The following is a 64,846-nucleotide window of genomic DNA, read 5'->3' as shown; positions in this document are numbered from 1 at the left end:
ACATGCATGAGTAATTAGACTATGAGTCGCATTATCCAGATATGTTAGTCCGACTAAGACTAGATTGATTTTAGTCGGACTAAGCGCATACTGTACATGCAGGAGTAATCAGACTGTTAATAGCATTATATAGATATGATAGTCCGACTAAGACTAGCGCAATTTTAGTCGGACTAAGCGCATACTGTACATGCAGGAGTAATCGGAAAATGAATCGCAATATTCAGATATGTTAGTCCTACTAAGACTAGCTCGATTTTAGTCGGACTAAGCGCATACTGTACATGCGGGAGTAATCGGACTATGAATCGCAATATCCAGATATGTTAGTCCAACTAAAATAGTCAGACTAAGCGTATGCATGCAGGAGTAATCAGAATATGAATCGCATTATCCGGATATGTTAGTCAGACTAAGACTAGTCGGACTAAGCGTATGCATTCAAATCTCCATGAATTTAAAGTGACAGTGAACTCGGACAGATTGAATCCAGTACTGGTTTTCCTGCCAACATGGCGGCGCTCACTGGAGCTCTATAGGTTTATTATGTATAATACATAATATAAACCAGTTTTAATCAAAGAAAACGTCCACAATCATCATCATCATCATTATTTATCTCATTGAAATCAAAGTTTCTCCAAAGTTTTCCCCCCTTCATTGCTGTCAGTTTGCAGCAGACTCCTCAAAGCCAGACACGTTAGTGACCCAATCACAGCGTTACATAACTATTATGTCATCTACGGTGATGAATATCGGAGGCAGATGGAGAACATTTAGAACTTGGCAGATGTTTTCCTTTCTCTCCGTTTACATCAGTAATGACACGATGATGTGACGTTTCGAGCGTTGACTGATCACCGATGTGTTCGGGTTCGCTCGTGTCCTGCGGGTTCTTCTGGGGAATCTCAAAAATAAACTTTTTGAAAACTGTCGTCTCCGCCCAAATGTTCCTCCGCTCTTTGGTCAACGCCCGAAACCTCGAAGGTGAGATGTTTTGCACATTTCTCAGAATCAATTATCCGTGCAGACAGAACTGTTGTTGCATAAGAGCGGCAAAACCTCCACCTTTAAATAACACTGACGAGTCACGGCGGGATTCTGGATCTCCACGATGGAGAATTGGAAGGAGTTTGATCTTCTGAGGACGTTTGGGCATCAGTGTGGTCATCTGCCTAGACAGGTTGTGGTGAAAGGACAAGAGGGACAGAATCAGTCATTTATTTTTTTGATTATCCCAACTTTAACTACACCCACGATTCAAATCTTGCGTACGGAATCAGTTTCCTGTTGACCTTTACGTCACAGAAAGGCCGAAGTCTGACTCCAGTCTGACTAAGCATATACATGCAAGAGTAATCTGACTATGAATCGCATTATCCAGATATGTTAGTCCGACTAACAGCATACATGCAGGAGTAATTGGACTACGAATCGCATTATCCAGATATGTTAGTCCGACTAAGAGCATATATGCAGGAGTAATTGGACTATGAATCGCATTATCCAGATATGTTAGTCCTACTAAGACTAGCTCGATTTTAGTCGGACTAAGTGCATACATGCAGGAGTAATCTGACTTTGAATCACATTATCCAGATATGTTAGTCCGACTAAGAGCATACATGCAAGAGTAATCAGACTATGTATCGCATTATCCAGATAAATTAGTCCGACAAAGACTAGTCGGACTAAGCGTATGCATGCAGGAGTAATCGGACTATCAATCGCATTATTACAGATGTGTTAGTCCGACTAAGACTAGCTTGATTTTAGTCGGACTAAGCGCATACATGCAGGAGTAATCAGACTATGAATCGCATAATCCAGATATGTTAGTCTGACTAAGACTAGCGCGATTTTAGTCGGACTAAGCGCATACATGCAAGAGTAATCGGACTATGAATCGCATTATCCAGATATTTTAGTCCGACTAAGACTAGCATCCGACTAAGACTAGTCGAACCCTTTTGGAACCCTTATTTCTAAGAGTGTAGTGACTTCCTGGCTGTGAGGTAGCAATGCTAACCGCTACACCGCTACGTAGCTCTGGACATTTTTACGACACGTGAGTGTGCGGAAATACAGTATTTACGACCAAATGCGGAAACGTTTCCTCGGGTGTGAGATTTATTTTGAAGGCCACGTGCCGGAACAAATAAATAGGAACAAAGCTTTAGTGTTTTTGACTCGTGACTCACACTCACAGTGTGAGGACCATCACAGAGGGACACACTGAGGACAGACTGGTGAGGACACGCTGATGTGGCCTTGATGTCCAGTAGGTGTCCTCAGTTTGCTCATAGGTCGAGGGCGTAGGTCTCTCACCTCTGCTGCCACTTCCTGTCCACGTCCAGGACATTTTATCTAATAATTATGATTTAATATCTCTAAATTTGGACTTTTATCCTGTAACTGACTTTTAAATCCCACAACTAACTTACGTCTAATAATTGTGACTTTATATTTTATTATTTTGACTATTTTAATCCCTGAATTACCTTTTTTCGTCATAATTCTGAATTTGACATTTTTTAATCTGACTTTATTTCACACAATTGTCTTTTTGTGAATCTCATAATCCTGACTCTTTATCTTATAACTATGAATTTTCATCCTGTAATTATTTATTATTTTATTATAGTATATCATTTAATTTTTTGACTTTCTAGCCCTAAACTAAGACTTTGTATTTTCCAAAAATATGATTCTTTATCTTATAATTTACTACTTTTTTATAGCATAACCACGATTTATCTCATATCACATAATTCTGACGTTTTAGCTCATAAATTTGACTTTTATTAATCTCAGAATTGCCTTGTACTTCATAATTTTAACTATTTCTTTATCTCTGACAATTCATGCCATAATTCTGACTTTTTATTTCATTACGTGACTGTTTAATATGAGTTTATCTACATCACAAAGTTTCTATGTCTTTAAAAACCTGGGCTTCCCTCCTCGACAGAGACGATAAAAAAATAACTTCAAAGCGTTTTCTTTTCTTTTTTTTCAGCAGGAAACACGATGAGGTCATCGAGAGAGAGAGAGAGAGAGAGAACGCTGGATTTAATCCGTCTCTTTTGACTTTAGCAAAGGTCAGACTTTAAAGGGACACACACACACACACACACACACACACACACACACACACACACACACACACACACACACACTGGCACATGGACAGCAACATGCACTATGAAGGGTTTATTTAGCACAGAAATTATAATAATATATAATAATATAATACACAATTTCATCAAATCAATATTATTTTTCCCATAATCCCGCCTATTTCATGTATTTAAACTAATATTTTCACTTTTATAGCACTATTAGCGATCAATAAAAGAATTCTACATATTTACCATTCCAAAAAACAAACACCAGGTGGCGCTACTGAGCTGCGTCTCTCTTTGTTGGTCTGGTGCTATATGAATGATTGACACCTCTGTCGCCTCCTAACTTGACTAACCCGAACCCTTACCCTAACGTACGTTGTGCTTAATGCTAGCTTTGCCGAAAGTTAGCTTTGCTAAACCTAAGCTTTACCAAACGTACGTTTTGCTATACGCTAGCTTTGCCGAGCGTTTGCTTTGCTAAAGCAGTCGAACATGTTGCACAGCCTCACATTTACAGTGCTGCCGTTTACTAGCGTTAGCGCTGTTTACTTACAACGAGGTATTTTAGGGTTTTGGTGACAATTAACGCATGACAAATTTCCATGACGAGTGACCGGGAAAAAAGACGCGTGTGACGTCATGTTTACGTGCCGCGACACTGGAGTCCAGGCACCGTTTTACCAGTTAGCTCCGTTAGCTGCATTAGCGCCGCTAGCGCGCCTACAGTGGAACTGGAGCGGTCTGTTACCTGTGTACTGCGTATGTGTGCGTCTGCTTTTAAATGTTAGCGTTACTTTAGAGACTAATTTTAACAATCGGGGAGTCACGTTAACATGCCGTTGCGCGCGTCTTTTTCAGGTCAGTCGTCATGGAAACGTGTTGTGCGTTAGCGTTGAAGCCGTTGACACTGCTTTCAGACAATTTTCTGTTAGATTATAGATCGTACGGCACTGGAAGTTATGCTGCGGGATTATCCGGCCTAAAGAAATGTATAAATCCGGAACCTTTTTTTTGTTCCCCTCACCTTGACCCTTGACCTCTGCCTCAATGAAGTCAAATAATCTGTCAGGGAATCAGAATGTACAGACTCTGATAATCTAAGAGACGCCGCATTCAGACGATGCGCTGACTCAGAAATGTGCGTACGTGAGCAGACTTTCACTCGTACATACAGAGATGAACTCACGAAACACTCATCACGAGGACACAGGAGCACTCAGGATGTTCTGAGGTCCTGGTCTAACAGGTCCTGGTCTCAGTGCGCCCCCCCCCCCCCCCCTTCCTTCACATCAGTCCTCTCTCTCCGGTTATGTAAGTGAACTTTGTTGGAGGTCTCTCCCCGCGAAAAAAAAAATTCTCCAGCTCAGTAATTTGTGGTATTTGGATGAACAGATGTCAAACAAGACGCTGACATGTTTTTCCTTCCAGCGTCTGTGTGCCTGCACACGCTGACACTGAACTGCACCTTCAGACACAAGCGCTGTGTCAGTGTCCGTGAAAAATCTAAATTTCAACATTTTACACCTTTAATCGTGTTAAAGCTCATGTTTTCAAAACTTCTTTACTCTCCTGCACCAAACCCCATAGAGAAAACCAGCGATTTTAACATCACAGAAGACACAGGAGTTCACAGGAGTCGTCGATCCACCGCCGCCTCCGTCACTGACTTCAAATGTCTTATTTTAGTGAATTCGCCTTTTGAAATCCTTCATTTCAGATTGACCGCAGTGACACAAAGTGACCACACGAGGCAGCAGTAGGACCAGCAGCTCCTGTGTCCCCGCGAGAGCTAAAAATTGATGATTTTCTCTATGGGGTTTGGTGTGAGGAGAGTGAGTGAGTTTACAATGTCGGAATGACTTTATTTTAGACGAGATTCCAAGCCGAGCCGATATGAAAATGTGACGTCGAAAGACTGCCGGCCTCTGATTGGTCAGAGAGTGTCGTCACTGCGATCAGTTAAAAAGACTTAAAGGAGTCTTATTATACCCTATTTCTACAAGTTAAGCTAGCTCCCTGGTGTCCACGCTTTGGTCAACGCTCTGTTTAGTCGTATCTCTTTAGGTCCACCTTAAAGGTCCACCTTAAAAAAACAATTAAAACGGAACTTAAAGGCGCCATATGTAAGAATGTGGCCAAAAACGGTTACTACATTCAAATTCAAAACACTGAGGTCTTTTAGGTTTCGTTTTTCTGACGTAACTGGCAACCCGTGGTTGCTCGGCAGCTGAGACAGTAGCCTCTGTGGCAATGATCGGTAGACGGCGGTAGATGGCGCCACATGACGCCAAAACACCATTTCAAAACACAAACGTGATTTACAGTCTGCAAAAAAGAATTTTTTCAATGCAAATATTTTGTCTGTACTGTTGTTGTTGGTGAGTTCAGTTTGTTATATGAACATTATTCCTGAATCTCTGTGACATATTAGGAGGATTTTATGATTTATTACGTAATGCACCTTTAAGGGACAGGAAATGACATTAGCCACAGATGCTACTGGGAGCTAATAGCAGTTAGCATTAGGAAAAGTGATCATTTTCAGGCTCTAGCAGGCAAATTGCCGTCACATATAACATGCATCCACTGGACAGATAAATCCTCTGAGGCTGGGCGTTTGTGTAGAACTCTGTGCTGCACTGTGGAGCCAAGAAGAGAACTTTTCAAGGACTTTGCGGACTTCCGGTTTTTCGGATACCGTTGCCCGTCGCCAGCACTCTCGCGTGTTTTACAGAGCTCCGCGAGACAACAACTCCAGGAAGTTAGCGCATTGTGACGTAGCAATGAGCGCGGAAGTTAACATGGCGTGTTTTATCTCCTGTACTTTGACTGAGGAGAACCAAATATAAGGATTCAAAAGTGGATTTTGCATAATATGACCCCTTTAATTCCTTTCAGAAATAAGAAGCTTATGTTCTTGTTCTTGCGCTGAAGACGTTTCAGGTCGTGGAGAAAAACGTCTCACCTGCCGTGATCGTTCCGAGCCATAAATCCACATGTTCTTGTCGTGTAATTAAGAAGTCAGACTTCCAGAATTCTGTACATCGTATTTTCTTTTTTTGACAGGTATTCGCCTGTCAGGTATGCCCGAGCGCTTTCTCCTCCCTCCTTACATCACGGTCCAGGTTCACAGAGGACGCTCTCTGACACTTCTGGTTCACGTTGTTCCCTCCGACAGAAGATTCATGTCGTCGTCCGTCAGCACTTTGCCGGTTTAGTCGTGTCGTAACAGAGGCCGACGACTGCAGTCAGAGCAGGTGTCGAGTCTTTGCAGCTTCGTTTGAACACGAAATAAAGACGTGAATAACTGTTTTTTTCACCGTCGTCCTATAATTGATAGTGTTTTATGTCATCGTCTGAAGAATAAACTGCATATTCATGGTAATCTATCAACCAGTGCAGTTAAATAAGGATAAAATACAGTTATTAATGATTAATTTTGGTCTTTTCATGCGATTTGTTGACAGCTTCACCATCAATCATTCATTTCTATAAAACTCCACCTTTTTTAAAATAAATTCCTCAGAGTTCATTCGCGGTTAGCGAACGCGCGGTTACGCGTCATAATGAACGTAACGTACGACGTGTTGACTCTGGACAAACCTTTGTTTGCGTTAAACTCCAACGAGATGAAGAATGTGACGTGAGAACATAAAGATTAGTGTGTTTAAGGTTTTAAAAGACAACAAAAACCAGACAAAAGAAATCATGAACTGGTCTGAACGTGAAGCATCGTGTGGTGATCTGCTGCCCCCCTGTGGCCGTGGAGGAAAGTGCAGCAGTCACAGTCAGTCCCTCTGTTCTGCTGAAAGGTGTAATATTTTATACATAATTAAATATATTTTATATAGACAGATATAGGTTTTTCTCAGTATTGTTCACATTGTTGAATTTCACTTATGTTTATTATTGAAAATATTATACTGTAAAAAGCAAAAGTCTAAAAATCTAAAAATGCGTTTACGTGACTCCAGCACCAGAGTCCAGGCACCGTTTACCAGTTAGCGTCGTTAGCTGCATTAGCTCCTTTGGCGCCATTAGAATGCCTACAGTCGAACTGGAGTGGTCTATTAGCTGTGTTAGCTCCTTTAGTACGTTAGCGTGCCTACAGTCGAACTGGAGCGATCTATTAGCTGTGTTAGCTCCTTTAGCGTCGTTAGCGAGCCGACAGTCGAACTGGAGCGGTCTATTAGCTGTGTTAGCTCCTTTAGCATCGTTAGCGCGCCGCCAGTCGAACTGGAGCGGTCAGTTTATTAAACGAAAAGAGCAGCGCTACAAATACCCAGCGTACCTGCGTATGTGTGCGTTTGTTTTTTTTAAATGTTAGCATTACTAGCGTTAGAGACTCATTTTAACAATCGGGAGTCACGTAAACATGACGTTCGCGTGTTCTGTTCAAAAATGATGAACAAAGAGGTAAGAAAAACCCTCACAAACTACTTACTACTAACAATATTAGCCTTCCTCGTGAGAGAATTCACATAAAAACACCAAAATACAATATTGTAAAGGCTCAAGAAAACATCAAAGCTAAAGTAACGTACAGTAAAGTGTCAAAGAATAACATTTTTGAATATTAAATGATCTCTTTGTTCTTTTCCAGCCTTTATTGATCCATTGTTTTTCCTTCTGGGATCAATAAAGTTTTCTGAATGTGTGAAATCTGAATCAATAATAATATAATATTATCATTATTGTTGTTATTATTTGCTCTACAATCGAAGCAACACCGTCCTGCTCTCATGTTTCTTTGTCTCTGCTGTTGCCATGGAGACAGACAAACTCGTGTCATACAGTGAATTGGCCACAAGGTGTCAGTGTTGCTCAACAAACAAAAAAAATCCTTGAAATTAAAGGAGTAAATATTGGTTGAACTTTATTTTTAAAGCACTTTAAAGAAACAAAATGCTGTTTCTGGGTTTATAGAAACATAAAACAGCAAGACAATGAAAGTAAATATAAAAACAACAGTGAAAGTGAGATTAAAATGTGATGTTTTACAAGAAATGACGTAAATAGACTCGAGAATCAACGCTTATCTCAAATAGAAACTGTGTGACTGTGGCTTCTGTCCCACATTCAATGTAGGACAGTTTGTCCTGAGACTGATGAGCGGAAACACAGTGGGACGCTGAAGAAAGTGAAAGGACGTGACCTTTGTGACGAGGAGGAGGAGGAAGAAGAGGAGGAGGAGGAAAGAGAGGAGGAAGGAGACTCTGAGTATAAAACACTGTGTTGTAGAGAAACATTTAATTATCACATTCATGTCTTTAATATTCAATATAGGTCAGAGAGACAAAGTGATAAAATCAGCCTCTCAGGAGATTCATCATCATCATCATCATCATCATCATCATCATCTGCCCTCCATCTTCATCCTCTCTCTCTTCGTGCAGTCAAGATTATGCCACTTTAACTATAACTTTACCCGTTATCATTAAGATAACATTAAGATAAGTGAATTTAACATGACACGACACAAGATAATAATATAAGAATATAAGATTGATACAATGAAACTCTATAATATTGATATAATTATAATTTTATTAGAGCTGAAACGATTATTAATCCTTTACTAAATTAGCCGCCGACTATTTTGATAATCGATAATCGGTTTGAAGCTTTTTTCATGATTAAAACCAGATTTCTGATCGTTTTTCTTCTTCTTAAATGTGAATATTTGTGGTTTGTGGACAAAAACAAAGACATTCAATTTGACATTTTCTGATATTTTATGGACCGACCGATTCATCGAGAAAATCGATTTACAAAATAATCATTAGTTGCAGCTATAAATTATATAAATATAATATTTCTTATTTTATTTTATTTTTTAAATAAAGATTATACACAATAAAATATTGACCTCTGTGTCAAATATACAAGAACTGGATAAATTAGTAACAATACACAGTAAGTAAGTAAATGGGATGTGAATCTTTGGGTAGCTCAAGACTTACTGTACAAAAAAATAACTTGCGTAAATACAAGCTAGTTAGCCTAGCTGCCTTTTTCTCTCAGAAGTTACAAAAATAAAACACAAATAACACAAACATATAAATAGAAACTCAAAAAAATTAAAATTCATATGTAAATCTATTTTTTTTCCCCACCCCTAATATTTATACACTTATTTAATGAGATAAATTCATATATTTCGATGCATATTCATTATTATTTGGATTATTTGTTGAAAAGGTGACCTCCATGTTGGGGAGCGGTAAAGTTTGGGAGCCCCCCCCCCCCCCCGGCCCCGCCCCCCCTCAGTCACGGGATGAGGGAGGGGGTGAAGCTGCACCACCACGCCTCGCGCCACGGTAACTTCGTCAGCCATATTGAAGCCGTGTGAAGCTCGTTCTCCGGCCGCGGTGGAGGTAGTGGAGGTAGTGACGGTACTGGAGCTGCTGCTGCTGCTGCTGCTGCCGGTGTTTGTGTTTGTTTAACCCGGCGAAGAGACGCCTGTGGATTCACCGCGTACGCTAAAACACCCACGGAGCCCGTGAACGCGTCCCTTTTCTCGGTGGATATTTAAGACAAAGTGGTGGCGCCTCCAGCTGGACCGAGGTGACAGTTGGACTCATCCTCAGCGCCCGGCATTAGAGGTGAGTTTGACCGCCTTCTTTAAGCCGTCTTTACTCACTCACTCCCTCCGAGCCGAGATAACGGTGCTTATCTCGGGGGTTTTTTTTCTCTACGTACGCGCCCTTTCAAAACAACGGCACTTGTAAGTTAAAACTAACGCTGAGGCTTTTGTGAGTAACGAGGTGTCACCGTTAGCGTTAGCGTGTTTCTTTTCAACAACGTAACGAGATGTTACGCAACAGAAGAGGAGTAACAGTAATTGTGGGATGCTTGTGCTCGTGTTTGTGCGTAGAATGAAGCGGAGGCGCGTTTGTGTTTGTGTGTGTTTTTTTGCGGTGAAAGTGAGTCGTTCCGGTGTTGTATTTGCACGCCGCTCTTGTTGCTAGGCTCGCGGCGGTAACGATGCGTCCGCAACTTTTTTTTCGTGCGAACGCGCCTTTTTGTTGTTGTAATCTCTACGTTGATAACGGCAGAAAACGGCGTAACCAGTCCTACCTGAACGTAAGTGTGTGAAACTCAACTCTCTTATTAGTGTGACTTGGGAATTTCAAATTACGCCATTTGCGCCCGCGTCTGACGCATTTACACTCGTTTTTTTGTCACGTGAATGACAGCACTGTGTCACAGCATGAGAGGCTACTTAAGCCCCCCCCCTGCCCCCACGTGAGTGTCCCCCCCCCCAGAGGCGATTCTAGAGTCTGTAGGGGCCCTAAGCAAAAATTCCCGAAATGAATGAAATAACATGGAAAAACCTTGTTATTAAAAAGTATGTGAGAATATAAATGTAAAGAACAATAAAATACTGTAAATAGCTTTAAAAAAAAAAACCTGTACACTGTAAAGAACCCACATTATAAAAAAATATACATATATAAAACAATAAAATAGTGTAAATAACTGAAAAAGACATATAAACTGAGTAAAAAAGATATGCTTTACAGTGTAAATAATCCTCTTCATTTTCCAACTTGCAGAACCATAACTTCACACAGGTTAACGTGAGGTGGGGCCCCTTTAGGGAGGTTTCCTACTGAGATGTCATTGCAAATCGCCCGTTGTTTTTTAAGGGGGACTGGGATGCGTCTGGTCACTGCACATTTCAGTAAAAACAGCCCTCAGGCTCCGAGTGTCGGGGGGCCCCCTATCAGCTCGGGGCCCCAAGCAGTTGCCTGCCTTGCCTGTTCACAAGCTGCGCCTCTGCCCCCCCCCCCCCCCCCCCCCCCCATCTCCCGTGCGTAAACATCGTAGTGACATTTGCGCGCCCTCACTCTCCATGCCACCTCTCTCCATCTGGCACAAACAGATGCTTCCCTTCTGAAGTTAGGGAATGTGTGATCGGCCTCGTTTACTGCAGGAGGAGGACGACGTTTATTGGTCATTATCGCCTGTCACTCAAAATGCTCCTGTTGCTAGCTGCAGGCCCCGCCCCCTCCGGGGACCAAATTACAACTCATTTGAGAAAGAGGCTCAGCATCAGGACACGAGATACCTCTGACGGATGGTTTTAGATTTCTCTCAGCTGGTTTTTTTTTTTTTTTTTAATTCTAGCCTGACCTGTTGAATAATGTCATAGCTTGTGATCAGAGGACACTGATGTGCGTTGTCCTCAGCAGATGTCCACGTTTATGTCCCGAGTTTTACGGCCTCACTTTTAAAGCGAAAAAACTACATTTATGTCTCAAATTTTCCTCGCGATGATTTGATAGCGTAATGCTACCCTCACGAGTACGTGTCGCTTTAATGCTCGAGTTGCTAATGTTGCTAAAAGTGATGTTAATCGCTGACAACACTGGCTGCTATTATAGCATGTTAGCTAATTATTTAGCAAGAGCTGCTAAATAAGCTTAATCTAAGGTGATATAATGTGAACAATTACTACTAAAACTGGTGCAACAACCTTGTTAGCTTAATTTCGGGTGTGTAGTTGTTTACAGTAAGCGCTTGAATGTGATCTTTTTTGGGCTAGCTAGCGCCTGTGCAGGAATATTTGGAAGTCAGTGTTTGATTGACAAATTAACTGATATATTAAATGAATTCTACTCGTGAATCTGGAGCAAATCTTTCACAGAGCAGCTGCGGATTTGTCTCGGTGTCATTTTTTTCCGACTTTGACGCCTGATTCAGTCTCTCGCTCTTTCTCCGTCGCCGTCGTCTTTGTGCTCTTAATATTTAGTGTTCAGACATTTTTGTGTGTATCCCTTTTGTTCTCTCAGGTGTTTTATTGTGTATCGTCTACATTCCATGTCCAGTGAAACCTGAAACAAAAGAATGGATGAAATAAAACACACACGCTGCAGGAATATCCCTTACAGCAGTTTATTGTAAAAATGCATGCATGCATTATTAATTCTTACTGTAGGACAAAGTTGAACCAGGAAGTTGTTGCTGGAATGAAAACCAGTCTTTTTTATGTAACGGATTTGTTCAATAAATGGACGTTTAATCAACTATCAATAATATGGGGACAGTTTTTCGTATTCTTTTGTAATTTTATACATTAAAAAACAAGATTTATTGAGAAATTAATTGACCAATTACTTTAAAAAGGACCACATGCAGCAGACTGGTTTGTGTGTGTGTGTGTGTGTGTGTGGTCTCGTGTTAAACACTCAACATCAACCCACTAAATCCTTTTTAAGTGGTCCTGATTAAGTGTCCGCTCCCCGCAGAGACACCCACGAGGGACCGTGTCACTCATTTCTATTCATTTGAAACAGATGGTCATTCGCCGCCATCTGTTCATCGCTGTAAATATTGGTCATGTGACCATTAATCACGCTGAGTAAAGCGTCCTGGGGAAGATAAATACGAATAAAATGGGAAGAAACACAGACAGATTGTGACGCTAATGTCTATGACCTTGTGTGTCTGGGAAATTACAATTCCAAGATCTCTGTCTCGCCAAAGACAGACCCGAGATCTCAAGGACAATCACTTGTCCAGATGCAGACGTGGACACCATCGTGGACGAAGACAAGTTGTCCTCCCATCTTAAGCTGTGGCATTACATCCGGTCCTTGAATGTGAGGGAATTGGCCCTGGAAAGTCTTTGAAAGGTCCTTGAATTTGAGGGAATTGGTCCTAGAAAGTTTTAAACGTCCTTGAAATTGAGAGAATTGGTCCAAAAAAGTCACCAAAATTTTAGGTAACCGGTCCTACAAAGTTTGAGAAGTCCTTGAATTTGAGGGAATTGGTCCTGGAAAGTCCTCAAAGTCCTTGAATTTGAGGGAACTGGTCCTAGAAAATCAAATCCTTGAATTTGAGGGAATTGGTCCTGGAACGTCCTTGAATTTGAGGGAATTGGTCCTGGAAAGTCCTTGAATTTGAGGGAATTGGTCCTGGAAAGTCCTCAAAGTCCTTGAATTTTAGGAAACTGGTCCTAGAAAGTTTGAGAAGTCCTTGAATATGAGGGAACTGGTCCTAGATAATCAAATTCATGAATTTGAAGGAATTGGTCTTGGAAAGTCCTCAAAAAGTCCCTCAAATTTTAGAGAACTGGTCCTACAAAGTTTGAGAAATCCTTGAATTTGAGGGAATTGGTCCTGGAAAATCCTTGAATTTTGATGTGAACCCTGTTCCCATAAAATCACATTAAATTCCCAGTATTTTGCAACCCTAGACCAAAGGAGTCCGAATGACATCATGACCTTGTGAAGGATTCACACCTCGTTGACCCTTTTAATGAGTGTGGCTTTGTTTTGGTTCATTCGCGGTCGGGGTTTGTGACAAATGAACGTTCACAGCACGACGTGTCGCTCTGAATGTAGCGCTGACTGATTGATTGTGTAAAACCACAGCGGTGGGTCCTGTAAAGTAGCAGCGTCCGTTTATGTTTGTGGTTTCACGGGTCACACCATGGACTCCACAGTTGTGCTGCTCAACAAATCACTCGCCGCCGCCGCCGCTGCCACTGCTACCACTGCTGCTGTTGTTGTTGTTGTTGTACAACGGGAAGCCTTGTTGAAGCAGTTGGTACAGTTTCCGGCTGTTGAAACAGCTGTTGGAGCGTGTGTGTGTGTGTGTGTGTGTGTGGGTTCTTGTATTTGTGGCCTCTTAAGGAACATTTTCTGGCATAAACACTGACCTTGTCAGGACCAGACGTCCTCATGGAGATTAAAGCCTGGTTGTTTCTCTGGACTCTTTTGAGATAGTGACAATAAATTCTAGAATAAAATATAATCTACTGTTTATGATCTGTATTAGATGATACCTGGTTTATGTCTTCGGCTTTTTTATGGAAAAATTAAGGATATTTACTGTATGTGCGCTAGAAACAACGACATTGACAATAAATATGGTCAAATTCTGCGAAAAATAATAATAATTGGGCTTAAAAGTTAAAGTAGTGTTATTAGGTGACCTTTTAGGTATTCCATTCCATGTATTTTCTAATAAATATATGATATTTAATTAATACATTAAATGTAAAAAAATATATAGGATGATTATCGAGGAAACAGCCTTCAAAACCAGGAAATGTCATCATAGAGATCCGAAATCGAGGTCCATATATTGTCCAGTCCTACATGAGATGTTCCTCTCCTGAAGAACGCCATCTTTAAGATTAATTATTGTCCCTAAGGCAAATAATTAAGGCATTTTCCAGGTTTTTTAGGGAGGACGTACACATGAAAACAAGTCCAGGAGAATCTGTTAACTGGTGTTTGTAGGAGACAGTGACCCATTCTGGTCTTGATGTTCTTCCCCACGTTCAATCCTCTATATTTGACCCACCAAACAAGGAAACTATGACCCAGGTCCACCACTTCTTCTTCTTCTGCCGCTCTAACCTCCCTCTAACCTCCCAGCCTGGTCTCTGGAGAACCTTCAGCCGTAGCCAGAGAAGCTGGGCTGCAGCTGCGTCAGGCTGAGGCTCAGTAACCCTCTTCACTCGTCACCAGAGAGCAGGTGTTTAATTTGTTCCTCTGCGGTCGGGGGAGGTTAGATGTCGCCAACGCAACTTTTGAATCTGTATAAATGATCCAGTGCTTAATTTGTGTGGGAATCTTGAGGTACATCATGGACCGTGTTATCGGCGCAACATCGGTATCGGGCGATCAGGTATCCGCAAACACGGCAAAATCCTCCGATATGACTATAAAACAGTAGAAGCTGCTAATAATCCCCTATGTTCTGTCTCTCGTGTTTATGTTGTTTGTTTACCGTTTATTGACATGGTTGCGTGTTTTGTGTGACACTCGGCAGGCGCTGGTGCCCCGGGAGTGAAGCAGGAAGACGGACGACGACGCCGACTTCTTTCCAGTTTCTCAGGAACGAGGGTCGGGCGGAGAGAGAGGAGAAAGATGCCCAAACCGGTCAGTAGCTGCTTTTCTAAAAAATCCCACAAAGCGTTTTCCACAGCCGCACTTATTATTATTACTACATTTTGTGTTGTTTGCTGTTTGCTGAGAGGGTTGCCATGCCTGCGTCGCTGCAGCGCATGTGGCTTCGGGGAGTTTGCAGCCACAGCTGAGTTATTGCAGAATCTACATCTACATCTACATCTACGCTCTGACACTGATGTACGTTTCTGGCTGATATTCCTGTTCTGCTATAAGTCTGTGTCAGCTTCTGCGTCGGCTGACGCTGCAGCAGGTGTGGGGGGAAAAAAACATAAAATTTAAATGCACTTTTTTCAGTAGAAGAAACAGGAATAGATTTCAGGAGCCAAAGAATGCATACTGTGCTCCAATATGTGGCTAAAGATTTACAAAATTCAGCATTTTCACGTTTTAAAAGGCAAAACTTTGATTCACAGAGCGCTGTGCTGTGCATTTCAAAGAAAAACATACATGCATTGGCACTACTTACAAGTGTTTTTTGATGTGCTGTTGTATGAAGCACACTTAAAATAAAAGGATTCAGCTCGTACGCTACATTAGCTCAAGTGCATATTACTTTAAGTATATGTTCACCACTTTATTTTGTTATTAGACAACCTTTTCTGACAGGAAACTGAATTTTATTTCACTTTGTAAACCTCTCGCCCGCTCCCCTGTGCCAGGGTCCATTGACAAAACCAGCGATCGTAGCTCACAGGACACAGGGGTTATTGATCCACTGCTGTCACCGTCAATAACTCTAATCTAAGTGCTACGTTGCCACTGCGGTGTGTTTGAAAGCCGTCATTCATTCACATTTAACCGAGTAACACAGACTTATTGTCTGAGGCAGCAGTCGATCGGCAGCTCCCGTGTCCTGTGAGCTAAAACCGCCGTTTTTGTCAATGGAGAGGGAGGGGTTTATAACGTGACACACACGTCTGTTTCCTGTTGGAGAGTGCAATGACACGTTGGCAATACACGTACTATGTTAGCTTCAATCCTATTAGCTTTTTGTGAAAGGCGTGTGTCCTGGTCCTTGTGAAGATTGAGGGTTAAGTTGTTGTGCCGTCATGTTTACGTGACTCCCGATTTGTTAAGATGAGTTTCTAAAGTAACGCAGTTTTTCGAAGTTAGCTCGAATGTGAGCTCTTTTAGCGCACCTACAGACTAACATGTCATGTAAACGTGTCATGCTTTAATGTTAACGGCGTCCAAAAAACGATAACAAAACTTGTCTGGTTATGCTAACCACAAAGAACTGCTTTGTAGCTATGTCAACTACGAAACCTTGTTGTGTAGCTATGCTAACCATAACAAAACGTGTTGTCTGGTTATGCTAACCACAAAAAAACCTGTAGTGCAGCTATACTAACCACATAAAAACTAGTTTTCAGTCACTCCATATGCAGTAATATTGCACCATATAAACTGGTTCACTAGTATCAACATGCTTTGAAGATGTTTTTATGACATCTCTTTACTTTGCAGCAGACAAAATATTATAGCTAACATTAGCGATATAACTACAGCATGTAAAACACACTTTATCTGGTTACATCGGCTACGACCGATGATTTACTCACACTTGTAACTAAGATTACGTTCGCGCCACTATGTTTTCATTTAAAAATGGCATTTTCTAATAATTAATAATTTAAAAAACAGCGATGTTCGAAGGGGAATGTTTGTTATTAAACAAAAACAGAGTGATGTAGATGTAGCCTCAGTTTCAAAGGTTATTTTTTGGGCTAGAGTACCTCACACAACAAGCACATAGACCAAAAATACCTTAAATAGCTGTTGCTGAAGTTCACCTCGGGCCTCACTGTATACAGTAAAACCCCAGAGGTTAAAGTGTTTGTGCTCAGAACAGACGCAGACTCCGGTTCAGGATGAGTTTCAGGCGCTGATAAGAAAGAAAGTTGGAAATAGAAAATAAAAATAAGCCATTGTTCTTTATTTCTATCATGCAACCACTCCTACCTGCTCTATCACTGTGTGTGTACTTGTGTGTGTGTGTGTGTGACCTCTTTAGGACACTTTTCTGGCATAAACACTGACCTTGTCAGGACCAGTAGTCCTCATGGAGACCCAAACCAGGTCCTCGTGAAGCAGAACCTCATTCCTGAGGATCTGGTTAAGTGTAGGACATATATTTGAATGATGGTGAGGTTAAGGTAAAGGATAAGCCTTTGTTTAGATTCAACGCAGAGTCTTAAGACGAAAGAGCTGCACAAACTTTTTGTGTGTTTGTTTTAAAGGCAGCCTGGAGTCTGTCGTCAGCTCTCACTGTCAGTGCTAATCTGTTACAGGAGTGCGCGGGAGTTTTGGGAATCGCACACAACAGTCGGACACTTTGTGGAAATGTCCTGTCCATTGAAAGGAGCAAACACAAAGGGATCTTTCTGTCTTTCTCTGCTCTATTTCTGGGCCTGAGAGACAGTGGGGGCTTTCACATCACTCTGACACCAACACGCTCGGTCTGCAGCTGAAATAACAGGATTATAGCGTAATGATTGTGGCGCTGATTGTTCCTTTTAATTCTATTATACTTTTATTAAATTGTGAGCATTTCATTATTCGCTTGATTACAAAAAGTAAATCAGTTACTGTTGTCCTGCCTTGTGCAAAACAATAGTTGATTCACCAGGGCAAAAGTCGACATTTTTATCAATCAATTAAGACCCTTAGTATATAAAACCAAATCTTTCTACTTGAATGACGGCCTAATTTGTGGTGCATCTATTACCACAAGGTGGCAGCAGCAGCAGAATGAATTAAGTTAACTTATGTGTGTTTGCAGAAGTGATGACATTTACCAGAGTCCTTGAATGCATCTCATAACCTGCTCCTGTTGAAAGCAATTTGATAGAAATGCAACATGCTAATGTTTCAATGCCAACAAAACAGGCGTTTTATTTAAGCACACGTGTGTTTGCAGAAGTGATGACATTTACCAGCGTCCTTGAATGCATCTCGCTACCTGCTCCTGTTGAAAGCAATTTGATAGAAATGCAACATGCTAATGGTTCAATGCGTGTTATTTCATTATTCCCCGTAATTCCCATGGAAAGTTTACGATCACAGTCGCGTGGCCTTGACACTTGTTTATATTTAAAAAGCGATGCAGTTGTAATGAAATCCAGCCCCGCGTGCTAACCTTTAGCACAGTTAAATACCCACAGTCGACTGTCGGAGGTGAGCGAGCACCAGGAAGCTTATGTTTGCAGGCTGTTTACAGTCCTGCTCTTATCTACAGCCGGCCAGCGACTGCACTGAGCCGCTGCTCCATCAATCTCAGTAATGGGGGAATTAGGCCGGGACCAATTACTGGAAAGAGACGAGGGATGTGTGATGGAAACAAAGGAGTGAGAGGATGAGAGGATGAAGAGAGAGTGTGTGTGTGTGTGTGTGTGTGTGTGTGTGTGTGTGTGTGTGTGTGTGTGTGTGTGTGTGTGTGTGTGTGTGTGTGTGTGTGTGTGTGTGTGTGTGTGTGTGTGTGTGTGTGTGTGTGTGTGTGTGTGTGTGTGTGTGTGTGTGTGTGTGTGTGTGTGTGTGTGTGTGTGTGTGTGTGTGTGCGCGCTTCAGCTAGAGATGGAAACATTAGGGTGGAAAATATGAAAGAGCTCATCACGATGAAATAATGTATGGTTAATTCTTCGAAAATGTTCTTTAACTAACGCTGAAACTCGTGATTATATCCGTAATCGATTAATCCATTAGTTGTTTGGTCCATCAAAATGTTAAATATGTGTTTCAAAAACAGCAAAACATGTTTTTATTTGTTATATTGAACAAAGAAACATAGAAAACATTCTACATCCATACCAGTCTGTCATTTGTTTTTATGATTTGAAAACTAGAAAAGCACTCCGGGAGCGCAAACCTCCACAAAATAGCGATCCAAAATAGTGATAAAATTTCATCTCTTGTTCCTGGTCCCGTTGTGGGCTTTTCCTAAAAATTTCATCCAAATCCGTCCGTTATGTTGCTAACTGACAAACTCCGGCGAAAACATATACCTCAAGCTCAAATTAATTGGTTAGCCCCAAATTAAGACCAGTACTGTTACCGATGCTGGCACCTTGAGGTTGTTGTGCTAGCCGATTCGTGGCTTAAGTTATTAAACATTTGGCGCAAAACTTAAATATAATTACATTTTAAAAATCACACACGACTGGAAAATTGGGCTGAAATTCATATCGTCTGAGCTAGATTTTAGTAGTAACCCAGCGTCATGCAAGAGCAAATAAGGAACAAAACATTTATAGTTAGTTTTAGCTAACATTTTTGTTGAACGGGGGTCGTTCTTGGCTGCAGGTAAGAGGCGAAAAATAGAAAGGAAAAGCTCAGATTATTGAAAAACCCCATAGGGAAGAAAACTGAGCATAAAGAGAGAGTGAGTGACGGCCACTTTGTTCCTATACGGCCCAGAAAAACGACACCCAGGTCGCCCCCGAGGGGAAAATCCCACTCCGGTTACAGTCGGCTATACTTTAGCATTAAGCCTCGCAGCGGCGGGACAATAAGCACATCAGGACCTTTCACTGCTTCATGTGAGCGTCCGCTGTTGTTCCGCTCTCACAATGAACACCCTAAAACGTCGTCTGTGGATTAAGCGCTAATGCTAAAGTGGCTCCCGCAGGCACAATGGAAAGGTTGACTCCATTAGCATGTTAGCAAATTAACAAGACTATAAAAAGGCGGAGTGTTGGAAGTTGAAAACAAAGATAAAAATGTAAAAAAGAACGAGTGAGGAGACCTGAAAACAGGAAGTCTACGCTCACAGGACAGACGATAAGCTAGCTTAGCCTGAGGCGCGTCATTAAAAAGTGAGTCTGGTCTGGAGTTCAGAAACCTGCCCTGAGGCTGTGTTTTAATGGTGCTTTTCTGTGTGGACTGTGGACGTACAGGTGTCCCCTGGTGTTTGTTTTCACTGCGTTCATGTTATTCAGGGTCTGTTCACTCTGTGTTAGCAGCTAACCTGAAGCGGCTAGACGAAGAGTTAAGTGATGTTAGCTAAAGAAAAGTAAAAAAAAAGAGGAGAAAATGCCACGAAACTGTCTTATGTGTGGACATACACCCCCCAAAATACAACACAGGTGTTACATTTCACTGCTTTCATGTTGTCTGTTAGCTCTGTGTTAGCGGCTAACTTGAGGAACTCTGCTAACCTGAGGAGGCTAGACAAAGAGTTAGGTGATGTTGGCTAAATAAAAGTAAATATATAATAACTTATTAAATAAATAAAACTTATTTATTTATTTTTTAGACTGCATAGTCTGTGATAAATGTGTGATTTTATATTTTTGCCCTATGTGCAGCTATTTTTTTTAACACATTCCAGTAAAGCAGGGACTGGGGTTTAGTTGAGGTTAGAGGGGCGGAGGAGGTGGACGACGGGTGAACTTCACACCCTCCCTCTAATTAGTTTTAGTGACTTGGATAATTCCCATTATGTGAATTAAAATGGCCCTCTGAAATATTTAAAGCCTCCTCCACCACAGACTTGCTGAACCCCCTTCCTCCTCCACCTCCTCCTCCTCCTCCTCCTCCTCCTGCAGCAGCAGCCCCCGGCCCCCGGGGACACCATCACCACCAGAGAGGGCAACATGTGCAAAACGCAGCACATAAATCAATAATGTACGACGTCCCGCCACCGCTCGCACCGCGGACGAACGGGCCTGATGCGTGTTGTTGTTAATATTACACACACAGACACACAAACAGGACGTGTGCACAACAAACAAACATTATTCTTTTTCCATGTTTAATCACATCTCTGTGCTGGTGTTTACACACACACACAATCGACGTTGATGGGTGAAGCATGCAAACGTATTGGAAATCAATCGTCTTTTAAAGGGATTCAGCAGCACCTCAGGGTGTGTGTGTGTGTGTGTGTGTGTGTGTGTGGTTGCATTGTCTCTTCTCTCTTCTGTTTTTTATCCTTCCAGGTTCTCTTTGTTTCTTTTTTCCTTTTGTTCAGATTACTTCAATCCCAGCATTCACTTTCCACATTTGTATCAGGGAAACTATGTCTATAATGTTATTATTTAGAGATATTTCAGCTTTAGCTTGGTTATGACAGAGATTTATATATGTATATATGTCTATATATATGTACAGTATGTACGGTATATATGTGTGTGTATATGTATGTGTATGTATATATATATATGTGTATATGTATGTGTATGTATATATATATATGTATATATGTACGTGTATGTATATATATATATATATATGTGTATATATGTATGCATATGTACATGTATGTATATATGTGTATATATGTATGTATATATGTATGTGTATGTATGTGTGTATATATATGTATGTTTATATGTATGTATGTATATATGTGTGTATATATATATCAAAATATCAACAGTCATATAGCGATATATAGCAATATCTGACTAACTGAAGAAACCACACATACATTCATACTACTGTAAATGATTGTAAATAGTTATTTACAACATTTATTGACAACTAAATCGTAGACTGTTCATACTGTTCATAATACTGTTCATAACGCACACACACAGCCCACCTGTTGACTCAGACACAGTATTTTAAAGCCGTTTGTGGTTAAGCTGGTTAAACCCGAGGCTTTAAAGGCAAACGAGGTCCGCGTTGCCTTCTTCGCGTCTCTTCATCCTCTTTCATCCACTCATCTTCTTAACATGTCCCACACTGTCTGACGCTCTCCACTCACCTCCACTCACCACTTTAAAGCCGTGTTTCTATCTGCAAGAGCGTGTGTGTTTGCAGAAGTGATTGAATTTGCCAGGCTCCTTGAATGCATCTCGTACCTGCTCCTGTTAACACGATGTAAAACCTGGAGTTTACAGTCCTGATGCTAACTTCCCAGCTAATGACCTCTGACCTGCTACAGTTGACGTGTACGTATAGACGAAAATATGAATCGCTAAACCGCTGTTTTACCTCGGTAATAAGCAGTAGCTTAGAGGTCACCTCAGGTCAGCGTCCATCCTCTGACCTCATCACCTGAGGTCAGGGTCAATCTGACCTCGCCGCACCGACACAAAAGTGTTTAAATCCATCCTCGGGCCCACGGACCAACGGGGCTTTTTAGGAAATTGCATTTAAAATCAGCCCTCAAGGGCGTTGCTATGGAAACCTTATCAGCCAGAGCGCAGAGACGTCACGTGACACTCGTGTTAAACCGCGACTGACACGTGTGAAACTGCCGTGTTTGAACGGCTCCTCATTCATTCATTCAGTATCAACAAACCGTTATCCCTAACCTTTAACCTAATCTGAGTGTTTATGACATAATGCATTGATGCTATCCCCTTAACCTAAACTTAACCATTATAACTAACTTCCTGAACCTAACATTAACTTTTTTTTTTGGTCCTCACAAATATACACATACAAGAATTCACAAACACACACCATATGGTTGCGTTCTCGCGCTTAAACACAATCGGCTGGACAAGGCAAGCTGTATTTCTTTTTAATCTGGTGGTACACACAAGCACACACCCCCCCCCCCCACACACACACACACACACACACACACACACACACACAGAGCTTATGCAGCAGTTCATTCTTAATGCAGGTTACAGGGTTCTTTCTTACTGTCTCGTTATTCCCACCTCGTTCTCTCACTGTCTCTCAGGGTCACCTGAGGACAGAGAGAGTTTGTTTCACTGCAACACACACACACACACACACACACACACACACACACACACACACACACACACACACACACACACACACACACACACTGGTGTTGGTTTCTCTGCTGTAACAAAATGCACACATACTGTGGAGAGAGGCTGAAATTAAAGGGTTATTCACAATAACAACATTTTTCAATAATCTATACATTAGAAGATAATCCTGTCACAACAGACAGAAATAAAAGATGTTTCTATGTTTTTTTTATGTATCTCTGCTACTCTGTTGCAGCTGTTGTTTGTTTGTAAAGTGCTTTATAAATAAAGTTGGAGTGGATAGATAGGCTGGTGGGAAAATCTCATGTTTTTATACCTTTTATTGTTGGTAAATTACATTTAAATCAGGTTTTGAATAAGAGGTGAACAAATATTTATACATATGTACACGTGTATATTTTAAAATATTACTAAAACCTGTTATTTAAAGGTTTAATTTGTGTATTCATATATTTAATATTTAGTTGAGACATTATTTCAATATAAAATGCAGCAATTTTGTTGTTATTATAAAGGTGTAAATCTGCAAATAATGATATAAAATCTCCCAGAATCCCTTTCTGCTGCGCCTCAGCCTCCCCCCCTCGCTCCACTGCAGCATCACTGCAGCTTTTCCAGTGGCAGTGAAATATTTATTTATGTATTTCTTTATGAATAATTCAAAAGTGTGCACAGGTTTGGAGTTGGAGTTCATTTCTTACACTATTTCCTGTGTTTCAAACCTAATTTATTCACTCGTGAATGTTGATTATTTTTTTTTTCTCTGTGCGTCTGCAGATCAATGTGCGCGTCACCACCATGGACGCTGAGCTGGAGTTTGCCATCCAGCCCAACACCACAGGCAAACAGCTCTTCGACCAGGTAACTATGACACTTTAACGCTATTATTATTATTATTATTATTATTATTATTATTATCATTGTTATTAAAGAAGTGAATTGGTTCGCTTTAAAGGTCCAGTATGTGATATTGAAGAGGGTTTATACGACGTTTATGTATAATGAATTGGACATAATCATTTTTACAAGTTGTCTACAAGTCTTGCTTTACGGTAGTGCTGGGCGCTAGGTTAACGCACGATGCGTTTTCCTGACGACTGACCGGGAAAAAGACGCACGTGCTGTCATGTTTACGCGCCGCGACACCGGAGTCCAGGCACCGTTTACCAATTAGCTCCGTTAGCTGCATTAGCGCCTTTTAGCGGCGGTTAGCGCGCCAACAGTCGAACTGGAGCGGTCTGTTTATTAAAGGAAAAGAGCAGCGCTACAAATAACGTTAGCGTACTTGTGTACTGCGTATGTGTGCCTCTGTTTTTAAAGTTTAGCGTTACTTTAGAGAGAAATTTTAACAAATCGGGAGTCACATGGCGTCTTTTTCCGGTCAGTCGTCATGGAAACGCGTAAACGTTGACTGCGTTAACGCGCCCAGTGCTAGTTCAAACCAGGTGTGTTTTTTGCAAATGAAGGTTACATGCTTTCTGGTATTTGAAGGCCATCGTAGTTTCATTGGACACATTAGATGTCGGTAATTTGTGCACACTCTGACCTTTAACAGCCATTGGTTGCATTATTATTATTATTAATAAGGAGGAAATGGAAAAATTATATTTACGAGGTTTCTTGAATGCATCTTGTTGGGAATTCAGAATGTGTGTGTGTGTGTGTGTGTGTGTGTGTGTGTGTGTGTGTGTGTGTGTGTGTGTGTGTGTGTGTGTGTGTGTGTGTGTGTGTGTGTGTGTGTGTGTGTGTGTGTCAGTGTCAGTGTCAGTGTCAGTGGGTGCTTGGCTTGGCTGGGTCTGGGTTGGTACTGGTTCTGCACAGAGATGACATACAAAGCACTCTTTGTCTAACTGTGTGTGTGTGTGTGTGTGTGTGTGTGTGTGTGTGTGTGTGTGTGTGTGTGAAGTAAAGGGCAGCCTCTGTTCATTCCGCTAGCTCTATGTATGTAAATGTCAAAAAAAAACTCATTTTAAATATACATTTTGCACTTAAATGTTTATATTTAAAGTGTGGTTTTAAGCGTTTTAACGACACATCCTGTCAGCAGGGGACATCGGGGGGTGGAAAAAACATTCACTCTCCCACACCAAACTCCATAGAGAAAAACGTCATTTTTAGCTCAAAGGAAAACCGGAGATGCGGGTCTACTGCTGCCTCGTGTGGTCAGTTTATGTCACTTAGGTTAATCTGAATGAAGGATTTCAAACACGGAAGTCAAAAAACAACACATTAGATCTTATTAATAGGAGGCAGCGGTGGATTAACACCTGCTGTGTGCTGTGACGTGAAAATCGCTGGGTTTCTCTATGGGCTTTGGTGTGGGAGAGTGAGTGAGTGGTTTACAAATCTCAGTCTCAACGGTGAGATAAAGTGGTGGACATTCATCAAGAGAGTGTATGCTATATATAGAACACCGCCTATGTCTAAGTCATTTATACAAAAGCCCTGATCTATCACTTTAAACGCGTGCTTTTACTCACTTTGATTGCATCAGGTGGATTTTAGACGTATTAGAAATTGGCTTGGTCGTAAAAATAGCTGTGATGCACACGCACACACACACACACACACACACACACACACACACACACACACACACACACACACACACACACACACACACACACACACACACACACATACACATCTGACTCACCAGATCTGAATGTTTCAGCTTGCTGTGTCCGCATGCGTCGTCATAACAACCGTCTGTCACGCGTCCAGTGATGGGTTCAGACACGCTGCTGCTGCCGTAATAGTAGCATAAGTGAATCAGCGGGTGGTTGTTTTACAGTCACACGGCTTATTTTTCTCATTGCATGTGAATATACGCAGTTATGTGTGCGTTTTTGTCATTTATTAATGTTTTTTTCGCAACACAAGCTCAGTTTTGTGTTTAATTACACATTTATACATATGTTTAAGGTCTTATTTGAGTGTTCACAGTGCAAACATGATTTAATCAATCTGTTCCCTACCATTCATAATCGATAAATTATTCTATTTTTATAGATTTCTTTGTACGGAGCAAAGAAACCAGAATATATTGACATTTAAGAAGCTGCAAAACCCTGAAAATTTGCATTAATTATTAAAAGAAAACACTCAAACTTAAATAAATTGTTGAAATGAGACGTCGTCAATTGGTTTGTTGATTCCATGAATTTGTTCGGTGTCTGTGTTTGGTTGCAATTTAAATAATAATTTTAAGTTGCATTTTTATTCCATTTTAATAGACTAAACTGGCATAAACAGTGATATATTTTTTTTTTTTGTATAATTCAAGTCTTTTTTTGCTTTAAAAATAAGTCCAGAGGGCCAAATTGAACCTTTGAGTGGGCCAACTTTGGGCAGCCCTGGTTCATAGGCTCAGACGAACGATGCTAATAATCGTTAGCTTCGTTCCTTCACCTCGTCAGACTCTGGGTCTGTGAACCTCGGGAGACGGACGGTGAAAAGTGAGCGGTCAAACAGGTGTTTGTCGAGGTAACTCGCGGACACTGTGAGGTGTCGCGTGTCCATCGGGAGCTAAAAATAAATCAAATAGATACAGTAACGTGCGCCGTGATTAGCCCGGTTATGTTTCTATCTTTCATCCTTCTAACTCTTAAGTATATATATATATATATAGCATATTTTAGGCTTAGATTAAAGGTTAGACATTTATTTATCTATTTGTGATGGTTAAAGTTTGGATAAAGGACTGTGAGTGTCCTCATGTGTGTCTGAGTATTTCTTATCTTCAGTGCTGCGATCAGCTTTATTCTTCCACCTCTCGTTCACTCTCTCCTCCTCATTATTCTCTGTGCTGTCGTTTCTTAAATCTGCTCTCAACATCCGCATAGCTGCAGTGGACGTCCTCTCAGTGTGTGTGTGTGTGTGTTGTCTTTAAAAAACTGTCGCAGTTCAAGTTGCTAACACCTGTGTGTGTGTGTGTTGTTGCTTTTAATTGGTGTCTAAATACATAAATGCATAAATAATCTGCTGGAATAATAAATTCTTTGTTTGTGTGTGTGTTCAGGTGGTGAAGACGGTGGGATTGAGGGAGGTGTGGTTCTTCGGGCTGCAGTACACGGACAGTAAAGGCTACGTGACGTGGCTCAAGCTCAACAAGAAGGTGAGAGACGCTGAACGCGCAAATCGTCATATTCAGAATAATTTAGGAATAATCCCTGCGAGTGGGAATTAGGGTGTGCGTTTCGTTTGCCCTTTTGGAATTAACATAACGCATTTAAGATCAAGAAAACACAGATTAAATGACAAGAAATATGTGTTTAGTAAGAGTTCTATACTATACTACTGCTATATTTTAAACACATCATATATTGCACTGTAAGACATTTTTTAATCCTTTCTTAAATTAAGATCTTTGTAAACTCCTGTTTTTAATCCCTCTCTAATATTCTGTCTGCGTTATAATCCACACTTTCAAAATAAACTGTGAACATGCTTTACTGTGTTTTATAAACTGTAGACTGCTGCCCCCTGGTGGCCCTTACTTGTACTGCAGTAGGTAGACTGTAAGAAGTCATCAGAAATCTAAAATTACTTAAAAATGTATGTCACGTTATTCTGATTAAATATGAACTTTCTTTGTCTGCTCTGTGTATTTGTCGACTTCTCACATTAAAACAGGAACAAGTCTGGGAATTAGTGGGGGAACATGAATAATGAGATAAAAAATGTTCATATTGACAGGATTTAAGGTAAATTAAGAAATGGCAGGTTTACAGTAATAATCATAATAAACATTTAAAACATCTCGACTAAAAAAGAGAATCTAAAAAACACAACGAGGAAGCTTCAGTGTAAATGAACTTCAGATCGTGTCTGTGCAGGTGACGCAGCAGGACGTGAAGAAGGAGAATCCGCTGCAGTTCAAGTTCAGAGCAAAGTTCTTCCCGGAGGACGTTTCTGAGGAACTCATCCAGGAGATCACGCAGAAGCTCTTCTTCCTGCAGGTGACTGCTCCTGCAGCACACTCTAGTGGTCAGATCACGGCACTGACACTGACACTGACACCTTAAACTGTGTTGTTGTTTATGTTTATTCATTTATTTTCTTCACCTCCTCAGGTGAAGGAGGCCATACTGAACGACGACAACTACTGTCCTCCAGAGACGGCCGTGCTGCTGGCGTCCTACGCTGTCCAGGCCAAATACGGAGATTATAACAAAGATAATCACAAGCCAGGTTACCTGGGCTCTGACAGGCTACTGCCACAGAGGTACACCGTGTACTTATATATGTGTATACATACATAAATATATGTGTATATATAGTTATTTATGGGAGTGACTGTAGTCATAACATTTTTTTTTTTTATTAGTCTTGAAGTTAAATCTGCTCATTGTCTGATAATGATGTAGAAAGCTATTTGGGTTAGCTACTGGCTAACGGCTAACGGGCCAAGAGAATGTAAAAAAAATAACGAAATTTTTGCCCATTTGTGTGTGTGTGTGTGTGTAATTTAGAGTTCTGGAGCAGCACAAGTTGACAAAGGAGCAGTGGGAGGACAGAATACAGTCGTGGCATGAGGAACACCGGAGCATGCTCAGGTAAGAACGTTTAAACTTGTTAGCGCTACAGCTAGCGAAGCGCGTAAAACATGCCGTAAGTTAAGTTATATGGTAACTTAACCACCGTGTCATCCGAACCATCGTTGTCACGGACAATATTATATCGTAGTGTTGTCGCGTCAAGCTAGTGGCTAATCTCCTGCGGCTAATCCTAGAGCTAGCAAAGTTTGACTGCTCGCTTAATTGAAATGGAGTGTCTCTGCTAACAGCAACAAAAGGTCATTTTTATTTTTAAAACGTGTCAATAATCAGGGAAGACGCCATGATGGAGTATCTGAAGATCGCTCAGGACCTGGAGATGTACGGCGTCAACTACTTTGAAATCAAAAACAAGAAGGGAACAGAGCTGTGGCTCGGAGTCGACGCGCTAGGCCTCAACATCTACGAGCATGAGGACAAGTGAGTGAATCTCACAAACACTTATGGTGCTTTTCCATGATATATGATACAATTATATTGATTTTGTTATTATATTAAGCACAAAAACCAGGAAATATTAACTTTTAAGAAGCTGAAATCCAACGTACGGTTTTAAAAAAAACTCCCTATCAATTTGTTGATTGATATGGATGCATTATATTATCCATATCTTATAAATAAAGTATTCTAGCGTAAAGTGAAATAAATGTCATGGCCATGTGTGTCCTCAGGTTGTCGCCAAAGATCGGTTTCCCCTGGAGCGAAATCCGAAACATCTCCTTCAACGACAAGAAGTTTGTCATCAAACCCATCGATAAGAAAGCTCCGGTAAGTGACGACGGACGCGGGCGTTGTTTTATTTTATACGTTTGTGTTTTTTGACGGTCGTTAAAAGACGTTCTCGCGCGCTCCGTCTCCTCAGGACTTTGTGTTTTACGCTCCTCGCCTGCGCATCAACAAGCGCATCCTGGCGCTGTGTATGGGGAACCACGAGCTGTACATGAGGAGGAGGAAGCCCGACACCATCGAGGTGCAGCAGATGAAGGCTCAGGCCAGAGAGGAGAAGCACCACAAACAGATGGAGAGGTACGAGCTGCTTCACCTCCTCCATCATCTACGCTCACTGTTTCATTCAATCCTGCTGCAAAGTCCTTATTCTTCTTCTTCATTATTATTATTCAAAACAACAACTTTGTGCTTTTCATGAAAAACATACTGGGTGTTGGCCTTTGTTTGAACAGTAGGGGGCAGCGTTTGCTTGTTAATGAGAGGAAAAAAAGAAGGACCAAATTTCACTGTAGATTTAACTTGTTAACTGTGTGGTGGCGACAGAGCGCAGCTGGAGAACGAGAAGAAGAAGCGCGAACACGCCGAGAAGGAGAAAGATCGGATAGAGAAGGAGAAGGACGAGCTGATGCAGAGGCTGAGGCAGATCGAGGAGCAGACGCAGAGAGCTCAGAAAGGTAAGACTGGGACACACTGGAGACACGTGCTAAATTCCGTCAAAATCCGATGAGTTTTGACAAAGATACGATTGGTTCTTTGACAGTTTTGCCCATTGAAATAGAATGGGATTGCTTGAAAGTTTGACAGTGTTTTGTGACGTCGTCAGTGGGTTGATTCTTACCAAAATTGAATGGGAGCATACTTGGATGGTCACCTACCCATCACAAAAAATTCACATTGATCCAGCAAAAGACATCTGAACTTGTTCAATGGGTTCAATTTAAATTGCTGCCAAATCCATAATCTTGATCAAATCTGTGTGAAACTTACTCTGATAGTAGAGTGTTTGATCCTGAATACACGTACTAAATTCCGTCAAAATCCGATGAGTTTTGACAGAGTTACTATTGTTTCGTTTACAGTTTTGCCCATTGCAATAGAATGGGATTGCTTGAAAGTTTGACAGTGTTTTGTGACGTCATAGATGGTTTGATTCTTACCAAAATTGAATGGGAGCATACTTGGATGGTCACCTACCCATCACAAAAAAATTCACATTGATCCATCAAAACACATCTGAACTTGTTCAATGGGTTCAATTTAAATAACTGCCAAATCCATAATCTTGAGTGTGATTGTAAAGTGTGTGATCCTGAATACACATACTAAATTCTGTCAAAATCGGGTGAATTTTGACAGAGATATGATTTTTTCTTTTACAGTTTTGCCTATTGCAATAAAATGGGATTTCTTGAAAGTTTGGCGGTGTTTTGTGACGTCGTCAGTGGGCGGATTCTTACCAAAATTGAATGGGAACATACTTATGTGATCACCTACCCATAGATAAAAATTCAGACTGATCTGTCCAAAACTGTACAGATATAAGTATGTGATGCAGTGTTTTGACATTAATCTCTCATGACTCGGTAGAGGTTACTAGAAAAATAACTGTACAGATTTGCATTTTTGAAATGTTTACTTTTGTTTGTTGTACACGGACTGCAGCTGGTTTCACAGGTTCATGCGAGATCATTTACACAGCAGTGACTGAAACACACACACACACACACACTTAAGTCCTTAAACAAAACAAATCCGCTCACATTTCTGCAGATTTGCATAAAGTGGACACTCTTACACGTGTTGTTTTTGCTGTCGGTGGCCGGGTTAAAGGCCTCAGGCGGCTGCAGACAATAAATCATCCTGTGAAAATTCTAAGGCTGTGAAGACGTACTGCATGCCGTAAATTCATATTGTACAAAGAGATTTCAGAGAAAAAAAAGATAAGTTTTCTAGTGTTTAACGTCGACGTGTGCGCGCAGAGCTGGAGGAGCAGACTCGCAAAGCGCTGGAGTTGGAGCAGGAGAGGAAGCGAGCGAAGGAGGAGGCCGAGCGCCTGGAGAAGGAGAGGCAGGCGGCCGAGGAGGCCAAGGCTCTGCTGGCTCAACAGGCCGCCGACCAGATGAAGAACCACGAACAGCTGGTACAGCTGCACTCACACACTGTTTTACCGCTCTCTCTTACCATTAAACCGTGTTTATTCCTGATTTTGAACATCTTCAATCTCCCACACCAAATCCCACAGAGAAAATCATCTATTTTACATCACAGCAAACGGGAATTATTCACCCACTGCTGCCTCCATCACTGAGCTCAAATGTGTTATTTAGTGATTTCGGCGTTTGAAATCCTTTGTTCTGATTGACCTCGGTGACAAAAACTGACCAAACGTGGCAGCAGTAGAGCAGCAGCTGCTGTGTTCCCGCAAACTAAAAACACTGATTTTCTCTATGGGATTTGGTGTGTGAGAAAACTTCCCAGTTTACAAACTTCATTTCCACATTGGCAGTGTTGTTCCTCTACTGTTTTGAAACGGTAACGTTCACTTTCATGTGTTTTCTTTAAATTCCCAACAGGCCGCTGAATTAGCAGAGTTCACTGCCAAAATCGCTCTGCTCGAGGAGGCGAAGAGGAAAAAAGAGGAGGAAGCGACCGAGTGGCAACACAAAGTAATGTCATCCCGGTTACGTGTGTCGCGTCTGAGCGTGTCCTCCGGGGGGGGAATTCTCCTCCTGATTCATCTACCTTTTTTTTGTCCGCAGGCTCTGTCGGCGCAGGACGACCTGGACAAGACCCGGGAGGAGCTGAAGACGGCCATGACGTCTCCGCCGGCGCCGGAGCACGACGAGCAGGACGAGACCAGCGCCGAGGCGAGCGCCGAGCTGCTCAGCGACGGCGTCTCCAGCCACCGCAGCGAAGAGCAGCGCGTCACCGAGGCGCAGAAGAACGAACGTGTCAAGAAACAGCTGCAGGTAGAGCAGAAATACGTCTTCATATTAAGACCCTGTCCCAACACCTCCGCTAACCCTACATTTTTTCCCCTAACCCTAAATTTTGCGCGTTCTCGTGTAGGGAGGAGCAACGGGAAATGCGACATATAATCAACCCTCAAGATGTACTGAGCTCTGATGCGGGCTTACCCATGATGCTTTGCGAATTCAGCGAGCCGGCAGCCACATCTGCCGTGCAAATTAGCACGTTACAATGTCGAATTCTGTTGGAATATGTTGTTTTGACAACATCCAGAGGACCGTTGAGCTTTGAACACTAAACACTCAGGAAATAGGTGACGATTTATGAAAGCAGCTAGCTAACCAGCTAGCAAGCGGCTACCCACCGAGCGCCCCGAGAGAGCACGCCCGCCCGCCACGCAGAGCTGCATGACGGGCAAACGCCCTCGAAGCACCCGGCAAATACGCCAGCTAGCGCTGCTACATCTGGGTAGTTTTGGAGGTGTTTTGGATGTGTGTAGCGGCGTTCACTTGAACACGAATACCCTGGACTTGTCAGACATTTCACCGGTAGAATTGTCAACATGTGACGCAGGTTAGCACGTTCGCTACGTTCGCTATGCTAATTTGCATGTAGTGGTGTCCCAATACCACTTACCTCAACGAGGGGAATTCACGGTTGAGGGCGTTATTGGGAAGGAGCCTAAAAGTAGTGTTTTTGGGTCATGTTTATATATATAGGGTGAACTAGAAGGGGCCTAGGGTTGAGCCTTGTGGTGCTCCTTAAATGTAAAAACGAGCGGTAACCAAACAAACTGTCTCTTTTGTCGTCCAGGCTCTGAGTTCGGAGTTGGCCGAGGCCCGGGACGACACGAAGAAAACGCAGAACGACATGCTGCACGCCGAGAACGTCCGAGTGGGAAGAGACAAGTACAAAACCCTGCGCCAGATCCGCCAGGGCAACACCAAGCAGCGCATCGACGAGTTCGAGTCCATGTGAGCGGTTTCGGGAAAATTTGAGAGAAAAAAAACCTGCTGCCACCGCGGGGAACTCGTCCTGGAGGAAGACCAGCTGACCGGCTTTGTAGCTTCAGCCTCGCCAAAGCTCTGCCCAGCAGCGGTTAGCCAATCAAACCGCCACCCTGCTTTTTTTAGGAGCTCCGCCCCCCCTCCTGCCCGCCCGCCCAGTGAAGCACACAACTTTTAATCTGTTGGGGAAAAAACACACAAAAATAGCAAGCAGCGCACTCTGTCGAACACGGACGTCTCATCTTTTACAATACTGACAATTTTAATGCTTGCATGTAGAGAAAATGACGGGATTTGGTTGATATCAAGCAGCCGTTTGTAGCTTTTTGACGTTGCTGGCACACGTGTCCATGAAGCTTTAATATCTAACTTTTACTTCTGTTGTCAAACAGTTTTCAATAATTTGTTTAAACAAGCATATTTTTTTTTTGTCTCATTTCCTCCCCGACCGGCAGCGAAAGTTCATTTCTGCCGTCGGCGTCGTCGGACGGATCGGCTGATTTATCAGGTTACAAGCGCTCGCGCTCGGGAGCGGCAACAGCGACTTTAAATGTGCTTGTTTTTAAACGCTAACTTGCGCTGACGTTTCTCCTTCCATTCAGACTTGTGTTCAAATATATATTTTGCCCCCAAATAAAGAATGAATTTATATTTCCACCCGTGAAGCTGCAGCATGATCTTCAGAGAAACTGGGTTTGCAGGCGAACGACGACGACGACGACGAGTCGTGAGATGCACGTTCGAAACCTGACACGCTGTAAACATAAAGGAAAATCCGGAGTTCTGCATCTGAGAGTTTGGTCATTCAGGTGTTTTTGTGCCTCCCATTCGTGTAAATGTGATTTCTTAAGAATGTTTTGAGGGAATCTTTTTTGAAATTTGTCACAAACATTCGCTTGGACTCGAGGATGAAGTAGACTTACATTTTGATTAATATTAATGCATTTCTTATGTTAAAGATGGACATGGACGGAGCCGTATTAGCCCTTAAAGGCCCCTGTATACTTGGTTTGGTACAGTATTGTACGTATTTTTTTGTGTTTCCATTAGAATTATGATTCTTTGGCACCCTTTCTTTAGGCTACCAGAGTAAAATGGTACCGTACGGTCAACGTCAAACGTTAATTTTGTCCGTCATTAGCCCTTAAAGGTCCTGGTATGCTTGGTTTGGTACCCTATTGTACGTATTTTTTTGCATTTCCATTAGGAAGAGTCACAAAATAACCTGGAACCAAAAGTCCCATTCTTTGGCACCCTTTCTTTGGGCTACCAGAGTAAATTGGTACGGTACGGTCGAGCTCTTCACGCGACCGATTGGTTAACTGCACACACCCCACCTACCAAGTAAAACGTTACCGCTCTCCGTCGAAACGCAAGCCTGACCCAGGACTTAACCATTCCAAACTGTACCAAACTGGCCCATTACAAGTTACTCAAATTGAAACGTTAATTTTGTCCGTCGTTAGCCCTTAAAGGTCCTGGTGTGCTTGGTTTGGTACCGTATTGTAAGTATATTTTTTTTGTGTTTCCATTGGGACAAGTAACAAAATAACCTGTCCCAAAAGTCCCATTCTTTGGCACCCTTTCTTTGGGCTACCAGAGTAAAATAGTACGGTACAGTCCAGCGCTACACGCGACTGTTAGCTGATTGGGTAACAGAAACCGCCTACACCCCACCTACCAAGTAAAAAGGTAGTGTTCTCTGTCGAAACGCAAGCCTGACCCAGGACTTTATCATTCCAAACTGTACCAAGCTAACTGTACCCATTAGAAGTGGCTCAAATTGAAACGTTAATTTTGTCCGTCGTTAGCCCTTAAAGGTCCTGGTATGCTTGGTTTGGTACAGTATTGTACGTATTTTTTTGCGTTTCCATTAGGAAGAGTCACAAAATAACCTGGAACCAAAAGTCCAATTCTTTGGCACCCTTTCTCTGGGCTACCAGAGTAAAATAGTACGGTACAGTCCAGCGCTACACGCGACTGTTAGCTGATTGGGTAACAGAAACCGCCTACATCCCACCTACCAAGTAAAGTTACTGTTCTATGTCGAGCCTGATCCAGGACTTTACCATTCCAAACTGTACCAAGCCAACTGTACCCATTAGAAGTTCCTCAAAGTTTTTGACAGAATCCCTTCAACTTTTTGGCTCTGTGATTTCCGTGTCCGTGATTTGACCCACCTGTGATATTTCCGAGGCCAAACACCCGCCGCATCACGTCTCCTCCAGCTTTCACAAATGAAACAGAATCTCAGAGTAGAGCTCGAGTAAGGCTTCTTCTTTTTTTTTATTATTGCTCACTTTAAACATCATACAGAAAAACACAGTCAACGCGTCTTATTTGGCCGGATTCTAAGGGTAAAGACAGGTTTATTGTGCTTCTGTTTTACATTTCCTCGCCCAAAAGCTCAGTCGAGTTCCAGTCCTGTAGCATAAACAAGGTACGAGACCAACACTAAATCACATGACGGTAAAGAAACAATTATATTAATTCAGACCGGGAACAAAGAACACTTTCAAATTCAATAATTCACCTTAAAGCAATTATAAAAAAACAGTCATTTTAAAGACTGGGCTAAATCGTTTTGATGCGTTTTTGGTCCCACATTCAAATTAAACTCTTTCACACTGAAACAGCAGCAATGGCAAAATAAGTTTTTTTTGTTTTTTTTTTTCTTTCATTTTGGTTTAATATAAGCACCATTGACCTGAGAACGGGGAAACATTAGAAGGCAATAAATCACTTTTGACTTGACTTTGGTCCCTGAAGATGCAGCACTTTAGAAATGAAGCTAATATTACAGCACAGGACATTGCTGATATAAAACTTGGTACAAAAGATGTAATTTTTAGCAAGAAAAAAATAATAATTCAACCACTTTTTTTGTGCTAGAAAATGAGCCTGGAAGTTCACTTCAGAAAAACCCACTGAGCTGGTATGTTTGTACTCGATGCAAATATGGTGAAATGTGACTAAAACGGTCAATAATTGTGGGCCTAAAATAAACGGGTTAGCCTACGTGGTCGATGTCACGGGTGCTAGCAGAGCCACCGTTAGCATGTGAGGGTCACACTCGGTTCATGCAAACTTGGCTTCATGTGCTAAAGTGGATCAGCAAACATTTACTTCCCTGTATCCCTTACTTCGTAGACAATATTTGACGAGAGAGCCACTCAACATGCAAAGAGGGAAAGGAGTAAACAAACAAGACGAGAAGTGGCACAAGTTTGGTGCTAAACGAGCTGGAATTCCCTGCCGGGTTTTTGAGGTCAGTCCAAGACAAACATTTGCTGTTTGAGGTGAAAACCATGCGACGAAAAAAACATTGTGGAAATGCTTGGTGTAAACACATTAGTTCAAGTAGCTAAGAACTCCCAACATAACGCTGGCACACTTAGCAATGTGTGTTAGCAACACTGACGCATCAACGTCACAGACATTTAGAACAATTACGGTAGGAATTTTTTTCTTCTTTTAAAAAAAAAATATATATATATAAGTTCACAGAAATCTTCACACATCAATGAGAAGAGTCCACTGCTATTTCAGCTAGTTAGCTGACCAACTGCTTTGTAATCTAGCTAGCTGAACAACCGTTAGGTCAGCTAGTTGGCTGAACAACTGCACGTTAGCTGACCAACTGCTATTTCAGCTAGTTAGCTGACCAACTGCTTTGTAATCTAGCTAGCTGAACAACCGTTAGGTCAGCTAGTTGGCTGAACAACTGCACGTTAGCTGACCAACTGCTAGTTCAGCTAGTTAGCTGACCAACTGTTTGGAAATCTAGCTAGCTGGCTGAACAACTGCTAGTTAAGCTAGTTAGCTGACAAACTGCTTGGAAATCTAGCTAGCTGAACAACTGTTAGGTCAGCTAACTGGCTGAACAACTGCTCGTTAGCTGACCAACTGCTTGGAAATCAAGCTATCTGACCAACTGTTAGGTCAGCTAGCTGGCTGAAAAACTGCTAGTTCAGCTAGTTAGCTGACCAAATTCTTGGAAATCTAGCTAGCTGACCAACTGCTAGTTCAGCTAGTTAGCTGAGCAAATGCTTGGAAATCTAGCCAGCTGAACAACTGCTCGTTAGCTGACCAACTGCTTGGAAATCAAGCTAGCTGACCAATTGTTATATCCGCTAGCTGGCTGAACAACTGCAGGACTGTTTCCAGAGACATTGGCTGCATCAAAACTACTCCTGTTCATCGTTAAATCTAGCACTTGTTTAGCTAGCTGGCTAACTGTCAACAAAAGTCAACTAGTTCGCTGACCAACTCCAGGACTGTTTCAAGAGCCATTGGCTACTACTCCCATGTTCTTTGCTTAGCTACTGCTCCGCTAATCAATAAAGGGAATAAAAGCCTGTTTTTTTTTTGTATATAAATAAAGTACCAGAGTTGGCAAAGTCTGCCACAAATACTCTCATATTATATTCTCATATAAAACAATGATCTTGTTTTTTTTAACAGGATACAATTTGTATCAACAAAGCGAGGCGTCGTCTGAATATTTCATGAACCACGGCGAGAGTTTTGGCTTCACAGACACTTTTCCTCAGACGCTTCGAGAGAATCGCAGAATTATTATTCCGTTCTGAACAAACGCAGCGCAAAGTGCTTTAAAACATCGAGAGGACATTATACTTTGTATGTCGTTAAAAACACTGAAATTCATTATATTTTCTCTTTAAATGATTAAAAGAAATAGCGCTGACCATTTTTTCCCCCCCATCATTTTATGGATGATCAAAAATAATAATACTGATAATCTGTAAATTTCATTTCACCAATGAGATTATTAGTGAAATATTTGTAGCAGTATATATAAACAGTATATTTCTATAAATGATCCTCTCGTCCATTATATTATTATTATAATTTCAAGAGGTTTTTCCCAAATTTCGTCCAGATCGTTAGAAAATGGTAATAAATTAACACAATTTTTTTTTTTTTTTTTTTACAATAAAGTTAAAATAAACAATCACCTCTTTATGTAGTTTAAAGACGGGGGAAAAAAAAGACGGGTTGGTTTTGAAATTAAATAAAAAATTAAAAAGTCAGCTGACAGCAAACAGAGGAAATAAGCTCTCATTGTGGGGGCTTTTTCCACTGGACTTTTTTGCCGTCGTCTTTTTGTGGGTGCCGCAAAGTTTCACTTCCCTGTTGGGGAAATCCACAAAATATCACCGCGGCGTCGTCTGATCGGCCACCTGCCGCAGCAGGAATGTTCAATATTTGTGTGTGAATTTAAGCAGCTCTTATACCCTGATATGATTGCCCCCCCCAAAAAGAAGAAAAAGAAAATACAACAAAACAACAAAAGTGCCAAAAACAGAACAATAATAATAATAATAATGATAATGATAAAAAAATAGGTAAATAACTTAAAATAAATTAATTTAAACGAACAAACACTGTCACCCTTTACACACAGTGAAAAGTCTCCTGAAGCACATCGGTGTCTTAAGTGCTGAAATAGCCGACGTATAGAAAAATATGGCAATTTTTTTTTGGGGGGGGGGGGGGTTCCCTTTACGGACATACCATTAAAAAATATTAATGACACGACTTCCCTGCAGTGACGATAAACGCTCCGTTCCCAGACTTTTGGTTTTTTTGTACAGGTTCACCCTGGATTCGACTGCAGGGGCGATTCTAAGCTAGGACGCTAGCTGCGACTTCTCCAGCAGAATTAAAGCTGCGAGCTCCTGAGCGTCCCTCACGTGAGGGTTCCTGCTCATCACTATTCGCACCAAATCCGGGGGGAAGATGCCACACAGGTTGACAAACATCCTCTCTCGGAGGTCCGGGTGTCGAGCCAAGGCCGGGGGGAGCTTCTGGTGCTGAGGGACCGACGGAAGGTGGCTGCTTTTGTGGGGAGAAATGGATGCGAGGACCATCTGAGGGAGGGGTGGAAGACGGGCTGGTGAGTGATGAAGGTCTTGCCGGCCCCTGCTCTGGTAACTAAACGGGTCGTAGTAAGACTTGGGCGACTGCTGATACTGGTGGTCCCAGTTTATCGGTTGGTGGTTCATCCCGGAGTAGCCTCTGCTGGAATGAAGGGGTGACCCTTCGTACGCTTGGGAGTCCGGGAGCCCGCCCTCCTGCCAAAGGGAGCCCATCGGACTGCGGCTCTGAGGGTTAGCACTGGGCGTTTGCGGTGGTGGGCACTGCGGTTGAGCTAGGAAGTCCCGCGGGAAACTGTTCCGTGGCGGATGTTGGAGGTGTGACGGGACGTAGGCTGAGGCGGGTTTGAAAGAATGCGGGAGTGCGTGAGAGGAGGCGGCGGAGGAGGACAAAGGGCCATCCAAGCCGAAACCAAGCTGTTTCTGCAACGTTTGAGGGAGCGGGTAGCTGTGAGGACCGTGCTGCCCCAGGCCAGGCGGGGCGCGACTCGCGGTATGGCCGTACTGGCTGGAGCATTGATGGTGGAGGTGAGGGTGGTGGTGGTGGTGGTGGTGATGGTGGCACCTGGGGCCGTCGTCTAACAAAAGGTCCGGGGAGAAAGAGTCCGAGCTGACGCTGCCTTCGCTGCTGCAGTCTGACAGCAGCGATCCAGCTCGCAGGTCGGCCGGGAAAAAGCGATCGGGACTTTGTGGAACGTCCAGACTGAGGCTTGAGTAGGCCTTGACTAGCGAGCTGTAGCCCAGCTCAGGAGACTTGCACCTGTGATACGAGTCGGCCTGGAGTGAACCTGAGGCTCCAGCAACTCTGGAACTCCCTCCACCGCCGCCACCCGGATTTTCCCACCGATCCAGGCTTCCGGATGAAGGCGGCGCCCCTGAAGCAAAATGCCCGAAATAGTTGCTGCCACAGCTGCTGCTGCTGCTGCTGCTTCCTCGACGTCCCTCCAGTTTGGACTGTTCGTGAAGCCGGTCCTCCACCAGGTCAGTGAAGGAGCGCTGAGGGCTGCGGCTCGGACGTTTCTTTGGCGTTCCCAAACTTGGACCGACCTCCGCCGCTCTGTGATTCTGACCCAGACTTTGGCTCTTCGTCATCAGAGTGTCGTCCAGCAGACCTCTGGAAGCCGTCGATGAAATTTTGGCGCTGGCGCGGAGCTCGTCCGCCACGGCGCGCTGGGGGTGGTTGCCCCTTTCCGGGTGGTAGAACTTGCACTTGTGACCATAGGTGCACTTCTTACCTGGAACATGAAAGAGAAATATACTTCATGTTATTTCTGGTAATTTAATTTGAAAATAAATAATACAGTGTAGTATAAATGGAAGTTTTACCGTATGGGCATGGCTGCTTCCTGGGAATAATAGGCCTCTTCCTTAGGAAGTTCTCCAGACTGGGACCATGGCGTCCCAACGGGTCGTCAGGTGGCATGAATCTGAAATCACGGACAATAGACACCGTTAAATGAAAATAAAAAGCATAAACCAGCAATTCCCACAAAAGTGTGGGCTGTAGCCCCCTAGTGTGCCTTGATGGTACTGCAGGTGGACCATGGAAGGTCCTTAAATATATGTTTTAAATTTTCATTTAAGTTTTAAGTATGATAGATTGGAGCCATGGCATCTCAATTATTATTTTATATTTGACCCAGTATATCAGGCTTAAATGTTAAGTTAATTTTTGGTCTCTGTTTCCTTTTGTTGGACCGTGTGTTTTGCTTGAGGTTCTGATTCGTTCAAAAGTCCCTTTTCTTTTGGATTTTGCTTAGGTTTTGCAAGTGTGTCAGTTCTTTTTACGATCTTGTGGTTTTATATCTGTTTTTGTTTGCCTGATTCGTGACACCCAGTTGGCTCCACGGTTGTGTGCCTGCAGGTTTGTGCAGTATATTTAAATCCCAAGATAATTCAGGAAACCATAAAAACTAAATGATTTAACTCGTTGGTTTCAGACTTAAAGCCAAAACGGTAGCATTTTGCATTTTGAGAGAGAGTCTGAAAAACTGGAAAACAAAAATTAAGGAAGCAGAAGATCAAAAGATCAGTGATGTGGAAGTGAAAAAGTGTTTTATTCTGGCGTGATCATATTGCTTCATATTGCCAAAATAGTTTCCTGAGCTAAAAAGTTAAATTTCGGCAAAAAAGAAAAGTCCTTTATTTCCCAGTTCCTTACTTGTCATTTACGAAGGAGTACATCAGCAGACGCTCGTCGATGAACTTCTTCCACTCCGGCTTCTCGTTGGCGAGGTCGCGGTAGTTGTCGTTGGACACGATGATCCCGTCCGACTCGTACGCCAGTTTGACGATGAAGCGGTCGTCGTAGCAGACCACGCGGCGTCCCTGCACGCGCCGGGACGGCGTGAAGACCAGGATCTTCTCCTTCTCCAGTTGCCGTAAGATCTCCTGGTCTGAAAGGAAGAGACACGAGCACGGATGACGCCAAACGCGCGGTTGAAAAAGCTGCGGTTCGGTTCCTATGAAGACGCGTTGTTTACCCGTGATGAGAGCGTCGGGCCGCGACTGCTCCTTTCTCCAGGCAGGAACGAACACGGTGACGTCGCGGTGACCTCGTTCCAGGAACCAATCGACGGCCAGCTGGATGCCTTGGCAGGAGAACACCTCCTTGTTTCCATGACTGTAAGGATAGAAAGAAATGTCGAGATCACACATGGGGACAATTCCAATTCCTATCTTAACCCTGAAGCTCAACCCTTAATCTTAACTGGCCCTCAAAACCAAGTGTTGAGGGTTATCTTGTCACTTAGAAATGGGACACCCCTTAAATGCAGATACGTCTTCAGACTGTAGGGGGCAGAATAACGCGAAAGCTGTCTGTCAACTCCAAAAAAGAAGAAAAACACATTTACGTCAGGATTATTTATTACGATCCGTTTGTCAGTCAAGTTATTAGGTTGTCAGTTAGTTATAAGATGATACTCATACAAATATTCAGCTGACAGTTACCACACACCACGGCTTATTGAAAAGTAAACCATAGCAAACCATCGCTTGTCCGCACCGGCCGGCTATTGACAAAAGATCGTAAAATAAAAAATAAATGTTACGCAACAATGACGTAAATAATCCATAATATCGGCATAAACTAAGATAATACAATGGATTTCATCATCTCTATTAACAAAGAAAATACTTCATTTGTAGCGTACTCGTTTCGTTGCTTTCGGCGCCATCTTTCTTATGTCAAAACACGCAATGCATTCTGGGTAGCCCTTTGCTCCCAAGGGTGGTCTCGGAAAATCTCAATATTGAGGGCGATACAGCCCTTAAACTTGGCCCTCAACTCAATTTTTCTGAGGATCGGGACAGCACTTGCACTAGAGGGAGCGCATTTTTGAGATTGAGGGTTAAGCAAGGAATTGGAATTCACCCTTAGATTTTACCCGAGGCAACAGTGCTAGCCGCGACTTCCGTGTGCCACGTGGCCTGGGTTCAGGACAGATCTTTCTTTTCCTTACCTCATGGCTACGTTGCTGCCGTCCACCACGACGGGTCGAAGGTTATCTTTGTCCTCCAGGAGCTGGGATGGACAGAGCAGGCGACAGGAGTCCAGAGAGGAGTTGAAAGTCGAGGAGAAGGAGGAGGACAAAGAGGTGGAGGACGGAGCTGCACAGACTTGCTGCTCCATCTCTGTTTTGGTGCCCAGTTTGACCAGTTCGCCCAGGATGTCATTGATGAGCGCGTCGGCGCCCAGTTTCCTCAGCACCAGCAGCACCAGCTCCTCGGCGTAGCCCAGCTTCAGCGCAAACTCCACCTTGGCGCGGCACTCGGTGACGGGGTCAACGGGAGCGGCCGTTTCCACCTGCGTGGGGGATCGGTTGAGGGTCAGGTCCAGCCTGACTGGCTGACGGAGGACAGAGGGAGAGTCCTGGTGGTGGTGGTGGTGGTGGTGGTGGTGGAGATGAGGCTGATCTTGACGAGATCCAGAACCGGACAACCCGCTCTGAAGTCGTTCATCGTCGCTGTCGGACACGGCGCTCTCCTCGGACAAGTTGCTGCAGCTGCTGCTGTTGCTGCAGCTTGAATCCGTGCTGAAGCTCGCGCTGCTGTCGCTGGAGGCTCCACCTCTGACCTTCAGGATGTTCCCAGCCCCCGCCGCAGCACTCGGGCCGCCCTGCCGCTCAGCGCCGTCCACATGGAGGTAGTCCAGGTCCAGCTCCAGGCTGAGGATGTGGCCCGTTCCATCCTCCAGATGGTCCTTCAGGCCCATGAAGCCGTCTCATACATCCAGCTCCACGCCCTCCGTCACCTCCCGGGCTCCGGACCGACCCCACTGTTACTGCCTGCAGGTTCACTGCTCCCTGACTGATCCTGGGAGCAAAGCTTTTGGGGAAACACAACAAACGATTGGTTAAATTACTGAAAACTGTTCCTTAATATATTCAAATTATCTTTGAATTTCAATTACTGCAGCTGTAGTGTAATTGCTGTTTATGTGGATATAGATGGGACAAAATAATAATCAATCAAAAATCAGTGACATATCCAAATCCTCTGTTATCCCTCCAAAGTAAATTTTACCATCAGGTAGTTTAAACAAGATGTTGCCAAACTGGCATTCACAGGGTTAAAATGCTCGTAATAATTATGACGACGGTGATAAAATAATTATAGCGTTCACAGCTATAATTATTTTTTCGTTCCGTTTGCATTGACACACAACCGCAATTATGACGAGAAGCTCCAGTTAACCTGCCGGAACAAATTGTACGTACAATAAAACGTCAAATAACGTATTCACAAATATACATTTACAGACCGCTTATTCGACTTCACAGAGACAAAGTACGGAAATACCCACGTTCGCCCGATCGTGAACATTTAAACCAACAAACAAAGTGGAAAAGTCGCCCTTACTTTGCGCCGAGATCTCCTCCAAAAACCTTACAACTGCTGTGTGAGTGTGCAGCAGAGTAATCTACTCTCTCTCTCTCAAGACCTCAAGCTACGCCCACTAATTTGCATATAGAAACTTGCCCACACAAGTCAGATAATAACGTATGCTCCATATCACCAGGTAATTAGTGCCGTTAATGTAAAGCCCATCAGGACGTTTTTGTTTTTACAGGCGTTTAAGCGAGAGAAGACGTTTGAGAAGAAGCGTAACCTCCCTTACCTGCTGCTCCACTTCTACTGATTTGCATGTTAGCTGCTGTGAGAGCTGCACCCAGGCAGAGCGCCTGCCAAACGCCCTCGATCCCCTGACTTGTACGTAATCGTCATGAGCCGAGGCCAAGAAGACGTCAGTCGGTGTTATATCGGTGCCCTTCGAGAACCCAAGATAAACAACATAATGACACGTCGGTCGGCGATGATGTTTGTTTTTTCACACAGTTTGTGTGAAACGACGACGACGGCGGGCGGCGCTTTGTCATTAGTTGCACGCTGGCGTATATAAATCCACCAGCGTATGCGTGGACTGCGAGAGTGTGTACGGCATTGTGTTTATCCAGAATGCAAAATATGTCCTTGAATAAATACGCAGAACAAACATGGGTTGGCAAACTCGGAATCATGTTAGAATCGCGTTCACGTGTCCTCAGCGCTAAATGCTAAGTACCGGCGCACCTCTAATCGAGGGGTATACCTCGCGTTGCGCACCGCATACCTCGGAACCCCGAGGTACTCGCGCCCTCAGGGTCCTGTAGTGTCCCACTTCACCAGCGGGTGGCGGTACAAGTCTGGACGCAGGGAATAGGACGCATTCCTACCAAAGAAGAAGAGAACAAATGCTACAGCTCATTCCGGCGTGTCTGGTTCCAACGGCTCCCGGCCGAAAGGCCCCGTCGGCCGTGGGAGTTGGGGTGTCAACCGGATTCAGGGTCGGATGGCTATCCTTGGCGAGTACTTCTTGATCGGGGCTTAATACGCCACCTACCAGTTGCGCGTTGGTAAACAAGGGCCTTTAGATGCGTGAACAACGGATGCATTTGCATAGACCTACAACCAATCAGACCAGACGCATAAAGAGTAGGCCTGCGACGATTAGGCAACAAAAAATCGACGGACGGAGCAGGACGAGTGAAGACATCTCGCTCTCTACCTATCTATGTTGGGATCCGCAAGCGCAGTGAACAGCAGGTAAACATACTGTAAGAGTGACATGGCTACTGCCGATCTAACACCCTTTTTTTTTGGGGGGGGGGGGGGGAGATCACCACATCAACTAGTACACTGGGTGTAGCCCCCCCATGACCTGACGGGGACTCGAAACCAGCAACCCTCTGGTCACAGGCAAAGTTCCCTTTCCACTTGTCCGTGGTCCAATATCAAAGGTATGGGAGCATTTCACTGTGGATGAACCAAGCGGGGACAAAAAATGGGGGTGAAATTGGAAAGTTGGTCGCCGTTGAGTAACTGTGCGATACATGACGCGATTTTTTATTAAATGTTGACTTGAAATGTATTTTCCTTTGCTTAATTAAGCTGCCTTTAATAAGAAATGATGCCTTAAAAGTTCTTAACTTTGCACACACACACCACACTGTGATAATGACTTTTACTTTAACACGGGGGAGTAGAGCAGTGTCACAACCTCAAGTATCTGTGTTCTTCTTTATATCCGAGTACTACTGCAGTATCCATACACACCACAGTTGCCACCAGTGCACACTGCAGTGCAAGCATAGCTCTTGTAGAAATAAGCAACATTTTCTTAAATTAAGAATATTGAAATCTTCAACAGAACCTTCAACCGAGGGAAAGAACTGGACAGAACTGGCCAAACGATAAGAAAGACACGCTTGTCATCGGCAAAGAAAGTCTGTCAGGTAAGAAATGTTTGCTTAAAATGAGTCTTCCCTCTCCTTATTAAGCTGACTTTAAGAATTTATACCTTAAAATATCCTATATTTGCACAAACGGCAGTCTTTGATAAGGATTTGTACTTGCTGCATACTGAGGACTGGGTTGCTGACAAAGTGAGGACCAGCATTTCCACTTTATAAATCAACACAATTACAAATATCTACTTCATGAATTACATCTACAAAGAACCACTGGTTGCAGTACCATAAAATGTCTGCAGGTGGAGCCCCAGAGCAAAAAGGGCTGTAAAACTTTTTTCGATTATTTTTTTTTTTTTAATTTTTGGTCCAAAATTTTACAAAAACATCATACTTATACTATGTCGACCAAAATTTAAAAAAAAAAAAAAAAATGTTTGGTCCAAAATTTTACAAAAACATCATACTTATACTATGTCGACCAAAATTAAAAAAATAAAATAAATGTTTGGTCCAAAATTTTACAAAAACATCATACTTATACTATGTCGACCAAAATAAAAAAAATAATAAAAAAATGTTTGGTCCAAAATTTGACAAAAACGTCATACTTATACTATGTCGTCCAAATATTTTTTTTTTTTTTTTTTTGACAAATTGAGTATAGCATGTTATAGCAACCTAAGGAAGTGATTTCAATGAAAACAAAGTGAGGACCGGCCAAAATGTCCTCACTCTGTAAAAATTACCCTTACTTTGTTGGTTAAAAACCCACACTGGTCCTCAGTATGCCGCAAGTACAAGAACGCACACACACACAGTGACTGTGGGCTGATGTTCACGCCACAGAAATCTGTGTTGTTTTGTGTGGAAATACCCACACAGGGTAAATTCCAAGACGGTTCCACGGACCAACGGCTGAATTTTTGATGGTGTCAGCTGTTTTGTGGCTTTGGTGTTTTTCTTTGCATGTTCTCACACATATTCATGCATGAGCGTTTGTCCACATTGTGTATATTTATCTGATCTTGTCATTTCCAGCTCAGCTCGGGCTAAAATACACTGTGTAAAAAAAAAGTGTTACACTCGGCGCCTTAAGGGCCAAAAATGTGCCATTGAAACCCGTTCAAACTGCCAAAATTTTTATCCATTAAAGCATAATACGCGCATTGTATTGTGTCTGGGTGTCGATCTGGGCTTCTGCGTTAGAAGTTACCCTTTTTACGACTCTCCACCAGATGGCGCTGTTTTTGGCCATAATTGGCATAATGTCTTTTTTCAAAGTCTCTCTTGACAGATATTGGAAGTCAAATTTAAAGTTATACAAGATACATACATACATATACAAGACCGATTTAAATAAACAAATAAGCAAACGTATTGTTGTTTTTTGGCATTTAAAGGGTTAAACTCCTCTAAATGATTGAATGTTTGGTCGTTTTGAGCAGGGCTTAAGTTTTTTAAGAGTTTTATGCAGAAAAAAAACTTATATATATGTCGTAGTTTTTTGGAAGTGAACATTTTTGTCCTTAATGACTCGAGAGTATAGTAAATTAAACTGATGCCTGGTTTTTGACCGGGAGGTACGGTATATATGTTTTCGCTGGAGTTAGCAACATAACTTGAAAAGTCGCAGACGGATTTGGATTAAATTTTCAGGAAATGTCCGCAATGGGAACAAGTGATTCAATTTCAGGCGTGATCCATAGACTCTTTCACTATTTTTATCGCTATTTTTCTTTATCGTGCTGAGCTGCCGGAGGTCTGCGCTCTCCGAGTGCTTTTCTAGTTTTACACATATTGTATTTGTGCGCTGACAAACGATTTCCCCAGACGCGTCACAGTGTTTCAACCCACTCACTGGGTTGAAACACTTCAAAAACCGCTCTCTTTGGTCTTTGGAGTCTCTTCATGTCCCGACCCCTCGTCGCGTCTGAGCTGCCGCGCTCCTGTTTGTCGGCCTGAATGCCACAACAAGAGAGCTGGAATAATTTAGTCCGACGACAACAAAGGAGGCACAAAAAGGAAGGAGTGAGAGTGTGTTTTTGTGTGTGTGTGTGTGTGGGGGGGTGGTGGAAGAAGTGTGTCTGGCTTGCCGTCGCTCAACAATGCAGCTGCCACCCAATCTGTCCTCCTGTGACGGGGAGTATTGTTCTGTCAGCCTGAGCAGCATGCACAGACGGAGGCTGGGGGGGGTGGGGTGTGTCAGGGGGGTTAAACCCGTTCACCCTCCCTACACACACACACACACACACACACACACGTACACACACACGCGCACACTCATTCCTATGATGCCTGGTAATTCAGCAGCTTCGCTCGCTCACACGTCTCCAGACAGAAGGTTTGCAGAGTCAGCAGAAAAGCGAACACGGTGACTCTGCAAAAAATTTAAAATACGGAGTATCTTAAATTATCAATTTCATCAACATTACTACCCAGTATTGGCTCATATAGACGACAGAATAGTAAATAAAGTAAATTATTTAGTTATAAAAAAATAGGCGATTTTAATTCAAAATACACAATTTTTATTTAAGTAGATAGTAAATAATTCAAGTTTACAGAAAATTTGAAGCTAAACTAATAGCTTCAAATTTTCTATAAAAAAATTTGAAGCTATTAGATAGATAATAGCTTCAATAGATAAAAACTATATCTATCTATAACTAGATAGATATAGTTTTTCCTAACTATATCTATCTAGTTAGGAAAAATATTATCTATCTATAATATTAGCTTAAAGTTAGCTAAAATATTATATATCAATCTAGTTAGCTAAAATATCATCTATCTATTTAGCTTAAAGTTAGCTAAAATATTATCTATCTAGTTAGCTAAAACGTTATCTATCTATTTAGCTTAAAGTTAGCTAAAATATTATCTATCTAGTTAGCTTAAAATTAGCTAAAATATCATCTATCTAGTCAGCTTAAAGTTAGCTAAATTATCATCTATCTAGTTACTTTAAAGTTAGCTAAAATATTATCTATATATTTAGCATAAATTAGCTAACATATTATCTATCTACTTAGCTTCAAATTAGCTAAAATATCATCTATCTATTTAGCTTAAAGTTAAAGAGACAATGCACATTTTATGAAAGGAATATGGTTTAAATTTACACAATAGTCGACTATTCGAGTGTTTTTAGAGTGTAATAATATTGTATTTAACTTCATGAAACCACGCACGAACCTCCCACTGATCATAAGAATATTTTCTTTTTCAAGGGAGACTCACACACAGGGGAATAAAACTGAAAATAAAAGTAAAATGAATGTCACAACTCATAAAAGTACCAAACTATTCCAACAAGCCTCGGTAAAATCTGCTGTTTACATGACTCTGTTACGTTATTTATTTATTATTTGAGGTGAACATTTGTACATTTATTTAAACATTTCACATTTCTGATATTTTGTGTCAACGTGACGACCTCACGTGGTCAAACAAAACGCAACGGCTTTCACGTCAGACGAGATATTTGTCAAATACGTTACTTACTAAGTTAGACTTAGTTTGGGGACCTATCTGTGGGACCATTTAAATGTTCTTATTTTGGACTCCAAATACCTTATAACTCCGCTTGTGTGTGTGTGTGTGTGTGTGTAAGGTGAGGGAGGCGGAGCCTGGAGGTCGTCCACAGAGAGCAGATGCTGCGACCTCGACCTCCGCGACCCCGGCTGCCTGCTCTGCCTCTGCACCGTCTCCCTCCGCATGTGTCGTGGTCCAGGGTTAAGGAGGGATGAGCTCCCCCGAGGTTGTGTAGACCGGTGTGTGTGTGTGTTTGTGTGTGGGGGGGGGGGGGGTTGCAGGGTCCCTCAGGGCCACAGAATGGCTGCCATTTGCTGGCTGAGCCCAGCAGTGAACCAGTCTGCCACACCAGTGACCGGCTGGGAGGGGGACAAAGGAGGTGTAGGGGGTTGGGGGGTGGTGGTGCATCGGGGGGGCAACAGATGCCTGCTGGAGCCACAGGGGACATACGTGAAAGCATCTCCCTCCTCCTCCTCCTTCCTCCTCCTTCCTCCTCCTGCTCCTCCACTGCTCCCCTGCAACTGGTGTCTAAATTCGTCCTCAGTGGAACATATCTGTCCCCGTGTCTGTCATGTGACCTTTGAAGTAGGGGGTTGTGGGTAGGGTTCCCCCTCTCGCTTTCACCTCAGACTCTTTGTTGGCTACGTCTGCCACTGTCGCTAAATAAATCAATAATAATAATAATAATAAATAGATTAAAGTTATCTCAAAATATTATCTATTTATCTAGTTAGCTAAAATATTATATATCTATCTAGTTAGTTTAAAGTTAGCTAAAATATTATCTATCTATCTAGTTAGCTTAAAGTTAGCTAGTTAGCAAAAATATTATCTAAAATATTATATATTTATCTAGTTAGCTAAACTATCTATCTATCTATCTATCTATCTATCTATCTATCTATCTATCTATCTATCTATCTATCTATCTATCTATCTATCTATCTATCTATCTATCTATCTATCTATCTATCTATCTATCTACCTACCTACCTACCTATCTATCTATCTATCTATCTATCTATCTATCTATCTATCTATCTATCTATCTATCTATCTATCTATCTATCTATCTATCTATCTATCTATCTATCTATCTAGTTAGCTAAAATATTATCTATTTATCTAGTTAGCTAAAATATTACATATTTATCTAGTTATCTAAAATAGTATCTATCTAGTTAGCTAAAATATTATCTATTTATCTAGTTAGCTTAAAGTTAGCTAAACTGTTATATATCTATGTAGTTAGCTAAAATATGATCTATTTATCTAAAATAATATATATATATATATATATATATATATATTGTTAGCTAATCTATCTATCTCTCTAGTTAGCTTAAAGTTGACTAAACTATTATCTATCTATCTAGTTAGCTTAAAGTTAGCTAAAATATTATCTATCTATCTAAATAAACATGATAAAATGTAATAAATGACATTACAAAAATACTGATAAAGAAACTGTGAACATTTAATTTGACAAATGCTTAAAGTTAATTTTTCTGATATTCTGCTCTAAGTTCTTCTAACAACAAACAACAATATTGACTGAATTTACTGGTGAATTGGAGTGAAATTTTGTTGGAAAACCCAAACGATTCTTTCAGTCTCACTTTCACTTACACTTTCAGGGTCAAACTAAACACTGAAGAATCATCACAGCAAATGAAGTCGTTAAAACGCTTTTTAAACACATATGGAGCGTTTATTGTGATTCAGCTGCTTTAAATGAATTAAAACCTGAGCATTTTTAGCAACATATTCCTCACTTTTCTGAATTTAAACCACATGACCTGACCGGATCCATAGGAATTCTGTCAAATATACTGTATAGACACGACTAGTTCACTTCAGTTTTTTTTTGTTGAGGAATATGACGTGCAAATATAAACATAAACAACTTACCACGCAGCTCCAAGTAACAGCAGCAAAGGGAGGGAAAAAAACAACAACAACTTCTGATTCCAGCTGCAGGAACAAATTTCCAGAGGCGCGGTGGTGGTGGTGGTGATGGTGGTGATGGTGGTGGTGATGGTGGTGGTGATGCGGAAGCAAATTCCCCTTTTAATGCAATAATCAAGTCAAATTTCAGTATCCGCTCCGAAGCAGTCAATCCAACAGTGGGCTTGACTTGAGTGTAGCAGCGATCCAGCGTCCAGATCAGACCTCAACTTCTTCTTTTTGGTTTTGCAGGCAGAGAGCAGCGTCCTGAAGCTGCACGGGTTACTGTGTGACTGTCAACAGATGGAGGCTGGTGCATCTACACCTACCCCTCCTCACACACACACACACACACCGAGTCTGCCCACTGACCAATGGGGAGGCAGGGATCTGACCACACACACACACACACCACACACACACACACACACACGTCTCACTTTCCTGTCTTTACCAAAGTGTATTCTGTACGCACCTCCCCACCACTAAAAAGGGACTTTAAGATAAACTAGGATAACTCCAACCCCCTCCACAACCAAAACCTCTCTAACACACACACACATACACACACATGCACGTGCACATGCACACATGCACACACACACACACACACCGCCAGCCTGGGCCATGAATGGACTAGAAGGCGAGAGCTTACAATTGTTGGGAGTAGGACACAAAGGAAGGCCCTCGGCAGGCAGCTGCACACAGACACACCATGTTCAGGGACCATTATACACACACACACACACACACACACACACACACACACACACACACACACACACACACACACGGGCATGTGCACACAACACACACACACATACAAATACAGATACATGAAGAGAAAGCATGAGTTTAAAAAAAAAAAAAAGGAAAAAGGGCCCAGGGTTGAGCCCTGTGGAACACCTGGCTCACTGGGGACGGCTGCTGCCGCCTCCGACCTCTTTGTTTCACGGGTGGGGGGATTGATTTGACTCAGACAATGAGACAAATTATGTTAAAAGTAGTGGTTTTGGGTTGTGTGTGTGTGTGTGTGTGTGTGTGTGTGTGTATTAGGAGAGAAAGTGCCTGTGTTAGCAGCTGGGGAAGGAAGCTGCCAAGCAGAAAACAACGTCAAACTAACGAGAGGTAGGAAAGGAAACGAGCAGGAAGAGACAAGTAAAAAAAAAAAAAAAGGACGGATAGTTTTTTGTTGTTGTTGGTTTTTATTTCAAAGGCGGCGTCTTACTTTGAAGCCCGTCAATCTGGACTGTAACAAGGCTCTTAAAGCTTCAGTACCATTCAACACAACGACTAACTAGCTAACTAGCAAGCGCTAACTAACCTGCGATCCCGAAAATCACCTGATTACAAAATTTGCATCAATGTCCACATACAATAAAATCTGTATCTGTTTACTACGTCTTATTTGTCCAGATATTTCACAACAAACGGCGACGTCAATGCAGTGAGACGAGCGATATACGATCGGACGAACACCAAGGTCAGCGGGAATCATCCACTGGAGGCTAAGAATTCTTAACTTAACCCATCTATCTATCTATCTATCTATCTATCTATCTATCTATCTATCTATCTATCTATCTATCTATCTATCTATCTATCTATCTATCTATCTATCTATCTATCTATCTATCTATCTATCTATCTATCTATCTATCTATCTATCTAGTTAGCTAAAATATTATCTATCTAGTTAACTTAAAGTTAGCAAAACTATTATTTATCTATCTAGTTAGCTGAAATATTATCTATTTATCTAAAATATTATATATATATATATATATATATAGTAAGCTAAAATATGATCTATCTATCTAGTTAGCTAAACTATTATCAATCTAGTTAGCTAAAATATTATCTATTTATCTAGTTAGCTAAAATATGATGTGTGTATATATATCTAGTTAGCTAAAATAGGATATATCTATCTATCTCGTTAGCTTAAAGTTAACTAAACTATAATCTATCTATCTAGTTAGCTCAAAGTTAGCTAAAATATGATCTATCTATCTAAATACACATGATAAAATGTAATAAATGACATTACAAAAATACTGACAAAGAAACTCTGTGAACATTTACTTTGACAAATGCTTAAAGTTCATTTTTTTCTTATATTCTGCTCTAAGTTCTTCACAACAACAAACAACAACAATATTGACTGAATTTACTGGTGAATTGGAGTGAAATGTTGTTTGGGAGAAACCCAAACGATTCAAAGCCTTAATGCGTCAAAAACTGCAGACAGGAAGTTGCTAAAAGTAGCGCAAAGTGACTTTAGGATGAGGTTGAAATGTGTCAGACATGTTGTCATTGACAACATTACAGTCACTTGATTAGTGATTTTCCTCTCCGTCACCCTAACCCTCCCTTCCCTTCCCTTCCCCCCTCGCTCTGCTCTGACTTGCACTGACTCTTTAATTGGGGCTCAGCTGACAGCTTTTTTCTCTGGGGCTGCAGGAGCCGTGTGGACCATCTGCTTGTGACGGCAGGATGAACAGGTGTCCTGGTCCACGCCGCCGCCGCCGCCGCCGTCCTGCACCGCAAAGCATCGCACTGCAGCGTGCAACTGCTGTTTACATGAGGTGAATCTGCGTCGACTAATCTGACCTGTGGGGCCTCAGAAACACAGACTTCTTTAACTGTTGTTTGATTCATTTAAAGGTGCGTTATGTAATAAATCTAAAGCAACTGGCCATAAAAATCCTCCTAATATGTCACATAGACTCAGGAATAATGTTCATATAACAAACTGAACTCACCAACAACAACAGTACAGACTAAATATTTGCATAAAAAAAATATATTTTTGCAGACTGCAAATCATGTTTGTGTTTTGAAATCATGATTTGGCGTCATGTGGCGCCACCTACCGCCGTCTACCGATCATTGCAGTCAGGAGAGTCTCAGCTGCCGAGCAACCACGGGTTGCCAGTTACGTCCAAAAATTAAACCTAAAAGACCTCTGTGTTTTGAATTTGAATGTAGTTACCGTTTTTGGCCACATTCTTACATATGGCGCCTTTATAATGAAACGATTGACCTAAAAACCTTAATTTCTTGACCCCCTAGTGGGAAAAAGTGCACTGAAATTCCTCCCAGTTGTCTTACGTCACACAACAACCAAAACCAATATTGTCAAACACCTACACACCAGATACAGATATTTACAATGAGGCCATGACTTATTTGCATACTCTGGCCGAGACGTTGTGATGACGTAACCTTTCACTTCAGATGTATGTCACCTTTCCAACGTCAGGTTCAGCTGGAATGTGACATACTGTAATGTGCGTCGTAGCTTTCTCTTTGGAAGCTGAGGTTGCTGTGATGTGTTTGCTAACTTCCTGTTAGCTGTTGCTGCTTTTACTCATCTCAGAGTAGTTTCTTTGTCCACCATGGGGGAAAAAATTAAAATCCTAACCCTAACTCTAACCCTCACAGCTAGAAAAGCTAACTAAAGCCGCAGCGGTCACGTTTGTTAGCTGATGTCACGAGTTAGCATAACCTACAACTAATATGCTAGGAATTGCTGTTATTTGTGGCAGCAATTGTCGACTTCTCTTTTCACCGTGTTGACTTGACTCGTGTGGTCATCCATCAATCAATGACACACATACGCACATTTTTCTAGCCCTGTTCCATTTCCCAGAAATTTTCCCGGTCTTTCACCACAACCTGTCTAGGCACATCTTTGAGTCTGGTTGTGTCTGAGATTTCTTCTTCCTGTTTTTAGTCATCTCAGAGTAGCTTTTTTTTGTCCACCATGAAAAAAAAATGATAACGTGCTAGACAGCTAGAAAACGCTAACTAAAGCCGCATCGGTCACATTTGTTAGCTGATGTCACGAGTTAGCATAAACTACAACTAATATGCTAGGAGTTGCTGTTATATGCAGCAGCAATTGTCGACTTCTCTTTTCACCACTTGACTCGTGTGGTCATCCATCAATCCATGACACGCGCACGCAACATTTCTCCAGCCCTGAGTTTTTCTGTTTTGCTTTCACCCCAACCTGTCTAGGCAGATGGCCGCACATCTTTGTTGAGTCTGGTTGTGTCTGAGATTTCTTCTTCCGGTTTTTTGGTGTTGTGTTTGTTGGTGCTGTGATGGAGGATGATGGTGTGAATGCCGGTGAATGAATGAATGAATGAGCCCCCCCCCCCCCCCCCAGAGAGTAAACACCACTGCAGGCAGGCGGGGATTACTGCAGCCCCTTAACAAGGCCTGAGAGCTGGATGCACGGTGAAGCAGTTGTCCAGCTGGTATCATCCTCACACACTTTACAGACATAATGCTTCACTCTCAGCCCCCACATGTGAAGAGGGAAGCCAAACACACCAGACCACATGGTGTGTGTGTGTGTGTGTGTGTGTGTGTGTGTGTGTGTGTGTGTGTGTGTGTGTGTGTGTGTGTGTGTGTGTGTGTGTGTGTGTGTGTGTGTGTGTGTGTGTGTGTGTGTGTGTGTGTGTGTAAAGGGGGATGGGACAGGGTCATCAGATTCAAAAGATTGGCCTTAGGCCCAATGCCCTTTAGGTCACCTAAGGAGGCAAGAAGGCATCATAAAAACATGTGTGCGCGCACACGCACACACACACACACACGCACACACGCACACACACGCACACACACCACCTGCTGTTCACCCAGGCTCGTGTTGGCTGTAATGAAGATGGAGTGATTCAGCGGCAGCACAAAGCAGCGACACGTTGCCTGGATTTACTGCACCGGGCGAATCAAACCTCAACCCAGTCAGAGCAGCGGTGTCATAGGTGAGATTATCTTACATTTGTCAGAAACGGAAGGTAAAATAATTTCCCAAAAATTGACTCAAGATTCGACGTCTCAGATTCGGGATTCTTCTCTGTCGACTCAATCTTCAGACGTGTAACCGACGTCTGGAGGAGACATTCGCTATTGATCTGATCAGGCACGCAACAACATCTGCGTAAGTTCATCTTCTCAAAGGTGAAAAATGGACTCAATTCAGTCAAGAGACTAAAAACATTAGCGCCGCAAATGCACACCGCGTTAGCTTCCTAACTTCTTCTTCTTCCCTGACCCTCTTTTTGGACTCCCTGCTCGAGAATGACATGGCCAAACTAAATGTGGATTATCTTGGTAGCAAAATTAAGAGAGCACTTGTAAGTTTCACTGTAGATGCCACTGTGTCATGGAACATAGAATAAATGAAGGCTTTTGTTCCTCTCCCCTCGCCTAAAACAAATATTGCATTTTAAAAGCAAATATCACCTTTAAAATATGCAGTAGGAGCTTAAAAACAACATGTGGACATGAGCTGTGCAAAGTCTGATGCTTCTGAAGTGAAGCAGAGTGAAATGACAGAGGTTTTAGTAAAGAGATGTCGATGCGTTCTCTGGTTTCTCATCTGTGACATTTGAGATTTCTTAGGTACCAAATTATTAAAACTCATTTAATTTTATTTACATGTCACCATTAGTCTAAAAAGAACTTGTTTTGAAAACTTTTTTTTAAAGAAAAAGTACAAAAACTGGCTTTAAATGGATGCTCCCTGTACGGTGCTTAATAACAACTCTGTGACTCTGCAGCATGTTCAATTACGCTGATGATCTCCAAATGTGTGTGAATAACTTCATGGGCGAGTCAAAAGTACATAAATGCATATGACGCATTCATTTGATTATTTTTTTCCCCCCGAGTGTAAAACCAAGATTGGCGAGATTATTTTTCTTTGGAGACAAAAATAACAACAATTTCCCAGAAATACTCTGAATGATCAACATAATATTTAATTTGCGACTTGTGCATTTTTGATTTTTGCCGTTCATTTTTGTTTTTGCAGGATTCAGTCACAGGGAGGCGCCGCTGTGATGACGATGCAAATATTGGAAATGTCGTGGAATTTCACCTTCATAGCTCTACTGTCACAAGCGGTGAGTCTCACACACACACACACACACACACACACACACACACACACACACACACACACACACACACACACACACACACACACACACACACACACACACACACACACACAGCTCCCTGATTAAGTCATGATAGATCGTCCTCACAGGGCCTGGCCTACGTGTGTGTGTGTGTGTGTGTGTGTGTGTGTGAGTCATTGGTGTGTTTTAGCAAAATTTCCAAATTACCATATATATTTTGGTGCGTAGCTGTGTGCGTCTGCCTGTGCGCAGGTGCATGGCAGCATGTGTGTGTGTGTGTGTGTGTGTGTGTGTGACATCAGGGCGAGTGCCAGGTCACAGGGGTCAGCGGGGAACAAAAGCACAGAGCAGCTCCCAGCTGCCGGGCCAAACATCATCTAGCAAACGCCTGCCTTCTTCCATCCCCCTTCCTTTTCAATGGGAGCGTGCCACTGTCCTGCTTAATGCTGACACAAGCACAATCACACACACACACACACACACACAGTTCCCATTCGTGTCTAGAGCTCACATGAGCTAAAAGCCACATGTAGACATAAATACGTTACATTTAAAAAAATGTAACGTTGAAAAAATAAAAGTCTAAATGTATTGAGGAAAAAACTAAATCATAATAATGAATAATAATAACAACGATGGCATATAATGATATAAAAAATATTTGTAATACATAATGAAATAACAACAGTCAGAAATGAAAAATAATTTAAAAAATAGTATAAATAGAGGATCTAGGAAATGCAAATCTATGAGGTGTCCTCACTAAGATATTAATACCATGATATCATTAAACAAATGTTGTGGTGTCTCTGTTGTAAAACAATTAAAATTCATATCATATACACTAAAAAATTATTATTATTATTATTTGTTTTTTTTTATCAAACATTTAAGGCTTTGTTGAGTGTTTGATGCAGCTGTCAAACAAATGCATTAAATGCGCCAAAGCACGATCTGTGAGGACATTTGTCTCCCTCTAGTGGCGAAATAGTATAGTTTAGTATGTCGTCCAAAAAGTGAAAAGAATGTCATAGTTTAGTGTGTCGTCCAAAAAGATTTGTCAGGATAGTACATTTTTTTGAAAAACATTTTTTGGTCCAAAAATTGACAAAAACGTCATACTATACTATGTAGTACGTCCTACTATACTATGTCGTCCAAAATGTGACAATTTAAAAAAAAAAAAAATTGGTCCAAAATTTGACAAAAACGACATACTATACTATGTCGTCCAAAATCTGACAATTTTTTTGAAAAACATTTTTTTGGTCCAAAACTTGACAGATACGTCATACTATACTATGTAGTACGTCATACTATACTATGTCTCTAAAATGTGACAATTTTTTGAAAATAAAATTTGGTCCAAAATTTGACAAAAACGACATACTATACTATGTCGTCCAAAATCTGACAATTTTTTTGAAAAACTTTTTTTGGTCCAAAGCTTGACAAAAACGTCATACTATACATAATGTGACCATTTTTCGAAAAAAAAGAGTTGGTCCAAAATTTGACAAAAACGACATACTAAACTATGTCGTCCAAAATCTGACCATTTTTTTGAAAACCGTTTTTTTGGTCCAAAACTTGACAAAAACGTCATACTATACTACGTAGTATGTCCTACTTACTATGCCATCCATAATGTGACCATTTTTTGAAGAAAAAAAATTGGTCCAAAATTTGCCAAAAACGACATACTATATACTATGTCGTCCAAAATCTGACCATTTTTTTGAAAAACGTTTTTTGGTCCAAAACTTGACAAAAACGTCATACTAATATATACGTAGTACTACGTAGTACGTCCTACTACACTATGCCGTCCATAATGTGACCATTTTTTGAAGAAAAAAAATTGGTCCAAAATTATATTATGTCGTCCAAAATTTGACAATTTTTTTGAAAAACGTTTTTTGGTCCAATACTTGACAAGATCGTCATACTATACTATGTAGTACGTCATACTATACTAAGTCGTCCAAAATCTGACCATTTTTTGAAAAAATAATGTGGTCCAAAATTTGACAAAAACGTCCTACTATACTATGTAGTACGTCCTACTATACTATGTCGTCCATGATGTGACCATTTTTTGAAAAAAATAAATTGGTCCAAAATTGGACAAAAACGACATACTATACTATGTCGTCCAAATTCGGACAATTTTTTTGAAAAACGTTTTTTGGTCCAAAACTTGACAAAAACGTCATACTTTACTATGTAGTACGTCCTACTATACTTTGCCGTCCATAATGTGACCATTTTTTTAAGAAAAGAAATTGGTCCAAAATTTGACAAAAACGACATACTATACTATGTCGTCCAAAATCTGACAAGTTTTTTGAAAAACGTTTTTTTGGTCCAAAACTTGACAAAAACGTCATACTATACTATGTAGTACGTCCTACTATACTATGCCGTCCATAATGTGACCATTGTTTGAAAAAAAAAATTGGTCCAAAATTTGACAAAAACTACATACTATACTATGTAGTACGTCCTACTATACTATGTCGTCCAAAATCTGACAATTTTTTGGAAAAACTTTTTTTGGCCCAAAATTTGACAAAAACGTCATACTATACTATGTAGTACGTCCTACTATACTATGCCGTCCATAATGTGACCATTTTTTGAAGAAAAAAAATTGGTCCAAAATTTGACAAAAACGACATACTATACTTTGTCGTCCAAAATCTGACAAGTTTTTTGAAAAACTTTTTTTGGTCAAAAACTTGACAAAAACGTCATACTATACTATGTAGTACGTCATACTATACTAAGTCGTCCAAAATGTGACAATTTTTTGAAAAAAAAATGTGGTCCAAAATTTGACAAAAACGACATACTATACTATGTCTTCCAAAATCTGACCATTTTTTTGAAAAACGTTTTTTTGGTCCAAAACTTGACAAAAACGTCATACTATACTAAGTAGTACGTCATTACTCTACTATGCCGTCCATAATGTGACAATTTTTTGAAAAAAAAAAATTGGTCCAAAATTTGACAAAAACGTCATACTATACTATGTCTTCCAAAATCTGACCATTTTTTTGAAAAACGTTTTTTTGGTCCAAAACTTGACAAAAACGTCATACTATACTACGTAGTACGTCATACTCTACTATGCCGTCCATAATGTGACAATTTTTTGAAAAAAAAAAATTTGTCCAAAATTTGACAAAAACGTCATACTATACTATGTCGTCCAAAATCTGACAAATTTTTTGAAAAACGTTTTTTTGGTCCAAAACTTGACAAAAACGTCATACTTTACTATGTAGTACGTCCTACTATACTATGCCGTCCATAATGTGACCATTTTTTGAAGAAAGAAAATTGGTCCAAAATTTGACAAAAACGACATACTATACTATGTCGTCCAAAATCTGACCATTTTTTTGAAAAAACGTTTTTTTGGTCCAAAACTTGACAAAAACGTCATACTTTACTATGTAGTACGTCCTACTATACTATGCCGTCCATAATGTGACCATTGTTTGAAAAAAAAAAATTGGTCCAAAATTTGACAAAAACGTCATACTATACTATGTCGTCCAAAATCTGACCATTTTTTTGAAAAACTTTTTTTGGCCCAAAATTTGACAAAAACGTCATACTATACTATGTAGTACGTCCTACTATACTATGCCGTCCATAATGTGACCATTTTTTGAAGAAAAAAAATTGGTCCAAAATTTGACAAAAACGACATACTATATACTATGTCGTCCAAAATCTGACAAGTTTTTTGAAAAACTTTTTTTGGTCCAAAACTTGACAAAAACGTCATACTATACTATGTAGTACGTCATACTATACTAAGTCGTCCAAAATGTGACAATTTTTTGAAAAAAAAATGTGGTCCAAAATTTGACAAAAACGACATACTATACTATGTCTTCCAAAATCTGACCATTTTTTTGAAAAACGTTTTTTTGGTCCAAAACTTGACAAAAACGTCATACTATACTACGTAGTACGTCATACTATACTATGCCGTCCATAATGTGACCATTTTTGGGGAAAAAAAATGTGTCCAAAATTTGACAAAAACGGCATACTATACTATGTCGTCTTTTGATTCTGACAATTTTTTTGAAAAACGTTTTTTTGGTCCAAAACTTGACAAAAACGTCATACTATACTACGTAGTACGTCATACTATACTATGCCGTCCATAATGTGACCATTTTTGGGGAAAAAAAATGTGTCCAAAATTTGACAAAAACGGCATACTATACTATGTCGTCTTTTGATTCTGACAATTTTTTTGAAAAACGTTTTTTTGGTCCAAAACTTGACAAAAACGTCACACTATACTATGTAGTACGTCATACTATACTATATCTCCAAAATGTGACCATTTTTGGAGAAAAAAATTTGGTCCAAAATTGGACAAAAACGACATACTATACTATGTCATTTTTGATTCTGACAATTTTTTTGAAAACGTTTTTTTGGTCCAAAACTTGACAAAAACGTCACACTATACTATGTAGTACGTCATACTATACTATATCTCCAAAATGTGACAATTTTTGGAGAAAAAAAATTTGGTCCAAAATTGGACAAAAACGACATATTATACTATGTCGTTTTTGATTCTGACAATTTTTTTGAAAAACGTTTTTTTGGTCCAAAACTTGACAAAAACGTCACACTATACTATGTAGTACGTCATACTATACTATATCTCCAAAATGTGACCTTATTTAGAGAAAAAAAATTTGGTCCAAAATTGGACAAAAACGACATACTATACTATGTCGTCCAAAATCTGACACTTTTTTTGAAAAACGTTTTTTTGGTCCAAAACTTGACAAAAACGTTATACTATACTATGCAGTACGTCATACTATACTATATCTCCAAAATGTGACCATTTTTGGAGAAAAAAAATTTGGTCCAAAATTTGACAAAAACGACATACTATACTATGTCGTCCAAGATCTGACAATTTTTTTGAAAAACTTTTTTTGGTCCAAAATTTGACAAAAACGACATACAATACTATGTCGTCCAAGATCTGACAATTTTTTTTAAAAACGTTTTTTTGGTCCAAAACTTGACAAAAACGTCACACTATACTATGTAGTACGTTATACTATACTATATCTCCAAAATGTGACCTTTTTTGGAGAAAAAATAATTTATTCCAAAATTGGACAAAAACGACATACTATACTATGTCGTTTTTGATTCTGACAATTTTTTTGAAAAAGTTTTTTTGGTCCAAAACTTGACAAAAACGTCACACTATACTATGTAGTACGTTATACCATACTATATCTCCAAAATGTGACCTTTTTTGGAGAAAAAAAATTTGGTCCAAAATTGGACAAAAACGACATACTATACTATGTCGTTTTTGATTCTGACAATTTTTTTGAAAAAGTTTTTTTGGTCCAAAACTTGACAAAAACGTCACACTATACTATGTAGTATGTTATACTATACTATATCTCCAAAATGTGACCTTTTTTGGAGAAAAAAAATTTGGTCCAAAATTGGACAAAAACGACATACTATACTATGTCGTCCAAAATCTGACACTTTTTTTGAAAAACGTTTTTTTGGTCCAAAACTTGACAAAAACGTTATACTATACTATGCAGTACGTCATACTATACTATATCTCCAAAATGTGACCATTTTTGGAGAAAAAAAATTTGGTGCAAAATTTGACAAAAACGACGTACTATACTATGTCGTCCAAAATCTGACACTTTTTTTGAAAAACGTTTTTTTGGTTTAAAATTTGACATTTTTTTTGAAAAAAAAAATTGGTCCAAAATATGACAAAAATGTCATAGTATACTATGTCGTCCGAAATTTGACAATTTTTTTGAAAAAAAAATGTTGGTCCAAAATTTGTCAAAAACGTCATACTATACTATGTCGTCAAAAATTTGACAATTTTTTTGAATACTTTTTTTTGGTCCAAAACTTGACAAAAACGTCACACTATACTATGTAGTACGTTATACTATACTATATCTCCAAAATGTGACCTTTTTTGGAGAAAAAAAATTTGGTCCAAAATTGGACAAAAACGCCATACTATACTATGTCGTTTTTGATTCTGACAATTTTTAAAAAAAAGTTTTTTATGGTCCAAAACTTGACAAAAACGTCACACTATACTATGTAGTATGTTATACTATACTATATCTCCAAAATGTGACCTTTTTTGGAGAAAAAAAATTTGGTCCAAAATTGGACAAAACGACATACTATACTATGTCGTCCAAAATCTGACACTTTTTTTGAAAAACGTTTTTTTGGTCCAAAACTTGACAAAAACGTCACACTATACTATGTAGTACGTTATACTATACTATATCTCCAAAATGTGACCTTTTTTGGAGAAAAAAAATTTGGTCCAAAATTGGACAAAAACGACATACTATACTATGTCGTTTTTGATTCTGACAATTTTTTTTAAAAAGTTTTTTATGGTCCAAAACTTGACAAAAACGTCACACTATACTATGTAGTACGTTATACTATACTATATCTCCAAAATGTGACCTTTTTTGGAGAAAAAAAATTTGGTCCAAAATTGGACAAAAACGACATACTATACTATGTCGTCCAAATAATGACACTTTTTTTGAAAAACGTTTTTTTGGTCCAAAACTTGACAAAAACGTCATACTATACTATGTAGTACGTCATACTATACTATATCTCCAAAATTTGACCATTTTTGGAGAAAAAAAATTTGGTCCAAAATTGGACTAAAACGCCATACTATACTTTGTCTTCTTGATTCTGACAATTTTTTTGAAAAAGTTTTTTTGGTCCAAAACTTGACAAAAACGTCACACTATACTATGTAGTACGTTATACCATACTATATCTCCAAAATGTGACCTTTTTTGGAGAAAAAAAATTTGGTCCAAAATTGGACAAAAACGACATACTATACTATGTCGTTTTTGATTCTGACAATTTTTTTGAAAAAGTTTTTTTGGTCCAAAACTTGACAAAAACGTCACACTATACTATGTAGTATGTTATACTATACTATATCTCCAAAATGTGACCTTTTTTGGAGAAAAAAAATTTGGTCCAAAATTGGACAAAAACGACATACTATACTATGTCGTCCAAAATCTGACACTTTTTTTGAAAAACGTTTTTTTGGTCCAAAACTTGACAAAAACGTCACACTATACTATGTAGTACGTTATACTATACTATATCTCCAAAATGTGACCTTTTTTGGAGAAAAAAAATTTGGTCCAAAATTGGACAAAAACGCCATACTATACTATGTCGTCCAAAATCTGACACTTTTTTTGAAAAACTTTTTTTGGTCCAAAACTTGACAAAAACGTTATACTATACTATGCAGTACGTCATACTATACTATATCTCCAAAATGTGACCATTTTTGGAGAAAAAAAATTTGGTGCAAAATTTGACAAAAACGACGTACTATACTATGTCGTCCAAAATCTGACACTTTTTTTGAAAAACGTTTTTTTGGTTTAAAATTTGACATTTTTTTTGAAAAAAAAATTTGGTCCAAAATATGACAAAAATGTCATAGTATACTATGTCGTCCGAAATTTGACAATTTTTTAGAAAAAAAAATGTTGGTCCAAAATTTGTCAAAAACGTCATACTATACTATGTCGTCAAAAATTTGACAATTTTTTTGAATACTTTTTTTTGGTCCAAAACTTGACAAAAACGTCACACTATACTATGTAGTACGTTATACTATACTATATCTCCAAAATGTGACCTTTT

At 40.8% G+C, this 64,846-nt stretch overlaps 3 protein-coding genes across 4 annotated transcripts in view; 1 reads left to right on the top strand and 2 right to left on the bottom strand.

Moving 5' to 3' along the window:
• Positions 1-9,444: 9,444 nt before the first annotated feature.
• LOC310938073 (radixin) lies at positions 9,445-33,438 on the top strand. 2 transcript variants are annotated; one of them, XM_083902483.1, is made up of 15 exons: positions 9,446-9,733; positions 14,919-15,028; positions 23,536-23,619; positions 26,780-26,875; positions 27,597-27,719; positions 27,834-27,985; positions 28,233-28,316; positions 28,590-28,736; positions 28,988-29,084; positions 29,179-29,342; positions 29,589-29,719; positions 31,025-31,185; positions 31,619-31,711; positions 31,805-32,014; positions 32,829-33,438. In XM_083902483.1, exons 2-15 carry the CDS (start codon positions 15,017-15,019, stop codon positions 32,991-32,993), a joined length of 1,719 nt encoding a protein of 572 aa, XP_083758609.1. In that variant the 5' UTR covers positions 9,446-9,733; positions 14,919-15,016; the 3' UTR covers positions 32,994-33,438. The 2 variants fall into 2 exon arrangements, with proteins under 2 accessions (XP_083758608.1, XP_083758609.1); XM_083902482.1 differs by having other exon boundaries at positions 9,445-9,733; positions 31,619-32,014.
• A 4,347-nt stretch (positions 33,439-37,785) lies between these two features.
• On the bottom strand, positions 37,786-43,138 carry LOC310938731 (putative ribonuclease ZC3H12C; the record flags this gene model as incomplete). The annotated part of the gene is made up of 5 exons (XM_083903306.1): positions 37,786-40,157; positions 40,249-40,349; positions 41,084-41,318; positions 41,406-41,545; positions 42,387-43,138. The coding sequence occupies 5 exons, from the start codon at positions 43,136-43,138 to the stop codon at positions 38,677-38,679; spliced, it is 2,709 nt and encodes a 902-aa protein (XP_083759432.1). The 3' UTR covers positions 37,786-38,676.
• Positions 43,139-53,568: 10,430 nt separating this feature from the next.
• The window catches only part of il1rl1 (interleukin 1 receptor-like 1), a gene marked incomplete at both ends in the record, with an annotated part of 55,171 nt that continues 43,893 nt past the window's right edge, over positions 53,569-64,846 (bottom strand). Inside the window, one exon of the mRNA XM_083902858.1 lies at positions 53,569-53,750. Coding sequence (XP_083758984.1) covers positions 53,569-53,750 — 182 coding nt within the window. The remainder of the gene's footprint in view (positions 53,751-64,846) is intronic.

Source organism: Microchirus variegatus, assembly GCF_963457635.1.
Source record: "Microchirus variegatus genome assembly, chromosome: 16".
Taxonomy (NCBI): domain Eukaryota; kingdom Metazoa; phylum Chordata; class Actinopteri; order Pleuronectiformes; family Soleidae; genus Microchirus; species Microchirus variegatus.
Note: the sequence above shows the minus strand (reverse complement) of the source record. Positions and strands in the feature narration are given on the sequence as shown.

Coding starts and splice junctions, on each gene's coding strand:
- LOC310938073 (XM_083902482.1), top strand. Junction 27,720..27,833: donor AGAAGCTCTTCTTCCTGCAG/GTGACTGCTCCT, acceptor TCACCTCCTCAG/GTGAAGGAGGCCATACTGAA. Junction 29,085..29,178: donor CCATCGATAAGAAAGCTCCG/GTAAGTGACGAC, acceptor CCGTCTCCTCAG/GACTTTGTGTTTTACGCTCC.